We start from the raw sequence: 68,218 nt of genomic DNA on the forward strand, positions 1-68,218 counted from the left end.
AGGGTTGATGCGAAGCGAAGCACGGATGATGGCACCCTCAATAGACTCAGGTGGATGTCGAAATTGGAGGCTAATATCCAACTCCTGAAAGTTGGTGAGGCCACGGGAGTGCAAGCAGCTCTCGATCTGATGTGAATAGTCCGCGTAGGGGAGGTGGAAGCGGCGGGCAGGGCCCGGGTGGTCGGAGAGGATCCTGGAGACGATTGCGAAGGGTAGGTCGGTGGTGTCGAGGTTGAGAGGCGCGGAGCGCTAGAGGGGGCGCCATTGGCGGGCGATGGCCTGCGTCCGGACACCATCCTTGGTGGGGAGGAGGGAGATTATGGTGCCGAGGACGGCGTCAGGGAGGTTGCTTATGAGATCGCCGTCTCCGCCGCCATCCCGTGGCCGTGCCCGTGCCCGTCTCCGCCGCCTGCGGCTTCCACCGGACGCGCCCTACTTGGCTGCGGTGACGGCCGCCGCCGCCCTCTTCGTGGTAGCGGGTACCGACGCCGCCGGTGCAGCCTTACTGGCAACAGCTACCTCTCCTGCCGTCATCTTCTTCGTGGCCCGTGTGGGTAAATTGGGGGGTTTTGGCGCCGCCTTGAACCGCTTCGGTTCCAAGTTCCAACGCTGCCACGGTGGTGGCGGTTTGTGAGGAACAGAATGGGAAGTTGGGGAGCTGGGATGGACGCGCCGCCGCAACAGGGGTCGCCGCCGGGCACGGTTAGGTCGGCGTTGCTCTTTTTTTCTTTTTGTGTAATCGAGTGATCCAGGCGAACCAGGCTCGCCTCTCGCACTCGCGCCACACGTTTTTACGTTTTCACTGTCTCAAGACGGAAAATTGTAAGTACTCCTCGGTGAGGTGACCAAGCGAACTCGGTTCCGCTGTGCGTTTCCTCGTAGGAGAGCGGACGTGATCTCCTTAGGGTGCGTTTGGATGGCTTGCTCGCATCACGCCTGCACCTGCCATAAACCATGTTTTTTTTTCGAAAAGGAAGAATGTCCCTGGCCTATGCACCATGCGATTTGTTTGGTTGGCTGGGCCACGATAAGAGATTACTCGAAAAAAATTAGATAAAATTTATCAAATTGCTCGAAGAAAAAGAAGACAATCTAACTAGTATAAACAAAGTACTCCGTACTTAATTTATGTTTTGAGTTATTGATTCGGGCCATTATCACCACTTGTACTATGTTTGTTCTTTTTTTTTCTATGGCTGTGATTCAGGCCATCATCACCACATTACATTTTCTTGTTACTCAAAAATGCCCAAGTGATGCGTTTTCTTTATTTGGAAAAAATAATAAGAAAATGTTTTTTTTCTTTATTCCAAGTTTAGATCTATTTTGGAATGGATGTGTTGACAGTAGTGGCTAGTCGATCTATAGTTGTACTGAATCAGCGACTCTTATTATAGATCGGAGGTAGTATATACTTGTATATTTTTAAAAGATTTCTATTAGTAGTAATTGACTAATTGTACGATATATTATTTTCGTAAATACAGTAATCCACATCTCATCCCGAATGAACAGTGCGACGATCTTGTACGACAAAACAAAGGCATGAACAGAAGCAAAAGCATTGCAGACCGAAACTGGAACTAAAAATATACTAGGTTGCAATACATACTCTTTTTCCAGACAAAAGATAGGATCAGTGCAGTTTGATGCTGATTTTACTAGCTCTCAGTTGCATGACATACCCTGATAGGATTTACAAAGGAGCTCCAGACTAGAAATAGAGTAGCCACAGCAAATTGAGCATTGGACGGAAAACGAGCATCAGTCCGCTCTAGAAAACAAGTGAGGACAATGTGATATTCAGGTATCAAACCCAACCTCTACAGAACAAGCAGCCAATGGAATCGACCATTCACGAATCAAGGACATGCTTAGTCTGAAAGAGCATCTACCCTGCCTACCAAAGAGCGATCGAAAAAGGATCGGCCATTGACAAGTCATGGGCATCCATATACATGGAAGAAGAACCAAGCCTGAATTCCAATTGAGCATCTTGAGAGGCTCTAGTTTCCACTTCCAGCAGCCTATGTTGATCAGCCACCCATGCCTTGTTGATCTTCTGATCGACACCAAATTTTATTTCTTTTAGCACCTTCGCATTCAAAACAAAGAACCTGGCAAAGCTAGCATATTGCTCACTGCCTTTGTAATTTTCCAACACCAGTTTTTTCAGATGGGTTTCAAGGCATTTGACAGGATCTGGTGGTTCATAGTGACTCAAGTTTTTCAGGTCTGTCTGCCGGTATTTCTCCCACTGAAAATAAAGAAGAGAATATGTTAAATAATTCATACCTACACTGATCAGATGTGAAAGAAATATTATTTTTATTTTCCTTAATCAGATTCATTCTTTTACATTCAAAGCAGGCAAAGAAGAGTACTCACAATGACATAAAGAATTTCCAGGCAGGGGAAGCGACTAAGGATGTCGAGAACTGCATTCAAGTCGGGTCCAGAAAATTGGAGAGCCAAAACTTTCACGTTGCATATCGGATTCTCCAAGCTCACTGGGATTGTTCTCTAAAGAAAACAATGAAGATCAACAAATAATACTATATATTGTATAATAATAACGAAAGACAAATAAAAGCACAACAAACCACAAGGTTCGCACACGTAAGCTAAATTATCTGCTCCGTTTGTTTACAGTGGGTCCAGAATATAAAGGTTGAGATTGATCATGTAAAACTCTATTAGAAAAAACTATATTGTGCTACAATACCTATATATTTCTGTGTTGCTTACTAGACCAGGGAAATAGGATTCAGCCTCCATGTACGTGTGATCATGTTTAATTTTCCATACAATTTAGCTACAATATTTTCTATATTTATAACGATATCTCTCAGTGCAATATAAGGCCAACTAAATTGAACAAACATTTGGTCTCAAGGGCAACTAACTAAAAAAGTAACACCAAATATTACAGTATGTAGTAATTAAGTCTAGCTATGCAAATGCGCGAGCCGCTCGCTAGTTATGTAAGAATTTCAAATGCAAGAGTGAAGAGGCTGCCGCTGCTACCTGGAAGACTTGGTGGGATGCAATACCGATGTCAGAGACAAGGGGCAACAAAGGCCCAACTATCTCCAGTCTAGGTGCCCTGATTACCCGGATGATCTTGCAGCCTGAGCCCGGATGAGGTAGTAGCAACCTTTCAAGGTGAGGGGCATCCTCGATGACCAATTCTCCTTCGCGCAAAAGCCAAGAGGAGAGGCGAATGGTCTTAAGAGTTGGTGAGCTAACGCGGAGGCAAGCCACTCCACAAATTGTATCCAAAAATAGAGTCTCCAAGGCATGGCAGCCAGAGATCAGTCGATATAACACATCCTCGGAGATGGAAACGAATTTCAGGGTGAGCTGCTTGAGAACGGGTAGATTCAGCGGATGAGCGATCTTGCAGTAGCCGATTCTGGCCACGAGGAGGGTTGATGCGAACCGAAGCACGGATGATGGCAGCGGAAAAGGCTCGGTTAACTGACGTGTTTGCCCAAATAGACGGAATTTAGGAAATAGATTGAAGCCGATATCCAACTCCTGGAGATTGGTGAGGCCACGGGAGTGGAACCAGCTCTGGATCTGAGCTGAATGGTCCTCGTCATTGAAGACGCGGATGGAGGGGAAGTGGAAGCGGCGGGCAGGGCCAGGGTGGTCGGAGAGGATGCTGGAGACGATGGCGAAGCCGTTGGAGTTGCCGAAGGATAGGCCGGTGGCGTCGAGGTTGAGAGGCGCGGAGCGCCAGAGGGGGCGCCACCGGCGGGCTATGGCCTGCGTCCGGGCACCATCCTTGGTGGGGAGGAGAGAGATTATGGTACCGAGGACCGCATCAGGAAGGCTGCTTATGAGATCTGCCCGCGCCCGCGCCCGTCTCCGCCGCCTGCGGCTTCCACCGGACGCGCCCCTCTTGGCTGCGGTGACGTCCGCCGCCCCCGTCTTTGTGGTAGCTGGTACCGGCGCCGCCGCCCCTGCCACAGATACCTCTGCTGCCGCCGCCTTCTTCATGCCCCGCGTGGGGAATTTGGGGGTTTTAGCGCTGCCTTGAACTGCTTCGGGGGTGGCGGCTTGTGAGGTGGGGAGACGGGATGGACGCGCCGGTGACCAAGCAAAGCACTACATGTCTACATGGAACTTGAACTCTCGTTTCGGGTTCATACTTCATAGGATTTTGAAATCACAAAAAATAGGAAAAATATATGATTAGAAAGTCATGCGCATTTCAATTGTTAAGATTTTTCAATATGATCTCACCTAATGTTTGGAATTCTTAAAAGTAATGTAGTGTTTCTCTATTCTATGAAACGAAGGATACACATGAAAAAAAAATTAAGTGTTGAAATTATGTGGAAATCATTAAGAATCCTTTAAACCGTATGAGCCATTGTATCCGGTAGGTGCACCCAATTCCAGCTGCACATCTTTAGATGTTTGTAAAAATTTGAGAACTTTGAACAAATGACTCAGGATTCGTATCTAGATGTGACAAATCCGATTCAATTATTTCCGGACGGACTAGTGAAGCTTGCACGTGCAACGCACGTCTCCACAATACGTGACAACTTGGATTCTACATTTTTACATGATGACTTTTTTTTCTACGGTTTTTCTGTTGATCTTATTTTTATGCCAAAATGCTAAAGTTGGGTCTAAAATGATGCCCACATCTTATTCATAGAATTATCAAATCTGAACCACAATGACCTTAAAAAAAGCACCCTAACACACTGAAGTTGATCAAAGTCATTCGAACATAGACAATATTTAAAATCATCAAATCTGAACCAGTTAAGAATACGGGATTAAGGTCTATAGCGGAATTTGCAAGAAATAGTTGCATACCCTGAACCCAAACCCTGAATTACACTCCGCTCAAACTAATTGTACTCCAGTAGGACCACACTTATAAAAAAAGTAGTCTGCCCTACTTGACTCGGTATGGGAAACAACCTTGAAAAGTAATTTCGTTTGCATTACTGTTATAGCAAAGAAAATTCCAAAAGTAATTGAGCGATGAACCGAATTAGCCATAATAACTGTGCAACGACATACTTTCTGGCAGAAGTTCTAGTGCAGTCAGAGTTGCACATATGTTATGCTTTTGCCATATGTTGCATATTCTTGTAGAGTGCATATTTCTTTGGCATATCTATCCCAAATAAGTGCCTGAACATGCACATGTTAGTCAAATAATCCATGAGCGGTAGCAAATAATATCAAGGAGACATTGTATTCAAGAAAAAATAACTAAGCTGCCTTTACTGGTTTGACCATTTATTTGTTGAAGTTTTGATTTTATATTATCATATATGTTTCTGGGAACTGTAAATCCAAAGTTAAGTGGTATCATAGCATTTGAGTATTTCTTGTATCATATCATGACCTGTAAATGTATTGAACACTTCAAAGGTCTCTGAACACCTGAAAGCTCTCTGAATTTTTTGACAACAGCCACTGATGGAACAAGGCAAAGTAGGTTTGGTGCTGGTTGCTCCTCTCTGAAGAAACTACGGATGGATCAGCTTATGCTTGCTCATTTAATCAAAATCCTGCAAGAAAATAGAGAACTGATGTGAGATTATTTGCACAAATTGGACCAAAGAATGCCCTTGAATCCCTCGTCAAAAATTAACTACAAAATTTAAAAGTTCTATCCAAATATAACATCAACCTTCAAAGGAATTAGTAAACGCGACACAAAACCAGATAATTTTCCCTGATTGTGTAGAAGGCAAAAATCACAACAAAAGAGACATACATTTCAGAAGAATTGATTGCGACCTATTGTCATCTACGGCATCTCTTTCAGAAATAAATTTAGTGATTGATTCTTTCATGTGGCTTCTACACACCTCAAGTTGGAGAAAAAATTGATCATCGTTGGAAGAAATTACCAGGTACTTTTAGTGCCTTTGGCTATTAAAGTGGCGCAGTAATGATATGCAGTATCGACAACAAGTCAACAATCAAGCTCTCAAACTATAGAAGCTTGTACCTTGTAGAAATCGCTAGAAATCGATGCCATGGCAGTGATATAGGTCACATAGCACAAGCAAGTAATGAACCTGATTTGCAAATTAGTATTACCTGCAGGGAACATAGAGCAAGAAGAGCTGTAGGCTGCTGCAGGACGTCATGGTAGCCGAATCTACATGCAGAAGTGAGCGGACCGGCGGTGTCAGCTTGGGGCGTCGGCGGAGTGCGGCAGGGGAGGCTACGGCCAAAGGGACCGCGCGACGCGGCCGGCGGAAGTGCGTGCAGCGGCGACCGGCGCCTCGTGGGAGAGCAGCGCGCGCCGGCGCCGGCGGCCGCTCGAGTGGGCGACGGGGGTCGTCGGGCGCGCGCGGAAGGGCGGCGGCAATCGTCGGGCACGGTCGGGCGCTGGAAGGACACATGAAAGCTTGATTGGAAGAATTGGTAGCTGTGTACGTGCGGAGGCAGAGGATAGTCAGATCGGGTGGCAGAGTTAGTAGGACGTCAATTAAACGCTAAATGTACAAAGGAAAAAAGTTAGGAGACCGAAAGTTAGTTGTTAGAGCTGATTTAGTGGACCTAATTGTTTGTTAATTGTAAGGTGGGAATTGTTTGTGTACGTTTTGTGGGGGTAGACTTAGAAAAGAAAATGTTGGTGACTTTACAACTAGTAGAGACAGAGATGAAGTATGATATAATACTTAACTAGCGGGTGACCCGCGCAGATTGCGCGGTTAGAATTGTATAATGAAATATTTTTTAATATATTTTTAGTGCACTAATTTTGCATGCAGTCTAAGTGTATTATATTTGTATGCAATTTAGACTTGGTTAATGAGTCTTTGGGAAATTTGATTTGTTATATTTATTTACTTTTTGGTGATATAGATTTTCTGAATGATTAGATTGGTTCATATCACACCGATTATATTGTACATTAGATAGTCATTACATGTTTTACTAAGAGAGTCGTATTTTATTACCATTGTCTGCAATACAAAAGTGTTCATCTTATACTCGTAACACGTGTGTTTTTTGCTGCATTATTTGCATGGAAATTCTTTTAATCATTTTAAAAGTGCTCTTTTAGACATCATGTATAGATTCTTTAATCCTGAATTATTATTTCGATATTCGTGATGCAATAAGAACTTTTCAATCCAGCCAATTGTGTCTGTATGATTTTTCAGATTTTCTTTTAGCCGAGGTTCCACACGAAATATCCTTTATTCTAGTGTGTTTTTTCTGGGGTTTCTTGTTGCTTTTGACGGCGAGTGGCGAGAGTTTGTTTGACTTGCGGTCATGGTTGTGGAATTGGTTGTGCCTTTGGTAGATTAGATTCCAGCTGGCGTTTCCATGCGAGGGTGCTGTTACCTATCGGCAGATGTAGATTGCTCCATGCCGATCACATCAAATTTGTTCGTTTTCCTGACTTTTCTCTACTCGGTACCTATCAGAAATCAATTTCTATAGCTCTGTACCAATATTCACTTCTTATATTTTTTTATCTTTGTAGCAACGTTAAATTCCTATACGGAGTTTCTTTTTTTTTGCGCGTGCGTACCAATGAGATTTGGTCTATACTACGTAACAAACCTCTATGTTATCTTCTTATCAATTTGTCTAAATTTTCTTTTATTTTGAATTGCTTCATATTGATCAGATTAAATTTGTTTCTATTCCCTATTCTTTTTTCTACTCGATACCAATCAGAAATCAATTTGCATATCTTTATAGCTATGTTAACCTCGATGAGATTTGGTTTATAGTACTCCCTCCATCACATATTAAGTGACTCAAATTTGTCTAAAAATGGAAGTAACTATATACTAAAATATACATCTAGATACATGTCATATTTCGACACTTAACCTGGTACGGAGGGAGTACTACATAACAAACCTCTACGTTATGTTCTTATCGATTGTTTTTATTTTGAAAAATTACCGATTTGTTTTGATTTGCTTTTATTGATTGCTCTATACCGATGAGACATATTACCTTATGTTAAAGTTTTTTTAAAAAAATTGTCTCGAGGTCTCAAACATCTACTGTGTTTTTTCATCGTAGTTGATGTATGTAATTTTTCTAATTGGTTCATATAGATTCCAAATATATTTACTTTGTATTTGGTGGCACGGCTACATGCCAAAGGCCGGGTATCTACATCCAATACAATCGGTCTGGATACATTGCACCGTGTCTACCGGTGATACATAATTTGCCCGTCTCCAGCGAGTTATTTTTTTAAAAAAAATGCGATTCAGTTCTGATTTATACGAAGATTATATTTTTATTTTCATACCGAGACTTTTTGTTCCATATCTTCCATATTGTTTCTGTACTGAGGTTGTTTTTTTCTGTTTGCAATACCGCAAAATTAAGAAAACAAACTGACCTCGACGGCTCCTGCCGTCCTGCGACGCCGAAAGTGTCAGAGGCATGCGGTGGCTTCAGTAAAGGAAGGCTGGACGGCTGGGTCCTGGCATCGGCGGCATTTGGGGAAAACGGGCAGCGAGAGGTCACGGCGGTTGCAATTGCAGGTTGGCAGTGCGGTAATATGGCGGCAGCGGCACGGATGCAACGGCGAGGGGACGGCCCAGCCGCATGAGTACAGCAGCGAGGCAGTTGCACTTGCGCGGCCCGTTCGACTACCTACTACAGCTGCTGCGCGCGAGGTGGCGACGCGGCTGCAGTATGCCGCAATCCCGCCGAATCAAGCTGGTCGAAGCAGCTTGATGTATGCCCCGACGTATCCAGCGAATCTTAGGAATTCTTCTGCCTATCCATGCGTTACCAATTATAGCACGTACTGTATTATTCTTTGGTTTACATGCCATGTCTTTCCCTGTTTCCATACCGAATTGATCTCTATATCTAGATTATGAAGATTGATTTTTTTCATGGATTCTTAATGTGATTGATTTCAAACCAAGTGTTTTTCTTTTTCATACTTTTCTATTGTTGTTTTCATGCTACCGAGATTTCCATACGGTTGTGTCTGCTACTTTAAAGTATTCAGAACTGCTTTGGGTTTTAATTATTTGCTAGATTGAATCTCCACCGTCCGATAACTTTTGTTAAATCTGAGCTATATAATTTCTGCTACTTTAATTAGATATTAGATTTAAGTCCGAGCTACTGATTCAACCCATTATCGTTGCCTGAACTACATTTGTTTTTTTTTTATTTCTACGGCTATAATTAGATTGGAGATTTTATGAAACTGTATACATGTACTCAAATTTGTCCAAATATGGATGTATCTATACTTAAAATCTAAAAGGTGTTTAGATACATGTAATAGAAAGTCACTAAGTATCTTATATTATCTATGATCTTGACTATATGACTGTCTTATGGCAATTATCATAATTAAGTTTTTAATCGTCGAATAATTGGTGGTGTCGACCCGCGTCCCCGGATCCCGTTCCTCGACATGAACGTTCCGGGTTCTTTAACTATGAGACTGTCCACCAAATTTCCCCAAGATTAACTGTGATGCAGAAATTCAGCTGGACGAGGATTTGTTATCAGAAATCGAGCTCTTAGGGAAAACACAATTTGCAGAACAATATGCAATCCTCTGCATTCACTTTGCCATTGCTCTGCTAAGAGATTATTCGTGGCAGATTTGCTTATTATAACCATTTAATTACATCCGTGTCAAATAGTAGTACCATACGCTGATACGCAGTCGTCGTCGTTATCATCGTCATCATCATTCCAGTCGGTACTAGTACTAGTAATCAGCAGTACTCCCTACGGCTCGCCGTGGCCGGCGTGGGCGTCGATGTGGACGACGGAGACGGGCACCTCGTCGGCGGCGTTGACGTCGTGTTGCTGCACGACGAGGACCGACGCCGCGACGCCGTGCCCCGCGGACGCCAGCGCGTCGCCGACGGGCCCCAGCTCCGGGTGCTCGGCCGGCCGCCGCACGGCCAGCTCCGCCACCATGGAGCTCGGCAGCCGCCCTTTCCCGACAACGACGAGCCCGTACTCCCTGCTCTTCCCGATCCCCACCACCTCCTCCACCACGTCCCCCGCCACCACCCGCTCCTCGAACCGCACCGCCGCTCCCATCCTCTGCCTGAACTCCGCCACCGCCACTTCGTCCATCTCCTGCATTCACTCCTCAAATTAGTACTACTCCAGATCGATCTTAATTTCAGCCATGGCGCAATTGCTTGCCCTGGGGATTGTTGATTAATTAATTGTACCTTCTCCATGTGGCCGTTGGCGGTGGCGGCGGCGGAGAAGGTGTAGATCTGGTCGTCGGAGGTGGGGCGGAGGGCGACCACCTCGGCGGGCTTCTTGCTGCCGTCGAGGAAGCGGACGACGTTGAGCTGGACGCCGGGGTGCTCGGCCATGCGGCCGGCGAGCTCGAGGGCCTCGCGGTCGTCGGGGCCGCCGAAGAAGACGACGCAGACGCCGTGGGCCACCTGGTCGGAGCTGACCTGCTCGCCGCCGCCGAATCCGCGGTCCACGAGCACGGCCACGGAGCACGGCGCCTCCCGCAGGATCCGCCGGTTCACCGCCCGCCACTCGGGCCCCAGGCTCTCCTCTTCTCCTCCTCCACCTCCGGCGCGCTTGTGGAAGGGGAGGACGACGAGGGAGACGCGCTTGTCCTCGGCGACGGCGGCCACGTCGTCGTGCATCGTGTGGAGCGCGGACACGGCCGTCATGGGCCGGACGCTGACATGGCCCAGCTGCGCGTAGGTGCCGAACGCCACGTCCATCTCGCGCCCGCCGCCGCCATTGGAGGAAGCACGCCGGGACGAGAGGAAGGCCGGCACGCCGTTGCGGCGGGCGGCGCGGGCCATGAGGATGGAGGAGGTGCGCTCCGTGAGCTCCACGAGGCGGAGGATGTAGAGCTTCACGAGCCGCCGCGGCTGCGTGTGGCCCCGGATGGTCTCGATGAGGTTGATCAGGGCCGGGACCTCGTGCCCGCCGTGGATGCAGGCGAGCACGCGGAGCTCCTTGGCGTTGGCGGTGGCGGCACCGGCGGAGGGGGAGGCGGGGGCGGAGGAAGCGGTGGGGCCGTGGAGCTTGCGGTGGTGCAGGCGGCGGCGCGCCGGCTTGTAGATGGCCATGACCGTCGGCGTGGTGATGAAGGTGGTCACCAGCGCCATTATCACCAGGATCGCAAACATCTCCTCGTTCAGAACCTGCAAAGTAATTAAACCACCCGGAATAATGAGTAACGTCAACTCAAATTCGAAATTCATGGGCACGCTCTGTTTCCAGACAAGCTCTGGAAATATTTGCGAAAATGAACAGGAGCTCATGTTTGACAACACAAACACGAAGAAATTCAAATAAAAGTTTTGTAGTTTGAGTTCCGAGGCAGGAAGGATCGGGCCAAGAATGCACGAGGCCTGGCGTGGACTTTTCCTTGGCTGACCGCATGAAGGAGCCACGTGGCACCATGGAGCGGCGCATGAGGGACACGTGGTCATCATTCATGCGGCGATCCCCTTTCTGTTGATTCTGTACTCTGGACTAACGTTTGTGATGAAAAGAAAGCAGAATTTGACATTCGAAACAAGTGATTAGCCACTCGTGTCACTTTGCAGAAACTTGAACAAAGTTGTAGTACTACGGTGCATCATGTCAAGTAGTGTCTGAAAATGTGCCGTGCACGTAGACACGGTTCATACAATTCATGTGAGGATGGACTTTCTTTTTGCCTCCTACTACCAAGCCGTCGATTAAGCGGCTTGGCACGTAGAGCAGAATCTAGAAAGGCACTGGTTGATCCTCCCCATCCCATGTATCCAGTGACACCAACAAAAGAGGAGGAAGCAGCTGACTCCTGCTTTTGTCCTCGCACGGGAGAATTGCGCTGAATAATACGGAATAAATTTTAACAAGGCGTATACCATATACCAAACGGCGTACACGTATACGTACCTTTCGTTCTCTGCCGATGTTGAGGACGATGAGCTCGACGAGTCCCTTGGTATTCATCAGCACACCCAGCACGACAGCCTCCTTGGCCGCCATCCCGCACGCCATGGCCACGGCAAACGTGCCGAGAATCTTCCCGGCGCACGCCGTCCCGATCACGAGCGCCACCACCCCGAACGCCCTCCCTCCTCCCCTGAAAATGGTGGCCACGTCCGTCTTGAGCCCGCTGGACGCGAAGTAGAGCGGCAGGAGCAGCTCCGACACCAGGTCCTCGACGCGCTCCGTGACCCTTCCGGCGAACCCGCCTTCGTCCTTGGGCACGGTGAGGCCGAAGACGAAGGCGCCGAAGATGGCGTGGATGCCGATCATGTCCGTGGCCAGCCCCGACGCCAGCACGCCCGCCATCGTGAACCCGACCCACACGGCGTCGTTGCTGTACTCCGCCCGCCGCGCCACCCACGACATCAGCGGCCTGACCGCCGCCATCCAGGCGCCGACGAACGCCGCGCCGGACAGGAGAACCCAGAGCGACGTCACCGGGCTGCCGCCGTCGGCGGAGATGGCCACGGCGAGCGCCAGGAGCACCCAGGCCGCCACGTCGTTGAACGCGGCCGCGGCGAGCGCCGTCTCCCCGATGGGCGTGGTGAGGAGCTTGAGCTCGGCCAGGATCCGGGCCAGCACGGGGAACGCGGTGATGGAGAGCGCGACGCCCATGAACACCAGGAACGGCGCGTACCCGGCCTGGTCGGCGCCGGGGACCGCGCCGGCGCGGACGACGAAGGCGACCCCCACGCCGCACGCGAAGGGGAGCGAGATCCCGGCGGCCGCGATGGCGAAGGCCCGGCGGCCGCTGCGGCGGACGGAGCGGAGGTCGAGCTCGAGGCCGACGAGGAAGAGGAAGAAGAGCAGGCCGAGGCTGGCGGCGGACTCGAGCACGGGCGCGCTCCAGGGCGGGAAGAGGGTGCGGAGGTAGGCCTTGTTGCGGCCCAGCGCGGAGGGGCCGAGCAGGATGCCGGCGACGATCTCGGCGATCACCTTGGGCTGCCGCAGCGGGCGGAGGAGGAAGGCGAGGAACCGGCTGAGGAGCAGGATGAGGAGCGCCTGGATGATGAGGAGCGGGAACGCGAAGTGCAGCGGGTTGTCCCCCTGCCACATCCCGTTCGAGGACGTCTTCACCGCCGCCATCTCCGACGAAGAAACCGATGACGACATCCGGAAGACGAGTGGAGTTTTCGTTCCCGCGAAGCACTTCGAAATTGAAATGGGATCAAGTTAACTCGGTACTAGTAGGAGCCGGGCTCGTGAGTTTGTGCTTGCTGATTGGTGGAAGCTAGGCGGAACGGAAAGCGGCTGGCCGGGGCGGGCGGGGAGCTCGTGACAAAAGCTAACAAGATCGATCGATACACGGGTGGTGATGGATTATTCATGGATCGCATACTACATACTTTCCAGAGTCATACGCACAAGAGAAAGTATTGCATTTCCTCTTGGTCCAAAGACTATACTGAGATCAGAGAAGAGAGAAGATCACGTGCCTCCCATTCTCAGCAGGTGTGCAAAGCCAGGACATATAAATAGCGTACCCCCGATCCATATTAATTCACTCAAATTTGATCAAATATTAATATATTTATGTCTAACAAACGTCTAATATCTCAACAACTAATATGGATCGAAGGCAGCAGCAGAATACTGAATACGTACGACGTCTGCCGGCCTAGCTCGGCTGCTCGGTGACCTTCAGTTGAGACTAGCTTAGCTAGTTCTCCGCTGATCGACACCTCTACACCATAAACGAGAGACGCGTCGCATCGCATCGCACGCACATATGCCGCTACGACGACTACCTCTCGATCGATCCCCATTGACTAATTACGAAGTATACGGAGTACTATAGCATATATTGTGTACTGCATCGCTATGATTGCTCCTATTCATTTCTTGACGTTTCGATTAAAGCAAAGAGACATTGATCGGTGAACACATGGCTTCTTTCCTCAGCCGTTGAATGTGCTTGCATGCACGCGGCGCCCCTAGTTAACTAGTTAATCACTACACACCTTTTGCATCTCCAAAAATCTGGCGTGGGTCGGCTAACCATTGCACGGTGTTCAGTATACTTGGAGCTGCAACTTTGCAACTCTCAGGGTATCCTTTAATCCTTCTTAGTTCAATCAAATGAACTAAAATTTTAAAATGATATAATTTTTCAATTAGTTCATTTGTTTGAACTAAGTAGGGTCAAAGGATATCTTGAGGATCATCATGTTGCACCTCTAAGTATACTAGCAGGAGTACTGTGCTGTAAAAAGAAAGACAGAAGCGCTGCCCAAGTGCCCATTCCTCAACGGCTGAAATTGGAAGGTGCACTCTCTGATCCATAATAAATGTCAGAAATTTAGGCCATCCACAATAAGACGATTAGAAGGGAAAACTATGGTCAAAAATAACAAAATCCTAGCTTTTAGATTGTTTGGGATTTATTTCCAGCCCAAAAACTGGCATCGATTCTTAACTTCGACTCTGACGTTTAAGTGAATTATTAGTGTTTAATAGTTGTCTAAACACCACTAAAATATAATAGCTTGTATTGGAGGGTGTGGAGCTTATATATGTGTGTATATGGACGTCTTATATTTTTCTCGATCTCTCTATCTTTAAACGCAAGCGCTCTTGCATAAAAAATTGTCTTAAACGTAAGGACAACATGCTATTCATTCTCTCTGTTCTAAACTATAAGATACATTTTAAAAAAATAACAGAAATTTCAAAAAATCATACCAACATCTAAGTACTCTAAATTAGTTTTATGATGATATAAAACTTCATAGTCAACTTATTTAACAATTTAGATGTTAGTACTTCTTGATAATCGCAATTAACATTAAAAAGTTTAAACGGCTGCCCCCATTAATAATTAGGCATGATTAACAAACCATTAAGCATCTGGTCTCCCCAAGATTAGAAAATTTTATCACTCGATCGATTGAGTAATTAATTAGTTCTGGGCCAGGCAGAGGAGGAGTATTGGCGTTGAACGAAAAAGGCCGGATGGACGTGTGGAAATGGCATGACCATCGAGAGAGGAGTGTGTAAAGCAAAGGGGCTATGTTAGCCAGCTCCGTGGAATCAAAGTCTCTGATTTGCACCGAAGAATGCAATGTTAACGTCCTGGGAATCGATGGACAGGAAACCATAAAAAATGACAGGTTCTCTATATCCAATAGTGGTAACAAAGCATACCACAAACAACAGTGGAGTCTCTTCACGAGCAAAAACTAATGATTACCACTGACGGCAGAATATTTGTACCCTGTTACCGAGTGATATCCGTGTTAACTGACTCAAATTTGTTTAAAAATAAACGTATTTATATATTAAAATACGTCTAAATACATGTAATGTTTCAGCATTTAATATGGGACGCACGTAGTATTTACAAAAAATGAAAACAAGTCCAGAAGGTAGCTCAACCCTAGAGCGTCCGGAAAGTATAAAAAAACTAATACTGAACAAGGAGAAAATAAAAGTACCTAACGCTCTCTGCTTGAACTGCCGTACTGAACAGCTATCCAGTTCTGTAACCTCAGTAGGCACTCTTCCTGCGGGAGGCAATTTTATTTAAAAAAAAAACTATATCCAAAAGCAAAGCTTCAGTCTCGTTGGCATGGATGCAAGGAAGCCACAGCCACTGTATCAGAGCAAGATTAATGGTTTAGCCAGCAGTTGGCTATAAGATTATACTACTTTATCAATATATGACCCACACTGCATTTTCACATGGTTCCTAGGAGCACGTGCTGCAGCTGGCTATTAGCTAATAGCCACTCCTCTTCTCTCTTCTATTCTCTCACCTCCAACGAAGCAAAAATAACATATTTAAATTCTTATAGCCTGCTTGCATCTCTTATTATTCTTGCTCTTGCTCTTAGCGAGGGAAGCGAAACTGTCTTGCGTAAGATCAAATCGTGTACGACGAGCAGACTGAGAAGCAATGTGCCCAGATGGCCCCACATGCTGACCGTGAACTAATTTGAGTCTAATCGTGTCAAGCTATCGTACAAATAGTGTCGTACGTATATCATTGTTGTTGAGGGAAAAGTGCAATTGTTGTTGAGGGAAAAGTGCAGGACCATGTAGCAGGGTTCCTCAGGAAGGGCAATGTAGTAATTAATCTTTTCTCTGAAGATTAGTCACTAGGGTCAACGCATCCACTCTAGAACAGAGCTAAAGCTTGGAAGGAAAAAAATTGTCTTGCTTTTTTTCAAAATAAAGAAAACCCCATTGGACACTTTTTAAATGAAAACAATATATAATGTGTCCGTGAAAATTAATATACAAACAAAACTGTAAGAAAAAACATTGGGAAAGAAGTAAAATAAAAGAACTGAAGGAAAAAAGAACAAGTGAAAATAAATAAATTTTAGCAATAGAATATAATAAAAATAGAGATGGAAATAAATAAATATTAAAAGGTAAACCAATTGGGGGGAAAACTGGAGTAGTTAGCCTAAAAAGAAAAAAAACTCGGTAATAATAGTTTGTTTTCTCTTTAATAAAAAATAGTATGTGGTTCTCATTCATAGTCAAACAATCATAACAATGAGGCTGACACGAGACATTAAAACATATCCAGTGCGCCGTGCATCCAACTTTACTCGCGCATCGTAGAAGTTGTTAAAAGTTCCAATAAAACATAGAACGTTGATACAATATGTATACATCATTCCACAAGAGCTCAAACCCATCTCCAGCCGTGGAAACAAAAGGAACAAATGCACTAGGAGTATAAGTGGTGGTAGTGCGTCAAATTAATGGCTCAAACTTAAACTAATCCTTTAATTTTGTATTGCACTACTTTGTTTTATCCTTTTTTTTAGCAAAACACCCCGGCTTTACTAGCTTAACACAAATGTTGGAATACAAGTAATGTCAGGGATGTGAAGAAGCCGCAAACGGCGACCAGCAGTAAGGGTAGAAGCCGCCTTAAAGAGATTGTGAGCATCATCTGGTGGCCGAGGAGCATAACGCATCGAAGCTCCCCTTTCTCCGGCACCATCGCACTATCGCACTGTGCATGCATGCAGAGGTTGCCTGCCTTGAAATTCTTCACCACGTTCAGGCAATCAGAGGCCACTTGGACCTGGTGCTCATAGCGAAAGCCAAAGCTTCACAACAAGCTATGGCCTCGAGAATTTCCGGTGTAGTGAGACCATCGATCGTGACCGACGACGCCCCAAGATAGGCGCCATTCTCGGCAGAAAGCTGCCACTGCACCCGTCCTTCCGGACCGGGAGAGGCCGAAGTCCACATTGATCTTTACCATCCCCCCACCTCGATGGCTTGGCAGGTAAATGGCAGGCCGCGCCATTGGTGTAGCATTCCCTTGTGCTTGGAGAAGGGAATCTGAAGATCATCAAGGAAACGCCGGATGAAGCCGACAGTTGAGAGTGGACTTTGAAATTCTTCGTCGTGGATAGCTGGTCGGCGCGCGCACCAGATGGCCTAGAGAGTTACGAGGATCTTCGTCAGCTCTGCTTGCTTGCATGTCTCAAACAGCGATGTGAGCCAGGTTCTACGCTGGCTGCATCGGATTGTATGTTGTTAAATGCAAACCATCTAGACCAGGGCAAGGGTGGCCCGGCCCGGACGGCCCTAAGCCCAGCGTCACTGACTTTTATGTCCCATGTCCGGTCCAAAAGCCCAAAAAAACCCGAGATGGGTTAAAATCATTATTTTTCTAAAAATAGGTATAAATAATCATTTATATATACCGACAATAATTATTTTAATGCATAAAAGGCTGTTTTTCTGGGCTCCCAGGCTGGGCTTGACACGTTTTGAAACAGCGTACACGTAAAACAGTAGTGTTCGCTTCCGGGAACAAGAGAGTCGCGCCTGGTTCACCTGAATAATTCGATCCATCAGTTCAGACTCGATTACTGGAAGCAACGCCGACCTATAACCGTGCCTGGTGGCAACCCCTGTTGTGGCGATGCCGGCGGCGGTTCCCCACCTTCCCATTCTGTTCTTCACCACCGTGGCAGCGTTGGAACCGAAACAGTTCTAAAACCTCCAAATTACCCAAAAAATTGAAAACAGGCAAAATTTAACTAAATTCAGCAGAATTTAAATGAAGTTAGAGGGTTTAGGGTTTAGGCGATAGAGGAGAGGAGAGGACGAGAGGGAGGAGGCGGTGAGAGGAATGCCGAGCACCGCCGGTGGTCGACCGCTTTTTATAGCGCCGGAATGCGAACCAGCGGGCGTGTGAACACGGCGATAATGGGCGGGGCCGGGGCCGCGTGGCAACCGGCGGATTATCGCCATTAAAATTAACTCGGGAGCCGAGGAGGGGCCGGTTAGAAACCGGTGAGGCGATTAATTGGACGTTGACATCGCGCGCCCGCCGCTATAACGCGATAACTTTTTGGGCCGCGCCTGCTAAATAAACAAATTGGAGAGGCCGGCTGGGTCGAAATTTTCGTGCCGACGCCCCCCAAGCCCGTTTAGGGGACCTTTAGGGGGTGCGGCTGGAGTTGCTCTTATAAACCCAAACGGAGGGAGTACATTTTTATTTAGTTTTTGTTGAATGATACTCTCTCCGATTCATAATAAATGTCTCAAATTTAGTACAAATTTTATATAAAATTGTATTAAGTGTCAGTCACTTATTATAGATCGGTGAGAATAATAAATAGCTGAGATGTGCAACCGGAGTTTGGAGTTGGGAGCAACTACCCGATATTTATTTTTTTGTTTCAACCAAAATATTTAGCCCACACAAGTTCACTAGTACTGCAAGCAACACAATCCAGATAGTCGCACTACACATTATTTTCATAAATCAACTCAAAACAAGAAAAAAGAGCTACGTACTTTTCAGCTTCGCTTCAGTGCTTCGCTTCTACCTTAATTAATACGGAGTATTGCTCAGGTACCCCTGCAGATCTCACTTGTGCAGAAGGCGGGCAAGAAATTGCTACTCTTCTTGGCATCAAGCTCAGCCCATCCTCGCAATTCTGCCTTCCTCACATCAATAGAAAACATGAGTGCCAACTTCTCCATGTGCCTGGGTACTCTGGTTTCAGAACGCAAGTAAACGACATCATCATCCATGCTTAGGATGGGGTATCCCACCGGAAGTTCCTTGATGGTCTTGCCGCTCAGCATAGCCATGAGATGAGAAAGACATGGGTCACCAGCTTCCTCCAAGCCGACGTCTTTAACGTCAAGTACACAGTCACGGCGCCATGAAGAAGAACCAGCCGGTATCGCCATGTTCCATGTCGTGGACTTCCAGCCATCACGGACGATGACCTGGGATTTCCTCGACCTATTGCGCACCCAGTCAGCGTAGGAATCAGGGACGGTGGCATCCAGCTCTTTTATCGACTCCAAGAATTCCAACTCGACATACTTGATCGAGTCTTTGTTTCGGCTGATCGTCACGTCCCGCAGATAGCCGGGGTCAGAGTTTCTGAGGAGGCGTTCCCAGTTACGTCTCGCCGGCGCCGGCAGCGGGACGTCCCGAAGCCGTGGGCGTTTCTTGAGCACGTCGCAAAAGAAGATGCCGCGCCAGAGGTCCACCCAGGCGACCGTGCCGTGGTCACCACCGACGGTGATGGTCTTCCCCGTCTCGTGGTACAGCCTGTCGACTCCTCGAGGTAATGGGATAAGCTTGTCCCTCTCCAACCCGTTTACTGACAAGCGCTTGGAGATCCAGCCTTTGGAATCTGAGGATCTGTAGAGGTGGAGGTCAAACTCCCACCGGAGGAGCGTGTCGCCGTCGTAGAGGGAGGAGCAGATGCCGAGGGCAGCGACGGCATAGGAAGCGCCGGCTTGGCGGCTGATGAGGGCGGTTGAGGAGTGGTGGAGTCGCCTGGGGTGCGGGTTCGGAAGCAGATGGAGCCACGGGGCGCGAGTGCTGTACACGAAGTAGTCCCTGTCGAATCTGCTGCTGCTGTTGGGGTCGACGGCGGGAACGGAGAGGAGGACGAGATCGGCGTCGGTGGCGACAATCTTGGGGGGCCCTTTGCTGCGGAAGTCCAGGCCAGGGCAGTAGACGCAGAAGTGGGAGACGAGTGGCGGGCGGGCGGCGCGGAAGGTCACCTTGAGAGGCAAGCCGCCGCTCGTGGTGCTCTCGGCCGTGGTGTCGTTGCGGAGGTCGGCGATGTAGCAACACTTGTCGAGGAGGACCAAGCCTGAGGCGCCGGACTCGGGAAGAGAAGGTGGAACCCAGGAGGAAACCGCCATGTCCGTCAACAGATCCAAAGCAGAGGCTAGGGGATCGGATGGGAGGACGGAGGCGGCGAGGTTTGGGAACGAAATTTAGGGCTAAGGTCCAATGCAGGGCATGCCCGTTTTGAAACAGAGGAAACGTAAACTTGTACTGTGCGCTTATGGGAAAACCTCCAAATTACCCACACGGGCCATGAAGAAGGCGGCGGCAGCAGAGGTACCTGTGGCGGCGGCGGCGGTACCCGCGACCACAAAGGATGGTGGCGGAGGCGGCGATCTCATAAGCAACCTCCCTGACGCCATCCTCGGCACCATAATCTCCCTCCTCCCCACAAAGGATGGTGCCCGGACGCAGGCGATCTCCCGCCGATGGCGCCCCCTCTGGCGATTATCGCCTCTCAACCTCGACGCCACCGGCCTGTCCTTCAGCGATTCCAACGGCTTCGCCATCATCTCCAGGATCCTCTCCGACCACCCTGGCCCTGCCCGCCGGTTCCACTTCCCCTACATCCGCGTCCACTATTACGCGGACTATTATTCATCTCAGATCGAGAGCTGGTTCCTCTCCCGTGGCCTCACCAACCTTCAGGAGTTGGACATCAGCTTCAATCAATTTGCTAAATTTCGACTTTTTGTATATACAAGTGACTGTCCTGAGCCTTGCCTGCTGCCATCATCCGTGCTTCGCGTCGCATCAACCCTCCAGGTGGCCAAAATCGCCTCTTGCAAGATCGCTCATCCGCTGAATTTACCCGTCCTCAAGCAGCTCACTTTACAATCCGTTTCCATCTCCGAGGATGTGCTCCATGGGCTCATCTCTGGCTGCCGTGCCTTGGAGACTCTAGTTTTGGATATACTTCATGATGTGGCCCTCCTCCGCATTAGATCACCAACTCTTAAGAGCATTGGTCTATGCGCTTGGACTTTGCGCGAAGGAGAATTGGTCGTCGAGGATGCCCCTCACCTTGAAAGGTTGCTACTACCTCGTCGGGGCTTAGGATGCAACATTATCCGGGTAATCAGGGCACCTAGACTGGAGATTGTTGGTCCTTTGTTGCCCGGCGACCACGAAATCAATGTTGCAAACCAAGTCTTCCAGGTAGCATCAGCAGCCTCTTGACTCATGCATTTGAAATTCTTATATACATAACTAGTTCGGCGGCGCACACATTGGTGTAGCTAGATTTACTACATATTGACATATTTGGTGTTACTTTTTTTAGTTAGCTTCCCTTGAGATCAATTGTTTTCGATTTAACTGGATTTATATTGGCATTAAGATATATGATTAAAAATATAGGAAACATTGTAGCTAAATTGAATGGAAATTAAACATGATTGAATTTTTCAGAATATTTGCATTAAGTTTCCACTAAGTTTATAGGTTTATAACCTTGGTGTTTGACAATGAAAGATGATTGGCATAATTATGATCGTAGTTAGTCATGCAAAACCACAGAGTTTCATGAAAATCCTACCCTTTCCCTCTTCCACTCCTCATTATGTATGTTCCACCATAATTTTGTGAGGACTTTTTTTCTTGCAAAAAGAAGGATCGTGAGGACTTTTTACCATAAGAATTAAATCTACGCAGTGACGGTTTGTAACTAAATCTTATGTTCTCTTCCTCCACCACTTCACCACCGACTGTACTGCATTTTCCTTTTTCTTTATTAGTTGTTATTAGTTCAATAAGATGCTTCAATGCTTCCAACATGTGCAGCTTACTTTAATTTCTTGAGTTGCTTCCTCTTAAGACATTAATAATTGGCGTATGTTCATAAGAAATTAATAAGTTGGTAAATTACTGTCTCTCCATCATTCTCTTCATAGATTGTTCTTTCTTACCATGCTTATGATGTATATTGACTTCTAAATTTACTACAAATGTGATTACTTATACATACCTGGCATGATTTGTTGCTTTGGACCTTTAGTGTTGTGTTACAATATTTTTTGCTCCTTTGATACGATACCTTACATATACCACACCAACATTGGCCTACTGATTCTCCATACTTGCATGCCATTGCCCGTATACATATGCATACATATACTCTTTTGTTCTTCCCAATTTTACTGTTTATCCGTTGCTTCTGGCTGCTGTGTATCCTGCTGGTGCCTCGCTAGTTCTTCCTTTCGTAAGCTGGCTTTATGGATGCAACATGCTCTGATCGGCGTATCAGACGTTTGTAGTACTTGGATTCTTTCTCCTAGACGCCGTCATCTTATTTGGGTATGATGTCTGGCAAAGATGGAGCAATTTGTAGCAGATCACACATAATTTACCAACTTTTAAATATTAATTATGTTTCCAAAAAATTAGCTGTCCTTTTACTTTACACAGAGTTCTCATACATTCTTTCCTATATTCTGGACCCACTGTAAACAAACGGACCAGATAATTTAGCTGATGTGGACGAACATGGTGGCTTGTTGTGCTCTTGTTATATATAATAGATAGTATTATTTTTTTATGTCCATTATTTTCTTCAGAGAGTAATCCCAGCCAGCTTGGAAAATCCGATATGCACCGTGAAAGTTCTGGCTCTCCGATTTTCTGGCCCTGACTTGAATGCAGTTCTTGACATCCTTCACTGCTTCCCCTGCCTGGAAACTCTCTATGTCATTGTGAGTAATCCTCTTTGCCTGCTTTAAATGTAAAAGTTGAATACCCGATTCTCACAAATAAAAATAATATTTCTTTCACATGTGATCTACTGTAGTTATGAGTTCCTTAACATATTATCTTCTTTATTTTTAGTGGAACATATTTTGGCAAAGAGACCTGAAAAACGTGAGTCAGTGTGACCCACTAGATCCAGTCAAATGCCTTGAAACCCATCTAAAAAAACTGGTGTTGGGAAATTACGAAGGAAGTGAGGAATATGCCAGCTTTGCCAAGTTCTTTGTTTTGAATGCGAAGGTGCTGAAAGAAATCATATTTGGAGTCGATCAGAAGATCAACATGGCATGGGTGGCTGATCAACATAGGCTGCTGGAAGTGGAAACTAGAGCCTCCCAAGATGCTCAATTTGAATTCAGGTTTGTTTCTTCCAAGTATATTGATGCCCATGACCTGTCAATTGCCGATCCTTTCGACGGCTCATGGGTAGGCAGTGTAGATGCTCTTTAGAAAGAAGCATATCCTTATTTGTGAATGGCCGATCCGATTGGCTGCTTGTTCTGTAGACGAGGCTGGATACCTGAAGATCATATTGTTCTTGCTCGTTTTCTACAGGGGACTGATGCTCGTTTTCCGTCCAATACTCAAATTTGATGCGGCTTTTCTATTTCTAGTCTGAAGCTCCTTTGTAATAAATCCCATGAGGGTATGTCATCCAACTGAGAGCTAGTAAGATCAGCATCAGTCTCCTTGTTTTGTCTTTTGTCTGAAAAAGGAGTATGTATTGCAACCTAGTTTTTGTTCCAGTTTCCGTCTGCACTGCAATGCTTGCAATTAAAAGATATCCGCATACTTCTCTTTTGCTTCTGTCCCTGCCTGTGTTTAGTTGTACAAGATCCTTGCTATGTTCATTCTAGGATGTGATTAGGATTACTGTATTTGGGTTAGAAGAATGGTTTTCTGCGATCACAAGTCAACCAGAGGTGATGGGTCAGGGTTTGCGGATCTGCGCTGGCTCGAGCTCGTTGTGGATCCACCATCGCAGAGGAAGGAGATGAGCCGCAGGGGGTAGCCGCTGCCTGAGTAGCCGCCCGTTGGCCGAGGAGGTAAGTTTTTTTTTTGCAAAATTAAAAGATAAAAATGGAAAGTTCACAAACATAAAAGTTGAAAATTAAAACCTCAAAATTAGAAAATAAAAAGTCAAAGTATGAAAAATAAAATTAAAAGCTCAAAAAGCAGAAAATATAAAGTTGCCAAAAAGGCAAAAAAAAACGTGTCGGAATTCAACCGCCCGCTTCCATCCTGGCGGTCGTCCGTCCGTTAGCTCCCTCATCGCTGCTATGCTACGACGAATTTTCGTCCGACCCCTGCTCTTTGTCTACCCAAAGGCCAGGCCAGACCAAACAGAACCCCAAGCCCAATCGGGCTGACCATTCCCCATCGTCTTCTCTCGTATAATTCTCTCTCGTGCCTGCAAGCTGCTGGTGGTGGTTCTTCGCAAGGTCGTCGCCTCGGCTCTGCCACCGGGATTGCCACCACGACCATCCCGCCCTTGTCTAGTTCAGTCACGCGTACAGCAAAGACATCTCAGGCCATGTGGCATCCATTGCTATCAACCTGTCTAATCCATCTAGAAGTACTTCAGAGCATGTATCTTCCATTCATTCATATTAGCAGCTAGCTAATCCATGACATCTTTCTTTCCCTTTAAAATTTAAAGAACACAATTAGCCATCTTTAGGTTCCAATATCCTTGTTGGTCATCGGAAGAATCCCCAATTTCGTCCATGATAAAAGCACCTTCATCATCTTCGCAAAATACTTTGTTTTGTTGTGCTACTTCATCTCAAGTTAAATTTGATTCCATAACCTACCTAAAATTGCCAACAAATAGATCAAAGATGCTGCTACCTGAAGCTTATAAATTATGTATGAACACGTATAGGTTGGATACAAATAATACAAAAGAAATCAGGCTAACAACTACTCTCTCCGTTTCATAATTCTTGTCGAAATATTACATCTATTTAGACGGTTTTTAAGAATAGATACATTCATTTTTAGACAAATTTGAGACTAGAATTATGAAACGGAGGGAGTATCTGTTAGGAGACATAGATACCTCGTTCTATCTGACATTTCCATCTGATTTCTCCGTGGTGCTGCAGATTACACCTGAGTTGGATTGATTTGCAGATAAGCAAGAGGAGCGAAGAGGAAGACGCGTCATGTTTTGGGGAAGAGGAAGACGCGTAAGGTTACGGACGGGAGAAGAGAAGTTGTGGAGAAACTTCTACAGGGGGCAGCGTATTTCGAGTTTGGGCCGTTTGGATTTGGGCTGGGCCTCGGGCAGCAAGAGCCTGGGAGCAGACGAAGGTAAGCTCATCTCCCGTAGTCCCCACCATACTCGAAACAATCAGCCTCTCCTCCACTTGGCAACTCTTCAACCACAACGCGCGCAGGCAGCGGATGGCCGGCACCGGGTCCGGGTTCGTGCCGGACAAGGCGCTGCACGCCCTGGGCTTCGAGTACACCCTCGTCACCGGAGACGAGGTTGTCGGCCGCCTCGCCGTCACCGACACCTGCTGCCAGGTACGCTACGCCCGCCGCCGCCGCCGCCCCCGCCGGAGGGCTTGACCGACAAGCAAAGTACTTGCTACTTATCCGCTTATGATGATGATTAATTGCCGGGGAACGCAGCCGTTCAAGATGCTCAACGGCGGCGTGTCGGCGCTGATGGCGGAGTCGGCGGCGAGCATCGGCGGGTACGTGGCGTCGGGCGGCAAGAGGGTGGCCGGCGTGCAGCTCTCCATCAACCACGTCCGCGCCGCCCGCCTCGGCGACCGCGTCGAGGCCCGGGCCAAGCCCGTCCACGCCGGCCGTACCATCCAGGTAAACTACAGAATTCCTGCTCCAGAAATCCTTTGCTCGATCAATCAGATTGATTCCTGATTGTTTGGGTGTTGGAAAAAAACAATAGTACCCGGTGCTACTAAATGGGGCGACCGGAGGATGTTGAGCTGCACGAGTTTGACACTTTGACTTCTGTCTGTCTCACAAGTCACAAGTCTTGTTTGGCGTGCTAACATTAACAGGCCATTTTTACTTCCTTTCAAACATGCTAAAAAAAGAAACAAGTTCAGGGGAAGAAAGTGACAGACAGATTAGTTGCAGCAGCTCATCATTACTGACCATCTTATGACAATGCATCGTGCTGAAATTAAAATCTTAAAATTCTGGTACAAAGCTATAGATTTTAATTTCAGCATATACATTGCTAGACTCACTCACTGAACCCAGTACAGCACAATAAAAGTATAGATGTGGACATTTATGGAGCTTCTGGATCAAGAGATACCTGTATTTTGCTGATTTTTTACTCATCCTAAACAGGTTTGGGAGGTCCAAATATGGCTAATGGATCCTACAACTTCGGAGCGCACAACTTTGGTGTCAACAGCAAGGGTCACCCTATCAGTTAGCAGGCTGCCAATGCCAGAGCAGATGAAGAGCTTTGATGAAGGCATCAAGAAATACGCCAGACTGTAGGGAGCGCAATATGTTGCAATCCAACCAAAATTAAGTACAGTATTATAAATTTTAAATGTATGTGTAGAAGAGCTTTGGGTCATTGTGCAATATGGTATTTTCATCACACCACATTACATTTGCCAAGCTACATCAACAGGGGTAGTGTGACAATCATCATTTGCGGAATGTTTCTGCAAATGTCGAGAATTTGTCACTTAACAAGGACTGACATAGCTACAGACCCTGCTTTGGTCCTCCAGTCCAAAGATCTTCCTAAAACATTAGTCATCTCTCAGATCTATTTATTGTGAAACTTTGCCTGCATAGTATCAAAAGGAAATAAAATTGAAACGGTCATTTAATTCTTCATTGCATTCTTAGGAAGCTAATGAAATGTGTAGTATATTACCTAAGGTTCTTTAGTTGGCTAGTTATATCACTGATCTCCATAATGGACAGCTTTAGCGACGATAAAGTTCCCGGTACCTCTTCTGCAACTACTTTCGACAATTTATGAGCTATCCTTTCCAGCTGCTTCAGGGCCTATTCACAAAGAAGAAGAAAATGTTTGGTCAGAAGAGTTTTTATATACTTTGCAGAGTAGATACCATTTATCAGATGATTTACTCACTCTCCATGCCGGAAATGAGAAGATAGCTACTGACAGAAATGAGCTCATCACCTGAAATTAGGATCAGGAAAGTTGAACTCTACCAAACAGGCAAACAGCAAGTCTGTGCAAAAATTAGAATGAACTTCGACCATGAGAAATATTGGATGCAGGAGTGGTGTGGACAACTCTCCACTGTAGGTGACCAACGAGCAAGAGCAACGTCCGAGAGAACTGTCATAACTAGAATTGAGTATGACCAAACCATTTATAGCAAGCATATTTTTACTGAATGGTCAATTCTACTACTGCAGGCAAGCATCTAAAAATAGCTCTGTATTTTAGCACAAATTCACGGTGGCGACACGATTCTTGAAAACAAAACCTTTTGATTATGGATGAGCTATTTTACAGAGACAGAAGAACTTTAATTGCTTATATGGACAGAGAGACGATCATGTTAAAATGGGTTGATCCAACTTACAATGTTCCTGGAGCCAGAAAAGCAGGTTTAGCAGCTAGCCAGGTAGAGTGGAAAGAGGGGAAAGGTTGCACGGTGGAATAAGAAAGTGACAAAGAACAAATCAATGATTGTTAATTCACAATTTTGCTACGAGTACAAAATCAACAGCTGACGATGCTTGTAAGTTGCAAACTTGCAATGTTGAATTATATTGATACAAATGTTGAGGTCACTTTTATCCAAATATTAAAAATGAAAATAAGCGCACAAATTTCCCAAGTAATAGAGGCAAACCAGGGCGAGAACAAAGAGGAGGAAGGCGAGCCCCGTCGTGGCGTCTCTCCGAGCGGCACTGGCGGCAAGCGACAGTGCAGGCGGCCCCTGTACCGCTGCGAGGCGCGGTTGGGTCTCGCGGCGCATGCTGCTGCCGGCGCCGGCTAGCCGGGCACGGGTGGACGTCGAAGCGCACGTGGCCTTGAGGGAGAGGCGGCTGCGTGGGTGCCTCGGCGGTGGCGGCGGGAGCGTCACATCCGGCGAAGAGAGGAAGAGCCTGCGGGCCGGGGCTGTCTGGGCGCCGCCCCACATGGCGGCGACGGACGGCGAGGGAGAAACCCGGCGGCCCCCCGAGAGAGGTGGGGAAAAACACGAAATTTAACACTCTTGAACAAAATGCCACATTTTCGTACTTTGTTTTAGAAGCACATCTTTTCTTTCCGTACACACACTTTTCGTTTTTTTTAGGGAAAGACACACTTTTCGTTGCCACCTTGACAAAACACCATTTGTGCTGTTTTCAGCCATTTTTTCGACTTGGGCCCTTTACTAGACCAAACTGCCCTTGCCAATTAAGATTCAATCTTTTTTGAAGGACAAAAAAGATTTGCCAATATAGTAATAAATAAGTAATTAACAATGCTTGAGGGCGGACGAACCCCGACAAAAAAACAAACTACACTGTTCAACCGAGAGCCGAGGCCTCTGCGGTAATCCAGACGGCAATTCTTTCATGTGGAAAATGACCAGGGGACAGGAGCCGACATATTTTGGAAAATACGAGAACTGTGCTCGTTCCAAATCTCCTAGGCGATCAGGATGACAAGTGAACACGCCCCTTAGAAGGCTTTTCAGCGGGCACTTAGTCCTAAAGAGTCAAAAGGTGGCTGCAGCCAGCCGAAGGGCAATGGGCAGTCAAAGGGCAGCCCACCCACTAACAAGCAGCGTCCCATGCATGCTTGGAGAAACGATGATCAAAGAGGAGGTGACCATTAAGATTCAAATCGATTCATCTTACTGCTGTATCCACTGAATGAGAAAGAGAACAGGGAGTTGGAAGCAGTTGGTCTCAGCAGGGAGGGAGAGCCACCGCTGCAGCCGGACGAGCCGTAGTCCAAGAGATTCCGCCGGATGAGCGGTAGTCAGCTGCGATCGGCTATTGCAGTTCATATTCAGGCTTAACATGAAGGCAGTTCTTCAATGCCACATGCGGGGAGGAGCGGTAGTCCAAGAGGACCATCTTCTCGGATGACACCTCAAACTTCAGATGTAGTGACAAACCAGAACATGGTTCATCCTTACACTCCAAACATGCAGACACCTGGCCCGGTCCTGAGATTTTGAGGCCTGATGGGAAACTTGAACTCGAGCCCCTAATATAGGTATGATGATAATAATGATAATGATGATAATAATAATAATAATAATAATAATAATTAATGTATGCTTATATAAATTTTAACGAGACCACTAAGTTTGCAAATTGAAACAACATGGAGAATAGAAGATAAAAAATGGATGGCGCTGGGTAACATGATTGGCTCACCTTGTCCCAAAATGTACTTCCGCTAGCCTGACCGTTGTCCAACGATGCAGCTGTAGACAGGACACTAAGGACAACATTCAGCGGACAGGCAGACATCATGCGTGGGTGAGCCGCTAGCGAGGGTGAACCGGCTTGAGCAGAGGCGCAAGCGCACGATGCAGCGCAATGGCTTCAATAAGCCGATTTGACAATGAGGCGATCTGCAACATGAAGATACGCATGCGGAGATCGAGTCAAGATGGGAATGTGGAAAGTTTTTGGGACCAACCCGTTCATATGTATTGTATAATAGTAACATACATAGAGGCCCTCTGAATTTGGGGGCCTGATGGAGTGGCACCACCCGCACCCTCCAAAGGTCGGCCCTCACAAGCAAGAGCAGACTGACATGATGATAGTTCAGATAGTGATCAACCTTACACTTCAATGAAACCAAGGGTATTCAACCTGGTCCGCGACCAATGCAATCTGTAGTCAATCAGAGTCAGAACCAAGACCCATCCAAGTAACTGCAGGCTACAAACATTGCAGGTTGCAACCCAACAAGTATGACAAAGCCAACCATATTCTCAGCAAAATCACATAGGCCGGAAAAATGCCAACAGTTGCAGCCGAGACCATGAATCTTCAAAGTTTGAGAGCCAAGCAACAAGAGATGGACATGCAAAGGTACCAAATGGTCGGAGCAGAACATGCCGATGGCCCCAAGATGCAGGTCAGCCAGCCTGGAATATTGGATAATCGGCAGAGTACTGGGCAGGCTGATGTGTTACAGTTGCCGTTGAAGCCCTGTAAACCCGAGCCTTTGACTCCGCCACTGCAACACATTGCCGGTGAAGGTTTTTTTTGAAGAAAGACACCCAAATCGGAAACTTTCTAAGTGAGAATTGCATTTAGGTATAAAAAATGTGAACTACACTTAGATAAAAAAAAAAGGTGTGAAGTGCACTTTAGGCAAAGAGCATTTCCACCACTTATCTATCACTCTATAATTGTGGTTTTGCCATGTCCTTGCTTGGTTCTGAGCTCACACCTCCATTTTCCCCAACTGGTGGCAGAGGATTCCCTGTGGGCATTTTTCTAGACAACAAAACGAGACCGTTAAGTGCTGAATTCTCAACTAAAATCTACGAGGTAGTTCTTGGGGGTCCAATGCAAATGCAGACTAGAAAATGCCAGGAGGAATCTCACGCAAAAACTATTCCTGGTAGGAATTTGACAATCAGAACTCCACAAGCGCATAATGAAAAAGACACCCTTAGAAGGTTTTCCAGCGGGCGTGTAGGTCCCGAAGAGTCGAGAGGTGGTAGCAGCCAGCCGAAGGGCAATGGGCAGCCGGAGGGCTGCCCACCTACTGACGAGCGACGTCGCAAACACATTGGAGAAACGCCAATCAAAGAGGAGGTGAGCCATTAAGATTCAAATCGATTCATCACGCCCCTATATCCACCGAACGAGAAAGAGAACAGGGGGGAGAAAGCAATTGGTCTTGACAGGGAGGGAGACGCCACCGCTGCAGCCGGACGAGCCGTAGTCCAAGAGGTTTTGCAGGATGAGCGGTAGTCAACTACGATCGGCTATTGCAGTTCATGTTCAGGCTTAACATGGTGGCAGTTTTTCTATGCCACATCCCGGGAGGAGCGGTAGTCCAAGAGGGCCATTTTCTCGGATGACACCTCAAACTTCAATCTAGTGCCAAACCAGAGCATGGTTCATCCTTACACTCCAAACATGCAGACACCTGGCCCGGTCCTGAGCTTTCGGAGGCCCGATGCGAAACTAGAAATCGCAGCCCCTAATATAGGTATGATAATAATAATTAATGTATGTTTATATAAATTTAACGAGACCACTAAGTTTGCAAAATGAAAACAACATGGAGAATTGAAGATCAGAAATGGCTGGCGCTGGGTAAGATGGCTGGCTCACCTTGTCCTTTGCCATAATTCCACCAATAGCATACATAGAGGCCCTCTGAATTTGGGCGGCACCACCTGCACCCTCCAAAGGCCGGCGCTCACTGAGATTAAGCAAGAGCAGACTGACATGATGATAGTTCATCCTTACACTTCAATGAAACAAGGTATCCAACTTGGTCCGCGACCAATGCAATCTGTAGCTAATCAGAGTCAGAACCGAGACCCATCCAGGTAACTGGAGGCTACAAACATTGCAAGTTGAAACCCAACAAGTGTGACAAATCAGAAACTTTCTAAGTGAGAACTGCATTTAGGTATAAAAAAAAATGTGAACTGCACTTAGATTTAAAAAAAGTGTGAAGTGCACTTTAGGTAAAGAGCATTTCCACCACTTATCTCACTCTATAATTGTGGTTTTGCCGTTAGGGTCCTCCAAGATCCAAAATAATAATAATTCAGTTTTCCTCTCTATCAACGTTTTGCTTTCCTTGTGATCCGAAATATTCATTTATGATGCATGTATGCTCATCTGACATGTCTTGAATGATGCATTTAATTCTCTTCTTCTTTGTATGGTTTAAATTTCGCAGATCTGAATGAAATGTCTCATGATTCGCTTTTTGTTTAGAAAGTATATGCGCACTGTCTAAATGTTCTTTTTACCTTAGACCTTGAATACCAGGAATATAGATGAGATTTTTCTAACTATTTATTTATGCTTTTTTGAATTTATTTAAAGTTGAGGCGTATTTTCTAACATACTAGGTTCTTCGAACAGCAAAACACACAGTAGGAGCCTAGGAGGGGGATATGGAAAATTTCTAGCATCAATTTTGATGCGGTGATGGAAATGAAAGGTAAATTTTGGTGTATCCAAAGCCCAATTAAGAAACAAGATAAATTGCAAAGTTGCGCCAATTAGAGCAATCCTTTTTCGGCCCAACTTTTTAGTCAAACTTTTAAGCATATCTACACTACCTATTAATTTACCGCTGGTGACCGTTCATCCACCACTCCATAACACCAACACACCCATAATTAATGGGCCTGTCCTACGAGCCAGGCAGCCAGCAGCCCAGCAACACAACGCTTTGGTCCGTTCATCCACCACTCTTTATCAGCACCGCACCCGAAATCCACGGGCTTGGCCCGAAATTTGCAACGAGTCAGGTAACAATGTAGGAGGGTGGACAAACCCCCTCGAAAGAAACAAACGACTACACTATTCCATTGAGAGCGAGGCCCCTGTCAAAATTTCATCTTTGATGCGTCAAATGACCACAAGGACAAGAGCCAAAATATTTTGGAAAATACGAGAGTTGCGCTCCTTCCAAATTTCCCAGGCGATTAGGATGGAGAGTGAGCTGATCAAGTTCAGCCAAAGACACCTCCATGCTAGGAGGAGCACTTCCACTGCGATTCAGGATATCATCCTTCCCACTATCATAAATACTGCAACCATTATGTATGAACGCCAACCCTTCTCCTGAAAATCATGCTGGCAAAGGGTCATATGAACCCAGGTCCTTGCTTGGTTCTGAGTTCACACCTCCATTTTCCCCAACTGATGGCCCAGCATTCCCCGTGGCCATTTTCTGGACAACAAATTGGACCGTTCAGTGCTGAATTCTCATCTAAAATCTACAAGGTAGTTTCTTGGGGGTCCTATGCAAAGGCATACTAAGAAAATGCCAAGAGGAACCCCACGCAAAAACTATTCCCGGTAGGAATTTGACAATCAAAACTCCATATGCTCATAATGAAAAAGGCGCTCTTAGAAGGCTTTCCAGCGGGCATGTCGTCCTGTAGAGTTGAGAGGTGGCTGCAGTCAGCCAGAGGGCAGCCCACCTACAGACTTGCGATGTCCCAAACACGTTGGAGAAACGGCAATCAAAGAGGAGGTGAGCCACCGAACGAGAAAGAGAACAAGGGACCGAAAGCAATTGGTCTCGACAGGGAGGGAGAGGCCACCGTTGCAGCCGGACGAGCCATAGTCCAAGAGGTTGCACCGAACGAGTGGTAGTCAACTACGTACGATCAGCTATTGCAGTTCATGTTAAGGCTTAACAAGGTGGCAATTCTTCAATGCCACTGGCCGGGAGGAGTCGTAGTACTACTCCCAAAGGGCCATCTTAAATGACACCTCAAACTTCTGGTCTAGTGCAAAACTAGCGCATGGTTCATCCTTCCACTCCAAACATGTAGACTGACATGATGGCAATTCATCTTTGCACTCCAATGGAACTAGATATCCAACCTGGTTTGCGACAAGTGAAATCTGTAGCCAATCAAAGACAGATCCAAGACCCATCTAGGTAACTGCAGGCTACAAATATTGCAGGTTGCAACCCAATGCAACTAGTGTGGCAAAGGCAACCATATTATCAGCAAAATTACATGGGCCAGAAAAATGCCAGTGACAGTGGAATCCAACGGTCGCAGCTGAGACCATGAATTAACAAAGTTTGAGAGCCAACCAACAAGAGATGGACGTGCAAAGGTACCAAATGCTCAGAGCAGAACAGTCTGATGGCCCCAAGATGTAGGTCAGCCATCCTGGTGGATTGAATAATGTAGAGTACCGGGCAGGCTGATGTGTTACAGTCATATTGAAGCCATGTAAACCCGAGCATATGACTCCGCCACTTCAACACATTACTGGCGAAGGTTTTTTTCAAGACACCCAAATCGAAAAACTTTCTAGGTGAGAACTGCACTTAATTAGTTACTAAAAAAATGTGAACAGCACTTAGATAAAAAGTGTGAAGTGCACTTTAGGTAAAGAGCATTTGCACCGCTTATCTATCACTCTATTATTGTGGTTTTGCCATTTGGGTCCTCCAGTGTCCAAAAAATAATAACTTGGTTTTTCCTCTCTATCGATTTTTGCTTTCCTTTTGATTTGAAATATTCATTTATGATCCATGTATGCTCATGTGACATATCTTGAATGATGCATATAATTTTCTTCTTCTTCGTATGGTTTGATTTTCGCAGATCTGAAATGACATGTATGATTTCTCATGATTCCCTTCTTGATCATAAAGTATATGTGCAATGTGTAAATGTTGTTTTTAACTTAGACCTTACATACCTCGAATATACACGAGATTTTTTAACTATGTATTTATGATTTTTAAATTATTTAAAGTTGAGGCGTATTTTCTAACATATGACGTTCTTCGTACAGAGAAACACACAATCGGAGGGCGATATAGAAAATTCTAGCACCAATGTTGATGCATGAAGGGAAATCAAAGGTACAGATAGTATGGTAACCTTAATTATACTATGTTGGGAAACGAAAACCCCGATCGGTGTCCGAGCGATTTGTCGGCTGGTATCACTGCCTCAGGTCATGTATTGGGATTGGTCATGCATTGGGATCTGGTTTAATGGGCCTGGGTTATTCTATTCCACACAGGGCATATCTTATTCCACATGTAGTTCGGTTTAGTCCAGCTTGTGCCTGACTTAGATCTTGGGCCAAATCAGGTTATTTGAAATAGACCAACATGTAACCGAGTCCCGAAGTGCATGCGGGCCATTATAAACAAATTTGAATCTTTTTCTATTGTTTGCAGAAATAGTCGAGACTTATTCACCTAATTAAAAAACCTAAAACATAATCGTTGGCGTTCTTTATCTGGCTGATTCGCGTGCACGAGCGCGATTGGTCCGCTGCTCGCGTGCCAGCTTGCCAGCTTGGTGCTAGTTACGCGTGCGGAGGCTGCAGCTGGATGTGGTCACCTGCAGTTATCTACCCGCATGCAATGATAGTGGGCCATGTCCTGCACTGTTTAAAATTGGAAACCGCGTTCCATTCTCTGCTTTTATTTTCCTCACTCGACAATGTCTCTCCTCATTTGCTTCGCCCGTTCTGTTCATTCGCTCTCGTCTCTCATCTCTCCGGTGACCGACGATTTGATTTGGTTACCATTCTGGCGATTCAATCTGGTAGCCAGAGGTTTTGTGCATGGCTGGGTCTGCGATCCTCGCTCTCAAATCCAAGGTGCATGATGGCTGTGCATTTTTCACCCTCCTTCAACTCTCCTGCATCTCCTTCTGCTCCCGGTGCTCGTTTCTGATCTGCTGCGATTCAGTCTGATTATCGGCAAAATCGTGCGATGTCGTTACTATATCCCCCCCCCCTCCCCCCGCCCTTTCCCCATTCATCAGTGCTCCTCGCATGTTTGTTATTTTCGCCAAATTTGGGTCGATTCGGAATGCATGTAATTGCGATTGGGGGAACACGGATTGCTTCGTGCAATTGGAGTTGTAGCTCTGTGTTTTGATTTCGCCTAGCCTTGATTTCCACGGTAATTTTCTGTTTGTCACATGCACAATTTTCGTCTCAATTCATGTGGGTTTTTGTTCGGGTTAGGTAGAGGCCGGCAGCTATCTTCGGTCATTTCGGCTTTTTGTGTTGTGTGGTTCGTGTTAAAATCAGGTGGTACTTTTTGAGTTTTGTTTTTGTTAGGCTTTGTGGAAGATTCCCGTTGAAACGGGCTGACTATTGCTGAATACAGGACATGATTTCTATCAGGCCGTGGCTGGTAATTTGTTACTGTTGAGAGGTGACCCCTTTCATGTTTGCGGTGGAGTTAATTGTTTCTCCACTGAGAGTATGTGTTTGTGCTATAGGGAAGGGCCTTTTAGTTTTCAAAATTGAAATCTCGTGATGATCACGTACATTCGTTCGGGCGGAGGAGCTTCAAAATTGAACCATTTGGTTGTGCGTTATCTAATTTCTAGAGGAGAATTTTTGGTTTATCTAGGTTGTGCTGGAGTCTAAACAATTCTTTTTTTTTTCTGGTTGCAACGTTTTGGTGTTACGCCTATTTTTTGTCCCTCATTGTGGTGTAGTCTAAACAATTTTAGGTTTGATTTTAGGAATTGTGTCATGAAGTGGGATTTTTGTGATTTTGGCACTATTAGGGTGTATTTTTTTTATTACCACCCTCGAACGGATCTCTGTCTTGCAGGTCCATTGCCATCACCTGCATCACAACACATGCTCCAGCAACTTGATGCATGTATAAATGGTTACTTTTTGTTTACTGCAGATCAAGCTAGGTTTAAACAATATGGCAATTTCATTTATCATGCACAGGTAACTTGGTGCATTTAGAGATGAGACATTTCTGTCAATTTTCTAGCAACTTAGCTTTAGATTAGATGAGTGCGCATTTTTTTACACATTGGCAATTTGATGCTTTTAGCCATGATTACTTTATGTCTACTGCAATCAACCTGTTTCTACATGACATGATAATTTCTACTGCAGGATGATGTGTTACGTACAGTTGCCATTGAAGCCATGTAAACCCGAGCTTATGACTCCGCCACTGCAACACATTACCGGAGAAGGTTTTTTTTGAAGAAAGACACCCAAATCGGAAACTTTCTAAGTGAGAACTGCATTTAGGTATAAAAAAAATGTGAACTATACTTAGATAAAAAAGTGTGAACTGCAATTTAGGCAAAGACACTACTACAAAACAGTGCATATGTGACGAGTCGTCAGTGGCATGCCTTTCGCGCCCGTCACTGATGACCATCATCCACCATCAGTGACGGTCTCGTGATCGCCCGTCACTGATGACCCCTTATCATTGACGGACACGTCACGCCCGTCACTGATGACCACTCACGCCCGTCCCGAATGAAGTTTTACTCTGGATAAGTCAAACAACTTTTTAAGTGTGAATTGCACTTAGGTAAAAAAAAGTGTAAACTGCATTTGGATAAAAAAATATGAACTCCATTTAGATAAAAAAAAAGGTGTGAAGTGCACTTAAATAAGCAAGGCTAGTGGGGAGCTCTCTTGCTTGCCATCTTGGATCTCGATTTTGTCTGTTCTGATCTAATCTACCGTATATATATGTGTGTACGTGCGGTGTTTGAAATGCGCATGACGTTCTCGGCCAGCTATCCGCAGAGGCCGCCCAGTGTGTGCGTTTTATCAGCGAAGTGCCAGTACGAGGAGGCCGCCGCTGCTCGCGATGAAGTAATATTCTTTGCGGCAGGGGTCAATGTCGGCCGGGTTTGCCCATTATGTGATCGAGTGATCAAACTGGATTTCTTGAGCGTGTTACGGTATAGCGAGAGTTACAAGCCGAAGGATCCAGATGCCGGGAACAAGAAGGCCAAGCGAAAGTGTGAATTGCTGTTTATAAAGTGTGATTTGCACTTGAGTAAAAAAAATTGTGAATTGCACTAAGTAAAAAAAGAGTGTGAATTGCATTTTTCAAGTAAGTGCACTTACGACTGTTCTAGGTGAGAATCAAATGTAAGTAGAGAGTTGTGAAAAACTTGTTTAAGTGGTTGTTATGATTACCACATTTGATCTGCAGCGCACGCTTTAAATCTGATGGTCTGTGCGGATACTTGCAAGTTTGCACCGAATGAAATTTTACACTGGATACATCAACAACTTGTAAGTGTGAACTGCATTTGGATTAAAAAAATATCTGAACTCCACTCAAGATTTGTCCCGTTCGTCCAGGTTTTTGTACTCCAGTGGGCCAACAACCCTCCGGATGGGCTGCCATCCATTTTCATCCTGCGGGCGACCTAAACAAAATTGAAATCGATTGAATCCAACTAGAATGAACCCTAACGATGGTATCCAACTAGATCGAATCCTAATGATGGTATCCAACTCGATCGAATCCAACTAGGCCTAGGGGCTATTATCTGTCGATTGATTTGCTGCTGTATTAAGTGGAAGGGACAGATCTACAAAATTGAGAAAATAATTGCATTCTGAAATGGATCCGAAAAAACCCCTAGATTTAGAAAGGAAAGAACCCTAATGATGGTAGCACAAATCCACATTTAAGAGATTTCTAAAATAGGATGGATACGAGGAGGGGCATGAGGAATGGATCCACATTTAGAAAGGGGAAAAACCCTAAAAAGGTGGTCTAGTTTCGATGCTAAAACACACAGATCAGGCACAAAAAGGGATGGGAAGCAGTGTTACCTCTTGGATCTTGTGGGGCTCAGGACCACCGAATCGAGGATGCACGTGCGCCTAAGATAAAGTGGATTAAGAACACCACAGGCGACAAAACGCATCAATCAAAAAAGGGAAAAGTAGATCTTACCTCTCCGCTGTTAGTGTCGAGCGGTTCCGCCTTCCGCTTCTTCCCTTCCACAAAAAAGTTGGCTCCATGGCTTCGGATGGCGGCGAGGTGAGATGAAAGGGAAAGGGGCGGCAGAGAGCGGCGAGGTCAGATGGCTCGGCTGCTTGACGGATCAATTAAAAGGGAAGGGAAACGGATCCAGCATTAGCACATCCAAGGTTGGCCCCACATGTAAGTATCACTGCAGCCCATATGTAAATGGGTTCATTACGGCCCACCTGTCGGAAGCACACGGTCAACGAGCCATGACCGTTAGCAGGTGCGCTATGAGGGCATTTATGAGCAATCGCCAAAGGAGTAAGTGTAGAAGAGATCGGCGTTTTAAGACTTGAACAAAATTGAGTAGAACTAAGAAACCGAGGGGGCGAAAATAAAAATCCCTAAATAAAAAATAATCTCAGCTCACTTAATTAAGATATGAGCTTTGCTTCTATGCACCCCAAAGAAAAGTTTACGAATCTCAAAGCAAACTTGTTTGAGTGGTTGTTATGATTACCACATTTGGTCTGCACTGCAGCACTTAGGTAGAAAAAAAAAGGTGTGAACTGCATTTGGATAAAATAAAAGGTGTGAACTACACTTAGATAAAAAAGAGTGTGAAGTGCACTTAGGTAAGAGCATTTTCGCCCTTACCTATCACTCTATCATCGTGGTTTTGCCCGTTACAGTCCTCCTATTGTCCAATGGTTCTGAATGCTTCAAGATTAATGACCCTCTGCATCTCTCTTTTGTCCTCCAGCAGTGTTATGTATTTTGTGAAAAACATTTTTAAGTGGTTGTTATGATTACCACCTTAAATTTGCACCGCATGTTTTAGATCTAGTGATCTGCGAGGATAGTTTGCAAGTTTGCACTGAATGCAGTTTTACACTGGATAAGTCAACAACTTTTTAAGTGTGAATTGCACTTAGGAAAAAAAGTGTGAACTTCATTTGGATAAATAAAAATATGAACTCCGCTTAGATAAAAAAAAAGTTGTGAAGTGCACTTAGGTAAGACCGTAAAGAGCCTTTTCGTCCCTAACCTATACATCACTCTATCATTGTGGTTTTGCCGTCAACGTTCTCATATTATCGAATGGCTCAGAATGCTTTGATGGATGACCCTCCGCATCTCTCTCTCGCTCTCTTGTCCTCTGACGGCGCAACATGTTATGTGAAAAACATGTTTACGTGGTTATTATGATTACCACCAGTGATCTGAAACCCACGTTTAGATCTGATGATCTGCGCGGATAGTTTCAAAGTTTGTACTGAATGAAGTCTTGCACCGGATATATAAGTCAATAACTTTTTAAGTGTGAATTGCACTTAGGTATATTAAAAAAGTGTGAACTGCATTTGAATAGAACTAAGCTATGTTTAGCAAACAGAACTCAGAACCATATATCAGGGAAATATGAATCCTATTACCACTGGGCTTAAAAACTGAGTGCGCTCCTGCTGCCGGCCACTGAAGCCGACCTGTTCCGTGAAGCCACCGCCGTCGACGTCGTGCGCTCCACCGGCGGCCCGACAGCCCGTGGCGGCCGCTGGGTTCTCCGCCGGCGACCATGCTGCTTGTGCTGCTGCAGCGCCGGTGCCTGCGGCGAGGATGTCCAGTCCGTGCGCCTTAAACACCTCCTTTTCCTCAACACCGCCACGGGTATGGAGCTCCTGTATCTTGCCGGCAGCTGCTCCTTCTCCAACATCACCAGCATCTGAGGCCTCCTCTTCCAGGCGGCAAGCTGGTGGGGAAGGGCCAGTACTCGCATCCTCAACCCTTTCACTAGCTCTTCTATTATTTTCACACATGGAAACAAATAGGGCGCGATTTGGCCGCTATAGCGGCACGGAAGCCTCAGCGCGACGCTACGGCAGTTGCCGTGAAATCAACGTTGATCCCTAATTTTGCATTAATTTCCACATTATATAACAGATAAGTTTAGATATGTCACAAATTTTTTGTACGCGATTGCGGCACAATTGCGGCCGCTATTGTGTCTGGAGGATGCCGCCGCGAAATGATTTAGCGTGCGATTTCAAACCTTGGTTTCACAGCATCTATTCCTGATCCCTACTACACTTCCACTGATTCTTCTTCCATCGGGTCTTCCGTTCGTCACACCAACACCTACTTCCTTCACCACGTCAGCCCTAATTCGCCGACCCTTCTCTTGGACCGTGGGCCTTTTCAAACCGCGTGTTCGGCCTAGACCGACGACCAGAAATTCTCCATTTCGGAGTACAATCTTGTCGACGACCAGGTACGTGATGTCTGGGGATATGACGCTGATGCGGAGACGGTTGGTGCTCTGTTGAGCAGCGTCATCTCCGTCTTTCCCTACGGGGATCCCCACCCTTGGGTTGGATATCGTTACTACCACATAATTGAATCTCCGGGCTCTCTTCTTGGGCGAGAGGTCTGTGTTTCTTGATGCTGACAAGTTTCCGTCCATCAACGGCGATTTGTCTTCTACCGAAGAGCTGAGTATCACCAAGTTGGTGGGATTTACAAGTTCGACCTGGCCAAGCAAAAGGAGGAGCGGGTCACCTATGGTGATGCTGATCTGATTTGGAGCATTGGCGCGCGCCCAATCACTCATCCAGGTGCTCATCAGGTACCATGTGGACCTTCCGTGCGCTGGTTACAAAGAACGATTGTAACCACATAATCGTAAACGCATAGAGATCGACAGAAAGTTGCAAGACTCATTCTTAGATTTTGTTTTTTGAATTTGTGGGTTGAATGCCATGCCTAGCTATATCAGTTTAAAACTAAGGATAGTTTGCGAGTTTGCACTGAATGAAGTTTTACGCTGGATAAGTCAACAACTTTTTAAGTGTGAATTGCACTTAGGAAAAAAAGTGTGAACTGCATTTGGATAAATAAAAATATGAACTCCACTTAGATAAAAAAAAAAGGGTGTGAAGTGCATCTAGGTAAGACCGTAAAGATCATTTTCATCCCTAACCTATACATCACTCTATCATTGTGGTTTTGCCGTCAACGTTCTCGTATTATCGAATGGCTCAGAATGCTTCGATGGATTACCACCAGTGATGGTGCAACCTGTTATGTGAAAAACATGTTTACGTGGTTGTTATGATTACCACCAGTGATCTGAAACCCACGTTTTAGATCTGGTGATCTGTGCGGATAGTTTCAAAGTTTGCACTGAATGAAGTCTTGCACCGGATATATAAGTCAACAACTTTTTAAGTGTGAATTGCACTTAGGTATATTAAAAAGTGTGAACTGCATTTGAGTAGCACTAAGCTATGTTTAGCAAACAGAACTAAGAACCATATATCAGGGAAATATGAATCCTATTACCAGTAACAAATATTTTGCCCAATACCATAATATTCAGGAATGTGTAAGTCACCGGGCTTAAAAACTGAGTGTGTTATACGCAGTTTTAACCACTGGTTTAAAAACTGAGTGCGCGCGCTCCTGCTACCGGCCACTGAAGCCGACCTGTTCCATGACGCCCCCGCTGTCGACATCGTGCGCTCCACCGCCCGACAGCCCGTGGTGGCCGCTGGGTTCTCCGCCAGCGGCCACGCTGCTTCTGCTGCTGCAGCGCCGGTGCCTGCGGCGAGGATGTCCACTCGATCTGCGCGCCTTAAACACCTCCTTTTCCTCAACACCGCCACGGGCATGGAGCTCCCGTATCTTGCCGGCATCTGCTCCTTCTCCAACATCACCAGCATCTGAGGCCTCCTCGTTCAGGCAGCGAGCTGGTGGGAAGGGGATTCTCCCTACACCAGTACTCGCATCATCAACCCTTTCACTGGCTTTTCCATTAGTTTCGCAGCATCTATTCCTGATCCCTACTACACTTCCACTGATTCTTCTTCCATCGGGTCTTCCGTGCGTCACACCAACGCCTACTTCCTTCACCACGTCGGCCCTAATTCACCGACCCTTCTCTTGGACCGTGGGCCTTTCCAAACCGCGTGTTCGTCCCAGACCGGTGACCAGAAATTCTCCATTTCAGAGTACAATCTTGTCGACCAGGTACGTGATGTCTAGGGATATGACGCTGATGCGGAGACGATTGGTGCTCTGGTGAGCAGCGTCATCTCCGTCTTCCCCTACGGGGATCCGCCCTTGGGTTGGATATCGTTACTACCACATAATTGAATCTCCGGGCTCTCTTCCTGTTTGACGGAAGAAGGAGCGGCGAACGAAGCGGGGTGTTTGACGAAACAGGGTAGACGACAGGAACCTTACATGTTTTTTACTCTCTTTTTTTAAGTTTACATGTTTTTTACTTAGGAGAGGAAAAAGTGTGAGCCGCACTTAGATGAAAAAAAAGCGTGAAGTGCACTTATTAAAAAGTGTGAATTGCACTTAATTTAAAAAGCGTGAATTGCACTTAATTAAAAGAAAGCGTAAATTGCATTTTGCATTAGATGCATTTATGACTGCTAGCTTTTTTTTCCAGAGAACTGCAGTTATACACTAATGATTAAGACATGATTCAAATACCTCGTCGAATGTTGTTTCTGACACACATGCTCGAAACAAATTGTAAATTACACTTAATTAAAAAATTGTGAATTGCACTTAATTAAAAAAAGTGTGAACTGCACTTAGTTAAAAGAAAGTGTAAAATGCATTTTTGAAGTAGGTGCACTTACGAAAGCTTACCGTATGGTTTGCACATTTTTTTCTAGAGAATCACCAAATCGAAACACTTCCTATGTGTAAACTGCACTTGGGTAAAAAAAAATGTAAATTGCACGTAAGTAAAAACAAAGTGTAAACTGCACTTGTGTAAAAAAAATGTAAATTGCACGCAAGTAAAAACAAAGTGTAAACTGCACTTGTGTAAAAAAAATGTAAATTGCACGTAAGTAAAAACAAAGTGTAAACTGCACTTGGGTGAAAAAAATGTAAATTGCACGTAAGTAAAAACAAAGTGGAAACTGCATTTGAGTAAAAAAAATATAAATTGCATGTAAGTAAAAAAAGTGAAAACTGCAATTGGGTAAAAAAAAATGTAAATTGCACGTAAGTAAAAACAAAGTGTAAACTACACTTGGGTAAAAAAAATGTAAATTGCACGTAAATAAAAACAAAGTGTAAACTGCACTTGGGTAAAAAATTGTAAATTGCAGGTAAGTAAAAACAAAGTGTAAACTGCACTTGGGTAAAAAAAATGTAAATTGCAGGTAAGTAAAAAAAAAGTGTAAACTGCACTTGGATAAAAAAAATGTAAATTGCACGTAAGTAAAAACAAAGTGTAAACTGCATTTGGGTAAAAAAAATGTAAATTGCACATAAGTAAAAAAAAGGTGTAAGCTGCACTTGGGTAAAAAAATTGTAAATTGCACGTAAGTAAAAACAAAGTGTAAACTACACTTGGGTAAAAAAAATGTAAATTGCACGTAAATAAAAACATAGTGTAAACTGCACTTGGGTAAAAAAAATGTAAATTGAGAGAAAAATAAGTATTACACAAAACCAAATATTCAGCTGCACCTATCACCTATGAGAGTTTACCACAGGTTTTGCACATTTTCAGAAAAACCATAAATTCTGCACTAATGATCAAGAGTTCAAGACCCAAATACCCTGTTTAATGTCGTTGCAATCAGAGTTGGCCCACTAGTCAGTGTCCGCTTGGCCTATCAGATCCAACACGCAACGATCTCTATCTGTTGTGTCTCACTAATAAATTAAATTTCCACCAAATTACTGATGAGATGTTCAACTTTACTGTGAAACTTTCTAGCTAGATCAAAACCATCAAAATATTTCAGGTGACATATGGATTATCGTGGTGCTTTGCCTCCAGCTTGTGCTTTTAGCATATAAGAAAAAGATTCTATCATCGGATTTGTCATGAAAAATAGTTTGACGATATAAGAAAATAATTATTTGCATATTTATACAAAGAACAGTCCAAGCTTGTCATTGGACAGAGTACAAATTAAGAATTTTAGTGGCCAAAAACCCATCTTATCTATGCCCAGCCATGATTAGCCCACTTAATTTTTTTAAGTAATTGCACATTCCTTACAGAGAAACTTAGTATCAGAATGCAATCCAACATATGATACATGTTCGCAAGTTCCAGAAATACATATATACTTTTTACAAACCATGTGTTATATGTTTCTTCCAAGTTGTCACTATGCATGCTCCGTTTTTCAATACAGCAAGAACCATCCAGGGTTTCAAATATACATTTCCGAAGTTTAGGGATAAACTTATTCTTTGTTTAAGAAAGAAATAAAAAGTTCTCTCTTTTGTTCCAGCTTTTTTATACATCATTAGTTTACGGCGGCATTCTTGTATCAGAGATAGCCAAACTATTCTACGATACGAGGGAAATCTTTGCAAACATCAGTCTCTTCACTCAAGCTGATTCCGCGAACCCGATCCTGTCCTCGCCGAAGTCGAACACAGTGTGGTAAGCGCCCATGAAGACATCCCCGAGAATCCTGCAAGGGTTCATGACAAATTCTGCATTGAGAAGAGGAAAAAAGGGAGAGAGAGAATGTAGGTGGTTGACGGTGTTATGCCGCATACCAGAGAGGACCCCGTGGTGGTGGTATGTCGAATGCCATGAACCCACTGATGCAGACAGTTTGCCCTGATTGTTCCAGCTTCACAATATACTGCAACAAATGTTTCACAAAGTACAGAACTTCAGGAGTTTGGAACTTTATATGAAGCCAAGTAGAAGACAAAAATGATAAACAATAAATCAATTGCAATTGCCTTCCCAAAAAAAGCCGATTATGTGTCATGTACAAATCGTCGCATTGTTATATTAATCTAGGAGGGCTATTCCCCTAACTCGATCTAGAGTTGGTTGAACCGTGTATAAATTAACCAAGCCTAAAAGTCTTCCCTTTGCTCAAGCTTTAAACTTCCCAGGAAACATTTGTACTTAAAAATCATTCTTCAAAAGTACAGTGCTCGCTAGCTCAGCTTATGCTGCATCGCAGCCCAGACGTTTATACGCAGTCGAGTATTCTTTCTAATTCCAAGGATGACGTTCTCAACATCAACATAATCAAAGGTGAAGCTGCGGTTTGGAAGCATGCAGGCGCTGGAATTGCGAGCTTTGTTCTGCTCTGGATGATGCTTCATGAGCATCGACTTTGTATCTTAGTTTAGATCTTTTTTGTGTGCTTTGTTTGTGCAGTTTATATTTTCTGAACTTTGTTCCCAGGCCGGTCCACGCGACCCTCTTTGGCAATAGATGGATCGCGGTATCCGTTTTGTAAAAAAAAAAAAGCTGCACTCCTGCAAGTTCCTCAAAAAAGAAAACGAAAACATACAGCATGTACTATGCTACCACTAAACCCTTCTGAACTGGTAAATGTCTGAGTTCACCGAAAACTTGTTCTAATATGCTCAGCAAATAATTCAAATGGTAAAGTTGATTTATTGTTAACATCTCATGCAAATACTGGTTACTAAAGTCGGAAATGGGTTGTAAACAGCTCAGAAAGCACCTGTTCTGGCGTTAGCACGAAAGTCTTGCCGGCGATGGTGAAAGCAAGATTTGGCATCTTGGAGATCTCATGGCAGCTGACTGTTGATTCTCCATTGGGGCTCGGTAGCCGCTCACACAGCTGGATACAAAGAAAAAAACCTGTCACCAACTACATTTTTTTAAGAATTACATCAGAGAAGGGGCAGAGCAAATCACAAAGGTAGTAACCTGATTAGCATATTGCAGTATCAGCTCCTTTGTTTTGTTTTCACGGAGCTGGTTCTCTATCCACACAACAGCCATCTCACAGGCTGTGCACATAACATCTGAGCCAACATTTTCTTTACCGACAACAGATTCAATTCCTTTACTGCAGAAGTTTATGAAAAAGTGAAATTTATCCCGTCAAGAAATGGAGTTTAATAATGGAACTGAAGCAGTTTAAATTCATGTACATTACAATGTTCTGGCATGATGAACTAACCTGACAGAGTGAGTACCATCAAACAAACACAGACCGACCTGACTGCACACTTTCTGTGGTTCTGTCTGCTCAAACATAGAACATGATCATCTCAGCAGGTATATTCCATAGTTGGAAGTTTGAACAGAAGATGGAAAATGCAGTGAAAGGCAAACCTGTGCCAATAACAAGTCAAGGATCATCTCTCCGTACTGGCTCACCACTTCTTTACATTCTGTGCTGATAATTCCCTCGGCACCAATTGCATGATTCACCTGAGCAACTATAGCCTGGAAACAGCAAAAAGATACAATTTGTTGTCATGGATACTGCCATAAGTTGTAGTGTAATCAATACTTGCGGGCATTTCCCCCTATGGCCCTATGTTTTAAAAAACATACTTGCAGGTCTTTCTCCATATTTTTACATATATGAAACATTATGTATGCATGTAGCATTATTTTGATGTTAGTTATTAGTAGTGGTTTCTTGTTTCTGTGAGTCAATTGTCCATGATCATGAAAATATGGTACTAGATTGAGAGAATGAACAGATCCTTAATTTCAAGATACCGATACATACTGTTGGGCCGGCCAGCAGGGAAGTCCCAGAGTCCACAATGGCAGCACAGCCTTTGGCACAGAAACCAGTTGACTGGCCATCAATCAAAAGATCCCCCATGTTAAATTGCCAGTAACCTTTGCGGCTCACAGGGACATAGGTGTGGTTTCCCTTATAGTGATTCGAGTCCACGCCTCCAAAGACGAGCTCACCACCAGAAGTAGCATCAGCATTCCGGTTAAGCCAAAATGAGAAGACGTCGTCAGCGAGCAGTTTCTGCTTTTGCATACTCATCCTGTTGTTGCACACAACAGAAAAAGCATGTTCAGTTGGTAAGCTGGAAATGCAGATGACATGATGTTACACCGGCTGTTTAAATAACTCAAAGACATACCATACTGGAGGGGCTTTTCCAACAGAGATCTCAGGGAAGCCAAGGCCAAGGATGCCATCAAACTTCCCGATGATGAAGGTAGCACTCGTTTCACGTGTTGTCTCAATAAATTTCTGAGATAGGCAAAGAAATTGCAGTATTAGAGATGCAATACACGAATGTTAGCATGGGGAATTATTTACTCAATTTCTAGCTTACCTGCTTTTTCACAACAAGGTCCCCAACCAACACATTATCATTGCTGAAAAAACCAGAGATCGCTCCAGAGCCATATGTAATTTTGGCACTCTCTCCTGAATAGTTTTATTAGACAAGAGAGCGGGCCTTCAGCAGTAACCTCGCGAATAGCACATACATCAGACCGTAATTTCAAAAGGCGAAACGTACCATCTGCTTTGTACGTGCTTGACTTGCTCGATTTGTATTTGTGGTGGAGGTAGCATGCAATCTGCAGTGTATTGCACTCACATCAGATATAGAAAAAATATCCCATGATATACAAGACCGCCACAGCTTAAAGCACATGAACTTGATCAATCTGTGACATGAACACTGACCGAAAAATAGCATTTCGACGAGGGGACCCACAGGTTGGAGCTCCCAGTGTCAAATATCACCGTGAAATTCTGCGGCGGCGTGCCAACACCAATCACCCCAAAGTACTGGGTGTTGAGGTAGTCGACGAGAGGTACGATGTCGCTGTTGGAACTGCTGATCTTCAGATGGACACTGTCCTGCTGCCTCGCCAATTTTGCTGCGTTCAGAGCTTCATAGTTCAAACTCTTCTTGTTCAGATTGATCCTGAGCAGACCATCAGGAGGCGACGCATGAAGGAGCCCGGCGCACGAAAGAGCCCACAGACAAGTGGTCACCAAGAAAAGATGCCTCTGCCCCATGGTTTCGGAAACTCAGAGCACCTGATGGAAAATGTCAGCCTCAATTAGCCAGTTAGGATAAGTGGATAACATACTCTGGTCCTCACTCAGTCATCCTTGTTCATGTGTAGTTGAAGCCAATTTGGAAGTCCAACAATGATACTTGTATAGTACCATTCAGGACACACAACCCAAAGAAACAAAAAAAAAGTTACAACTTTGGCAGCGCTTCTTAACTTGTCCTAAAACAGGTCCATATCAGAGAAATAAATTGACAAGTATGTGCATCATCAGGTCTACATGCAGGGCCTTTTTCAGCAATATATTGGGTCAGTAGCAAGTTTTTTTTTTTGTTTTTGCGGAAAGTAGCAAGTTTTTTTTTCTCCACAAACAACACCGAGAGACACACAAAGAAAAAAAAAATCGAACCAAATATAGGCAAATCAGACTACGCATACATACATCCAAGAAGTGTGCTAGCAAGTGTGGACTTCAATCGAAGAACTCGAAGGGGTGGCCTAAAATCTGAACCCCCAACTGATATGTGAGACCGCAGGCCAGATAACACAAGTACAAGTAGAGCACTACTTAATCGGCTAATCTCCATACCTTGCTCGCTTTGCTGCGTCGGCCGGCCAAGTCCCAAGAGCAGAGCAGAGCGGAGCAGATGGGGGGGGAGGTTACGAGAGTAGGACGGCGGCGAAGTCAAGGAGGAAGGAGAGGTGGGGAAGAAACAGAAACCGAGAGAGAGGAGTGGGAGACTGAGACGCACCCGCCAATCACGTGAGAGGAAGAGAGAGTGCGCGCGGCATCTCTTCTGGACTGAAGCAGCTGAATTCATAAAAGGCGTCTGCATTATCGCGATACGTGTCACTAGCTCGTGGGGCCGGATGGGGTTCCGGGCCCACTGTCAGCGGTGGGGCCGGTCGTTTAATGAGCGGATCAGAGGGCCCATCTGGGACGGAGAAAATTGAAGGCGAGAGAGCAACCGGGGGTTGGCGGGGGCGTGCGTGTTGCACGCGGCGATTTGTTTTTCTTTTATTTTGGTCCATTCGAGCCACCAGATTCTTTTTTATTTTTAGGATATTCGAATCATACGCCCTTAGATTTTTTTTTGAGAGGAATACGCCCTTAGATAAATTAGGGAAAATTAGCCCTTTTCAACAACAAAAAAAGAAGGGTTTGGACTTCACTGCAGCCGTTGTTCGTTAGTGGGGCAACGTTCGTAATACTCCGTAGTATGTTTCGTTGCTGTTTCTCTCTTAAGGCCCATTCAAAGCATTGGCAACAGCTACTCGGCCGGGCCCAAATCAGAACTCCCCTTTTTATTCTGTTTTAGATCGACAGGGAAAACCACACTTCCGGTTCCATTCAGAATGACACCAGGCACAGTACAACGTGTCAAAAAAAAAAACAGGCACAGTACAGGTTTAATTCTTACAAGGAAATGAAACCATAGTACTTCAAAACAAAAACAGCAGAGGCTGGTTCTAAACATCCCAGACGCCAAAACAGTCGTCGGATAAGCTTCAGTCACAGGCGGGTGGTCATGAAAACCAAGAAACCAAATCCGATTTTCGAAAAACCAAAAACCGAAACCGAAGGAGCCGAAACCAAAAAAACCGATCAAAAACTCGGTTCTGAATTCTAAAGAACCGAAGTTTTTTTGTCAGTTCGGTTATTGGGCTTGGTTCCAAAATACCCGAACTAACCAAAAAATATTGATAACCCAGAAAAATCCAGCCCGGCCCATCTAGCCACACCTTCTGTCCCAGCCCATCTAGCCCAGCAAAACCCCCTCGTCCAGGCCAGCCAACTCCACGCGACCACGTCTCCCCACGACCCGATGCCTTGCGTGGCGTGACTCCCACGATCCCAGGCCTCCATCACTCCCGATTTTCTTTTTTTCACTTTAGGAAACACAGACACGGACGCTTATAATTCACAAACACACACGCACACTCATCCTTTATGAACACCCGCACATCCGATCCATATGATCACCTTCGAGAGACTGGTCCGACACAACGTCTTAAGATTGGCGAAATCACCACATACGCCTCGTAGTTGACGAGTACGTTACTCTCAATGAAAACGCAACGCCGGTCATAGGTCCTAAAATAAATTAAGAAAAATACAAATACCCATACACCTGGGTGGCTGGTTTCAGCACAAGGAACTGATCATCCGAACTGTTCGCCTCCTCTCCTAATCAGCCTCCTCACTTTCATTTGTTTTCCGAATTCATTCTATTCTGGATATTCGGATCATTTCCCTTGGATAAAATAAATTGGGGAAAATTAGCCTTTTTTAAGACAAAAGAAAATGAGGGGTTTGGGCTTCAACGTTTTCTCGTTGTGGGGCCTACGTTCAGGCCCATCTTTAAGCCTTGGCCATGTCTACTGGGCCGGGCCCAAACCAGATCTCTTTTCTTTATTACGGTAAAAAAAAGATGAATCTAATCTAGACAAGGCATTCCGTAGTAGACGAAAAATGAACACCACATTTAAACACGTTTTCTCACGTCTGGTCCTCCAGATTTTAGACGTAGGCGGTAAATATCTGATCCGATTGGTTTGTAGGCCTTCGTGTTTGGTCCTTTTGCGGATGTGTGCCCATGCTGAGCAGTAAATTTGGAGATTAGGCATGATTGCACTTTACTCCCCCGTTCACGAATAAATTTACTTTTATGTTTGTCTGAAGTAAAAGATATTCAATTTTGACCAACATTATTGGAAAACGCGACAACATTTAGAACACTAAATTAGTATCACTAGATCCGTTCTGAAATGTAGATTCATAATATACCGATTTGATGTCATATCTGTTGCATGCTACAACTTTTTAACAAAGTTGGTCAAACCTACAAACATTTGACTTAGGACAAACCTAGAAGTACACTTATTTGTGGACGGAGCGAGTATGCACCAAAACAGTCCATCGATTCATCGTACTTTTGCTTTTGAAAATAATAAAACCGGCGTTCCTAAGCATTATTTGGCACTAGTGTTTTTTTAGTGTTTTTAGGTTATTATCTACTCCAAAATGAAACACTAGGAACCCTAAATATTTGTTTGGTAGGGAGGGATTAGAGGAGATTATCCCTAGTTTTCCTTCACAAAACCCCTCTTTTTTTTATCAATTAAAACACTAGTGTGTTTTATTCACAAATTCTTAATCGATGAGAAATGGTGAACTCTTTGTAAAAAAAACCCTAACAATGAATGATATACGCATTTGGGTTTAAACTTAAAATTTTGCATGTTCATATAGATTATCGCTCTCTTAACATACTGTGTAGTATCTTGTAGAATTTAAGAAAAAAGAACCAAGCATAAAGTTTTGCATGATTATAGATCATCACTATCGATCTTAGGAATAATTGTTCCGCTGGATATAAACTTTTTTCTCGTATAAATACGCGGTTCTTACTTCTTAGCTCGTTTAGTTAGAGGGAATTAGGGAGAGGGAATGGGAGTTGAAGGGTATGTGATGTTAAATCATTTGTTTGGTATGAGGGAATGGGAGTTTAAGAGAGATTGGGAATGAGAGTTGATGGACTAATTCCCACCATTTTAATAACATGGGGAGGGGTGGGAATTGGAAGGGATTTGCTTCATAGGGATGATCTCAACCGTTCATCATTACTTATCTTATCAATTTCATGTGAACTCCCACCAACCAAACACCTGAATAGATCTTTCACGTTAATTCTCACCTGTATTCCCTTTCCCATATCATGAGACCAAAAATCAGTTTCTCATGTCTATTCTCATTTAATCTTCCTCCTTTAAACTCACATTCCTCTTCCCACGTGTTGCCAAAAACGCTGTGAGGACTCTTCTCCTCGAAAAGACTCAGGGAAGACTTGTAACAACATGATGGGTATAGCTGTAGGATTTTTACCAAAAATTTCCAACAATACAGCGACGTACGTACGTCTTGGCAGACGTGACAACGAGACAGAGGCTGCAAGGAGCCAATTCGAGGAGAAACTTATAGAGACTGGCTGGCCGTTAGTGTGAATGAATTAACGTACACGGAGTATATGCGAAACCATATGTATGGTGTGGTGTGGAAAATCCGAGCTAATCAACTGGCCACCGTTAATTTGTACTTTCCCTCGGTCGACCTCCACACATCACGACCGTTCACCCATCCGATCGGACGGTCGTCCGACACACGTGACCAGATCAGCAGAACGGGCAAGGCGTCGTCCGGAGTCAACGGTTTGTTGTTGACTCGAACTTGAGTGAGTTATATGCATTCCTCTCCTTCTTGCGCCGGCAGTCTAAACAGGACGACCTCCGTTCCCTCAAAAAACAAGAAAGCAGGACGACCTCAATAATCCACTTGGTGCAGGTGAGATCAATCGGCCCTGATTGCACGGGAGGAGTGAGTGTTAGCATAGTACTCTGTCCCATTCTAAATTCTTATCGTCGTTTTAGTTTAAATTTGGCTCAAATTTGAACTAAAACGACGACAACAATTTAGGATAGGAAGGAGCACAATTTTGTGCAAAGATAGCACGTTTAATGTTCTTTCTAGCTAGAGTTAGCTAGACCCAGTTTCATCTTCTTCGCCTTCGAAGTTCCAACACGCCTACATGTTCAAAATTTTGGAAAGCAGATCGATCGAGCATTCAGACGCTAAATCAACATCGATGCTCTTCTGTCAGTGGGGAAGAATGCCACGCCGTGCGAAGCTTGTTGATGACCACTGGTGGAGTGAAGCAGCGAATGCCAACAGCTATGCCCTGTTCATGGGTTACATGTCCATGGCCATCAAGGGCCTGGTTTTCCTGGTGCTTACCTGGACCACCGTGGTTCTTCTTGGTGGCTTCGCCTCTATACGGCAGAAGAAGGATTTTTGGTGTCTTACATTCATTGCCCTCGCGCAGACGGCTGGGTTAGTCTTGTTACCATTTTCTTCGTACTTATCTTGTTTCGCATTTCGAATTTTCTTATGGTCATTTTGCTCCATTTTTCTTAATCCATACAAAATGTCGCCCACTTAGTATCAAATTTATACTAACTTAGTACAACATGAGCGATACTTTTATGGATCAAGGAAGTAGAATGAAGTGTTCACCAGTATTGTCATGATCACGTGCACCTATACAGAACGAACATTAGTCCGACACAGCCTTCATGCAATTCAGAGGGTCAGAACTCACATTAACTAGCAAACAAGACTACAGGAGTACTTCCCAGGAGGAAATCGAAATCGAAATCTCACGTGGACCGGCACTATGCTTCCCCTTCCACCGGCGATGTCGCCGGCGATCGGTAGCGCTGGATCATGTGAACGTCCTTTGGTGCGTGTGATACCATCTCCTATTCCTGTGCGGGGTACGTCCGTCCTTGGCACGCCCCCTGCGGTCGGACGGGTACATCCACAGGTTGTGGCTAGGGTTTCGCCACGTTCATCCGTGCTTTCTTCGACTCGTGGCACAGCCACCTCACCAGGGGAACGGGGTGTGGATATTCCTCACATCTCTCCTCAGGTACCCATCCCCTCCCATTCCCCTCCTTCACGCCCTCGTCTAGGGTTTTCGCTGGACTCCCTTTTCGACCATTTCTGGAGACGGCCGAGTTCTCCTCCTGTGCGGGTGGGGGCTTCAATCGGGGCTTGGCATGGAACGGTTCGGGGAGATCGTCGCTCGTTCGCTCAGGTGCTGGCTGCACCTGCGTACTCATAACCGTTCACTCATCAGTCATCCTCCGTGATGACCATGGGTTCTTCCTCGCAGCGTCAAGCTCTACATTCTCCTTTGTAGAAGATGCGGCACCGGCAGAAGCTCAAGCGCTCCGCGATGGCCTGAACCTGAACTTGGCTGAGTTGGTCAGATTGGTAGTCAATTCCGACTGCATGGAGGTGGCTGAAACGATGAAGATGGGAGGTAATACCTTCGCCCCAATCTGCATGTTTATTTGTCATAATTTCGTGGATGTTGTGTTTGAACATTGAACATTGTCCTAGGGAAGTTAATTTAATATGGTGGCTCATAATTTAGCCGGTCGCACGGAGAGGTCTTTGACTAATGTCTGTCATCATGACACTCGGGATTCCTTGTTGGATGTAATCACGAAGCATGTAATTCCTCGATTAATAAAACATGCCATGATGATGGCTTTCCCTCCAAAGAGCAGGAGGACCTCCAGTTGTTGCAGTGCAGAGGTGAGATCAATACCTTGAGTGCATAGAGGAGCATGCGATATTCTCAGCTTTTCCTGCCTTTTCTCTTTTGTGCAAAGAAGGGTAGCTCATTTAATGTTCTAGCTAGTTAGCTAGAGTATCATCTTCTTCGTCTTCCAACACACTTATATCCATAATTTTGGAGGGTAGATATTCACATGCTAAATCACATCGGACTGACATCGACTCTTGTATCAGTGGGCAAGAATGCCACGCCGTCGTGGAAAGTTCGTTGACGACATCGGCTGGAGGGAAGTACAGTATGCCAACCTGTATGCCCTGTTCGTTGGTTACCTGTCCATGGCCGTCAAGGGCCTAGGTTTCCTGGTGCTTTCCTGGACCACTGTGGTTCTTCTTGGTGGCTTCGTCTCTATGCCGCAGAAGAAGGATTTTTGGTGTCTTACATTCATTACCCTCGTGCAGACGGCTGGGTTAGTCTTGTTACCATTTTGTTCATGCATAAGTCCTGCTTATTATCTAGCCTCTTTGTACTTCTCTTATTTGGCCTTTCCAATTTGTTTATGGTCTTTTCGTTCCACCCTTGTTTACAAAGTACCTAGTTAACTGACCCGCACATTTGTGCTGCTAGATTTTTCATGTGTTTTACATTTGTTTTTTTATTTTATATAATATTGATTTGGAGATGTTCGTGTGGTGTTAGATATAGACATTTCAATTATAGAAAATCTATGTAGGTAGAATACATTAAATGAAAACTTATTTGGTATTGTTTTTGACTTTTTTCTGTCGGTTCTTCTCCTTCATGTTGGATTTAATTTGGTCGTACATGATTTTAGTTTGGTTAAAAATGCATTATATATATTAGTTGTTGGTAAGGACTCGGTGTGTGATCGGAAGATTGAGGAAATGATCGATAGACTTCCGTACTAATCTGTAGCTTTTTTGTTTTCATCAATAATTCTTTGTGAGAATTTTCACGAAGAATTAAATCAGAACATTCATGGCTTGTAATTACCGTTGGTGACTTCCTCTATCATGCTCATCTTTGGTGCAGTGATGTATTTCTTGTGTGCAATATAATGCCTATAGATTATTCCATGCATGATTATTTTACTTTAATTGCCTATATAATTAACTTGTTCGTCTAAGCCAATGCAACTTCATGTGTATTCATCAAGTGTTGCTAAAACATTCTATCGCCACACATATCACACTGGATTTGGTCTGCCTACTCATTTAATTTGAGGCCATGCATGCCTACATAAGTATTCTTTGATTCCTTCGAATCTGCCCTTCCATTGTCGTTGCTTCCAGTGGCCATCAGCTTTCTTGGCACTGCCAGTTCAAACATATATATTATCCTCGTCTTTGTTTTACTCCTGTTGGCATCTTTTCCAATACCGGCCAACAAACCCACGTAAGTAATCCTTGCATGTTGATATTCGAGTCATGCTACGTTAGCATCGGTGAAACTTCACTATATACTCTATGATATGGAAAGGAATCCGACTATCATTTTATTTAAATTTTGATTTCATTGTTTGGCGTCAGTTTAAGTTTCGTATATAAATCAAATTTGTAAAAAAATTAGTGTTATTTTTGGGCTTTACAGAAAACGAACCAAACAGGCCCTATTTTTCTATTTCATATTTAATAAACTTGAACTATATATTCACTCAATAAAAATTGATTGTCTCTAGTCTTGTTGATTCATTACAACAACATACATCAGGTGTTGACCTAATTTGAATCTAGGCAAAACAACAAACTTGAACAGTATCAATTTTGGTTGCTGACATCAGCAATGACCTCATCGCTTGGAAACGTGCAAACATAACTCTATGTCCCCATGCAAACCGGATTGGATTGGCTCACGTCTACATAGAAGAGCTGTACTGTGTGCTCCAGATTAACAATTGCCCATGTTGAGCGTTAAAATTAGAATTTCTTATATAAGCAATAGTCTGCTCCAGATTATTTATCCTACGTGGACGCATGTGGAGTAATAGATAGTTTGTCAAATCTTATCTTGCCCGTATCTAATTTGGATCTAAAAAAGAAAAACAGGATCTTCGATGTCTTTCTGACTGAAAAGCTGAGCTATATTATGCTTTGAATTGAGGCCGTTCTATCTGTACGACGTGCCGTGTTGCGCCACAACCCTTTGCAGCGTAAACGCCAGTTGTTAGCAACTGTCGTAGAGATTGCTCAAGTACTGGTGGTTTGCATTCTGTTGTGCCCTCTGGCGGCTATCTACATGTTTGGGTTGTTAATCTCAGCCCTTGCTCTGCTCCAGGGTGTGATTTTCTGCTATAAGGCTATCTTTGGTTTCGCAAAGGGATCTGTAGTGAATACAATAATTGAAGAAAGAGAATTTGGTGATCAGACTCGCATTCCAATTTCAGATTACTTGAACGAAACGATGAGTGGATGTGAAAATAACCCATCATTTTCTAGAGGAAGGAACCTCATTACATATGCTGTGGACCTGATGAGGTCTAAGTTACCTGATGATTACCTCTCCGGGTTAAGGATCCTGGACGCATTCGCCAAACAACTGGAGAAAGTTGTCTGGAAATCGGGGGGAAATATAGTACAACCTCGAAGGGTATTGAACAGATACATGGATGAGAATATACTGAAGAAATATCTGATCACGTCTGCATCACCTGCCGACATACTCCAGAAACTGCTGCAGACATTGAGTTCTAGAAGCATATATAACAGAGAGATGAGGGTGTGTGCCGCGAGGATACTGGCCCACATTGCTCTTGACATCCATTTGGAGGAGTTCCCAAGGGGGATCCACTACATATCTTCCCTGATCGACACATTTGAAGAATACTGTCTACTCCAACCTTGTCAGCGAGACTGGCTAGTAGAGACACTCGAAGAAGATTGGTTCGCAGCAGCTGATCTCTTTCTGGAGCCATCAGATGATCATACGAATGACGATAGTGATACTGACCTTCTGGATGCCTACAAGCAACTCGTGGTGCAAGGCCTTCGTATACTTCGGAAGCTCGCGGCAAACGATAAAAACTGCAGAGTCATGCTCGACACTCCATGTCTTCTCCGAAAGATCATGGTGCCTTTGACCACAGACCTACTCCACCACATTGATCATGGTGCATGGTACAGCATTGTAGAGGGTTCACTGAAGGTGATGTCCAAGCTCACGGCTGCTACAGGGCAGACAGGCAAGAAGCTGCGTAATGAAATCTCAAGCAGTAAGGAAGCCATCAGCAACATGGAGATCATTCTTGAGTGTGACAAATGCGATGAGAAGATGCAGAAACAAGTTATTTGGATTCTCTCAAACCTTCACCAGGATACATCTTCAGTTCTAGGTACTGCAAGCAGAAAAAAATTCATTGCGATGCTAGTAGACATCATGGCTGATGATAACAAGAACAAGGAGGACAAACGGACCAAAGCAGGATGGGCACTGGTGGCTCTGTCTTCTGAAATTGAAACAAATGCCACGATTATCATGAAGGAAAATGATCGTGCTGTTGATAATCTGGCTACAATGATTGTTGAAAAGGGCAGATGCCGATTACCCACAGCAAAAATCCTGGAATATTTGTGTATTCATTACACCGATGATGATGAAAGTCTCAGAAAGCTAAAGAACGCCATGACCAATGCAGTTCCAAGGGTAATCGGTGGCACCATTTGTTTTATTCTCCTCGATTGTCAACACCAAGTGTGGGGTTCCCTTCAAATCTTGTATTGGTGGATATATCGAAACTACCCCCTGCTTGTTGTTTGGGTAATTATGTTTCTTTTACTTGGCCATGCCTTTGTCCCGCAAACTAGAGGATCTAATGATGATTTTGGTCATCATTGATTACGATATGATGCGCAACACTTGCTTATTCTTAGGAAAATATCAAATAAGGCGTGACCATACTTTTAATTATTTACCTTCGTCAAACTGGATCGATTCTTGCCGTTGTAGGTGTTCGAAGAGATATTTTGTTGGGCATCAGAAGAGGAACATATACGGAAAGAAGTTAATCAAGTCAGGTCCACGAAACCAGAAACTGACGTAGAAAACCAGTGTGGTGATTCACAAGATAATGACCAGGACAACATGCATGTTATCCCTTTGTGTGACAGTATGCGACACGTTCAGTGCAGATCAAGATTTTGCTCATCAGTTTGATGTGATTGCTCCTGGAGATGGTTCATCTTGCTCTCCAAGGAAGCTCGAGAAGATTGTAAGAAAAAATATGCACCCCAGGCCCAACTGCCTGAAAATTGTGAAGCTGGCCTGTAAGATGTTCATATCAATGATGAAACACAGAGGCAGCTACGTCAAACAAGACCTGGAGAGCTTTATGGATGCACTGTCCAGTGCTTCGAAAGACATGTTTATCGTTGACGGCTCCATGGTTTTCGACATCACAGAAGATGGCGCGAGCGCGACGACATCCAAGCCTTTCAGGAGTCTGGCTTCCCTCGTGAAAGAAGCACAGGAACTTGTGGACATAAACAATGGGATTTTAAGTTGAGACTTAACAGTATTATTGTGGAACCCTGTTTAAGTTAAGACTTATTACTCTCTTTTTTTTGCGAAGAGTTAGGACTTATTATTCGCCTGCTGTTGTCAGGTTCTAAGCATTTTGAGTTCATCTTGTACCTGTTTGATGAAAGAGAGATTGTCTGCTTGTTTTATTTTGTTCCATTCAAGTCACCAGATTCATTCTATTTCCGTATATTCCGATGATTTGCCGTAAAAATGGGAGACACGATAGCAAAGGCTTATTCAACCATGCTGACAAGGTGAGCCCACCTCCACAACGATTCTTAGTGCGGAGGAGGCCGTCATAGAAAGAAAAAAACATATGTCGTGTGGATTCTAACAAGTAGCTATCATGTTGACTCGGGAAATTCTAGCACATGAGGAGCTGAGAGCAGCCCCCCGCGCCGGTCGCCACTCCGGCGCCGGCGGCCACACCCCTCCGTGTCGTCCTTCATCGGTGCTCGGCACCTTGAAACCGCTCCGCCATTCCATGGGATAGTTCTCCCTTCCATCCGGCGTCTCCCGCGGCTGCCACTCCGGCAGCCACGGCCACCACCCCCTCCCATTGCTGCTCCCCGGCAGGCGGCAGCTCCTCCGCCTCGTGGCCGCCATTCCGGCCGCCCCACCCACTGTCCACCTCAGCCCCGCGGCTGTCACTCCGGCCGCCTCAACCGCCGTCCACCTTGGGGCCTTGATCCCTGAAAGCTCTGCGGCTAAGTCCAGATGTCGTCCTCTGGCGGCTCCCCCGACGCGGACGGCTTCCTTTCTCCGTCGACTCCGACCATCCTGCGCCGTCGTCCGCAAGCCTTTGAAGCCCCTGCCATGCTGTCTCCGGGAGACGCGCTCCTGCACTTCGCCCTCAGCAACTTCGCCTCTCCTGTGTGCTTCCCGCTGTCCCCGAGATCGCCTCGATGCTCTCCAACCTCGGTCTGGATCTCTCAGGTGCAACCTCTAGGTACGATTGAGAGCCTGGTAAACTTCTGGCTTGGCTCCGCCTTCGAATCCCCCATCCTTCGCTCGTTTGGTTCCAGTTTATTCTCGATTTCAGTAGCCAATTTGCAAGTCGCCAATTTCATTGTTTCGCTGCAAGGTGTCCGTCATGGAGTCTTCGGCCTGTTTTGGTTGCTACCCTGAATCAGGTGCCTGAATAGGACCTGAGATGTTGAGTCTTTTTGTCTGGTCAGGCAGCCTTACAAGATGAACGTTTGGTTCGTGGCTGAAAGTGTTTAACATATTAACTAGTAATAAATGGAGCTGCCTTCTGACATGGCAGAGCTTTGAAAGCTGCTGCCGCCCACCCTCGTCTTAAATTAAATGGGATTTGCATCTCAGGCTGCTGCCGGCTGTGTCCAGGCCTCCGAATTCCTAGGCCTGAGCCAGGCTAACGACGCTGCCTGTTGTCAGGCCAGGCAAGCATTTGATCCTCCAGGACGACAACCAAACACAACTCAGTCATGTCTCAGGGAGACTCCCGACCAGGCAACTATTTTTCAGGGCACCAACCAAACAGGTCCTTCGTTCTTGGCTTCCATGAGGGTCCGCCAAAAGCCGGGTTTCAAAATTCAAATTCTCCTTGTCTTCTTGCGGGGCCCGAGGGGCCCTGTTTCTTTTTGTCGTTCTCCCGCTGTTCTCCCGCCGAGGGTGCAACACGCTTGCCTGCTTACTCTGACGGTGCCCCGGCCTTTTCTACTGGTCAACGGAGTTCACCCATGTCGGGTTGTGCTCACTGCGCAGTTCCTGACGTGAGCGCCCGGCTGTCTTGTCCGGTTCCTCTTGTTGGGCTGCGTCAAGCGTTGGAAGGTTGCCCCGTGCCTGGTCTGGACAGTGCTTCGTCTGTTGGACCTAGAGCTGCTCCGTCAGTTCCTATGTCGGCTATTGCTTCTGCCCTTCCTGCCGCCAGCCGCTCACGCGCACCTCATGGCCCTGTCCCAGGCCAACACGTGTCCTCCGTTCTGCATGGCCCTGCTCCGGATCCCACATCAAGTTTCCGTAAGCGCCCTCTCACCCTCGACGTTCTCGCCCCAGGAATCCTGCCATCTCCTTTTGTACCGGTCCAATGGTTATCTCACAATGTCTCTTCTTCGCCGATTCCTAGGTTTGATTCGCCCATCACGGGTAGCGATCCTCCTCTGCCAAACGTTGTTGCACTTGATTCGCAAGCCACAGTCTCTTCGGTCCAACCCGTGAATCCTTTAAGCTACGCCCAAACCCTAGCCTCCCCCTCGCCCTATATATTGCCTTCCCCGTCGCGCCCTCTCTCATCGCCAATTCCAGCAAGCCCTAACTTCCTTAGACGTTGCCACCGCTGCCTTGCTACTGACCACCAAGTTGCCGACTGCCGCGATCCGGAGCGGTGCCGCCGCTGTTGGAGTTTCGGCCATCGGCAGTCCAGCTGCCCGTCTCTCAGGTCTCAAACCTCGCTTCTCGTACACCTCTTCTGTTGGGAATATGCCCTAGAGGCAATCATGTATGATGTAATTCCCAATGTATTCATAAATATTATTAAGTTGTCCTTATTTGAACATCTGATATGTATCATTGAATATGTGATTTGATTGTGGAACTATGTATTCATGTTGTTCATACTAAATTGTCCTTAGTCATTGAGGTTGTGCTGGACACATAACCTAGACTAATGTGAAAGTTGGCTGATGACTCGGTTCCACTTGTCATGGGCATGGTGATGTCATTCCAGCTTACACGGACTCGGCTAAAGAGTTTAGCGAGTCGGACTGACCCATATTGAGATGCAACGAGTAGGTCGTCATTTGCATGTCTCAATCAATGTAATCCTTAGACCTGAGGTTATCGCACAATCCGAGTTGTGGATCACCAACTTAGGTTCTGTCAAACGTTGTTCCGTAACAGGGCAGTTATAAAGGCAGAGTTCGGGTTGACTGAGAATCAAGCTGTGTGATGTGGATAACAAAGATGGGATTTTGCCCCTCCGACTGGAGAGATATTCTCTGGGCCCTCTCGAGTGATATGATTCAGGAAGCATGGCCATGCGCGACTTGGTTAACTGTTAACCGAGTCGATCGACTAAGAGTTAGTCGGATGAATCGTATATCACAGATCGAGAAGAGAGTTGAACTATTAAAGGGATGACGATTAATCGCCTATAGTTCGACAAGGTATATCGTGAGGCAAAAGGGACTAAGACGTATGTCACATTGGAAGGTACGTCGTCATGACTCGATGGTACTTGGGAGTCGGCACGTTCTGCTAGGAGCCGCTACCGATTGATCGATTGTGAGTCGGACTCCAATCGTGTCCAAGTCGCCATGAGCCTGCGGGGTCACACACTTAAGAGCGGGAGCAAGTATTTGGTCGGGTTGGACCCGAACTGGAATTGGGCTGACAATGCGAGTTGGACTCGCATGGTGGATGGGCCACAAGGCTTGGAGCCCACTTCCACTCGATATATAAGCAGGGGCGTGGGATGCCTAAGGGGCACGGTTTTTCCACTCTCATGCGTTGAGAACCCTAGCCCGATTCAGTTCAACCGTCGCACCGGACCTAGCAGTCCGCCGCCGGAGCTCCTCCTCGCACGTGTGGATACCGGCAGAGGTGCTGTACGTTCAGCACTTCGACGATCGCGGGATTGGATCGGCTGGATCGGATCGAGGGACTGCACTGCATCAAGGCGCCGCATCAATAATCCGCAACTGCGCGTCTAGTGGTAATCCTCGTGGCCTTCTACCTCGGCTAGATCTTGGGAGTTCGCGTAGGAAAAGTTTTTTGTTTATCTCTACGCGCCCCTTCATCTTCAATCTCTTCTTCCTCTGACTCTCACTCGGTCTCCCATATCTCTGACTCCTTAGGTCACGACACTATGTCGGATTTCATCCCCCTCGACGCGGCAGTGGAGATCATCTCATTCGACACCAACTCGGATCCCTCCTTCGAGGACAAGTTCACGGTACATGACTCCCCACTGCGCGTTGACGACGACGCGGCCATCCCCGACGAAGAAGATCCTGATGAGGTCGAGTTCGAGCTCGAGTATGAGCCTGCCGCCTCCGACAACTTCGAGGAGTTCTGCTACGGCGACGACGAGGACTCGTCCGGCGGGGGGTCCGGCTATGCTCCTCCGTCCGCGGACGATCACCGCCCCGACTGCCTTGATGTCTTTATGCCTCCCGTTCCAATGGAACACTTCGACACTTGCTTACGCCTACGTCTACCCCCTACCTCCTCCCCTGCTTTCTTCATCTGCCGCGTTGCAATCCCGCAACTTCCACCCCACCGCCTCGCTTCGTCCTTCCTCCCAGGACGCCGCTCTTGTCTGCTTCGGATCGGCCTACGAGCGTGAGTACGCCATTCATAACCCCCCTTACATCGGCAGGGAACACACCGTCTACCTCAACCGCCACAATGACACTGAGAACTGCTTTCTTTTCGACATCCGTAACCTGGCTGCTCTCTCCATCATCGATTATCCCTTAGAGCATTGGAACCCTACACACATTCTCACCTCCACTGCCCCTTTTGCCAATCCTTTTGAAATCGATCCTATCTGCATTTCCGGCGTCGACTACTCCCAAGTTCTGGTTACGGTCAAAACCAGGTCTCTCTCAGTCATCCCTAGGACTCTTGCGGTCCACGGTTGCACCGAGGAGGGGACCATTGCCAAAGTTCACATCATTCATTCCCACGAGCTTGACCCCATCCACGAGAACTACCCCTTCCCCCCTCGCTCTCCTGGCGGTTCCGGCGGCTCCGGTGGCAGCAGTGACTTCGGTAGCAGCGGTGGCGGGGGTGGCGAATTCCCGGTCTTCATGGACGCGAACCTCGCGCCGCCTCTCCCCCCCCCCCCTCCGCTTCCGTCGGAAGCTCCGCCTTCGATGGCCGCGTGGATGCCAGGCGGCTTCGCCATGATGGCCACTCCACGTCCTTTCGTCCGCGCGGCACCCCTGGATGCGAAGCCCAAATCCGTCTCCATCAAGCTGTTCCCATGGTTCTTCGACGTGTTCGTCACCGGCGCACACGGCGAGAAGGGCTTCTACCGTCTCCCCAAGCAGGTTGCCGGCTCTGACGGCCTGCTCGTCGCCAACCTCGCTACTTGATCCATCAGTTGACTCAAGAAGCTTGCCACGGTGGGGTCTTGCATGCATACCTTGACTACTGTGGAGATCCTCTGCCGTGACGAGTCGCTCGGTCCGGTCTCCGAACCTCCTCTCTCCCAGGAGGATGTCAACTTGCTGCTGCTTCCTGACTCCACGCCGTCTTCACCGGTCTCCACTCCTTTCGCTCCCCGCCATAGTGCTAGGCTGGCGGCCATCGAGCCTCCGCTTTACACCTCCATCCTCGACAAGGCTTCCGGGCGCAAGAAACAGAAGATGGAAGGACATGATGCCGGTAGGCGTCTGGCCAAAGGTGCGCTTCCAGCCATTGAACTGCTGGAGATTGCCGATGAAGGATGCGACCCCCTGCCACGTCGTGACATTGTTCTATTGGCCGCTATCTGCGGAGTCAACCCGGACGAGCTCCAGGGGGTGAACGAAGTGGTTTAGATGTTGCCCCCCTTAAGCATGCTGTTTCCTTTCGCGTTATCTGCTATTGGTGTGGTCGTGGCTTGGCCTCCACTTTGTATCCCCTAGCTAATTCAGGCCGCTCTCTTATTAGGTTGTGGGCACGACAGGCCTTCACCTTGTATCATTTTTCCTTTTCCCCTTTTTCTCTTTCGTCCCCCCTGTACTTCCTTCATTGTGTTTCCCTTTTTAATGGTTAGATCCTTTCCGATTATTTCTTGGAATGTACGCGGTCTCGGTCGGCCTGCTAAGTGCACCGATATTAAAATGGCTCTCCTCGCTGCATCTCCTTCAATTATTTGTTTGCAGGAAACGAAGTTAGTAGTCTCCTTCTTTAAAGCTAGCACTTTCCTTCCCCCTTGCTGCCGGTCCTTTCTTTTTTTCCCTTCTGATAGTGCCTCCGGCGGGCTCCTTATTGCTTGGAACAATAGCGATTGGGACTGCTCCCTCCTGGCCAAGAATGATTTCTCCCTCACTTGTTCCTTCTTGTCCAGAGTTAGCGACGTTTCCTTCTGCCTCTCTAATATTTACGGCCCGTGCGACTCCCCCACCAAACCGGCCTTCCTCTCGGAGCTGCTCAGCTTGGCACACATTGCTAATGGGCCGTGGGCCCTAATCGGCGACTTCAACCAGACTATCTGGCCTTCCGATAGATCCAATTCCCATTTCAACGCTGCGGAGGCTTCTCGTTTCGCTGCCGCAATCTCTTCTCTGGAGTTCCTGGAGGTGCCTCTGCTCGGCCGCTCCTTCACGTGGACCAACCAGCAATCTTCCCCAATTCTTGTTAGGTTAGACCGTGCCTTCGTTGATTTGCAATGGAGCTCCCTGTTCCCGAACTCTACTCTTTCCTTCCTTCCTCGATCGACTTCTGACCACGTTCCTATTGTCCTTTCGGTCTCTTTTGATGTTCCGGTGCCTTCGATCTTCAGGCTTGATAATCATCTTCTTTCGATTGGTGCTTACTGTCAGCTCACCCAGCGGATTTGGAACAGCTTCGGCCCCTCGCATGCTTCACACGGCCAGCCCGCTCTCCTTTGCCGCCGTCTTAAGCGAGTCCACGAGGAAACTAAGAAGTGGTGCCGCAACACCAGAACTCCCGCCACTTTGGTCAAAAACTGCCACGCTGTCATCTCCTTTCTTGACAAACTTGAAGAGTCTAGGGTTTTGTCGCCCGGTGAATTCGAGCTTCGGACTGTGGTTAAACTATCGCTTCATCGTCACAACGCCCTCCTGGCTTCCTTTTGGAGACAACGCGCTAAAATCAAAGATTGCACCTTAGGAGACGAGAACTCGAAATATTTCCACACCTGCACCTCGATTCGTCTGAGGAAAAACCAAATCCGTCTTGTGGAGATAAACGGCTCCATCGTTTCCGCTTACTCTGCTAAGCAACAAATTCTTACTGATTATTTCTCTTCTATTCTTGGGGTTCCCGGCTCCTCCTGCTTTACTTTCGACATCTCCGAGTTGCTTGCCTCCTCTAGTCTCTCGCCATCGCAGGCTTAGTCTTTAATTACTAATTTTTCTGCCAATGAAGTTAGAGGCAGCTTACTATCCATGGACGACAACTCTAGCCCCGGCCCCAATGGCTTCGGCCTGGCTTTCTTCAAGAAATTCTGGCCCTTAGTTAAGCATGATCTCTGCTGCCTCATGAACGAATTCTTATCCCATTCTGCCGATCTTAATCGGATAAACAAAGCCTTCATCGTCCTTCTACCTAAAAAACAAGGCGCCTCATCTCCCGATCACTTCCGCCCGGTTTCATTGCAAAACTGTTGTCTCAAGTTATCTCCAAATGTATGGCAATTAGGTTACGACCCTTATCCAGTCTCTTATCCACCTTAACCAGACCGGTTTTCTTCAAGGAAGAAGTATCTCTGAAAACTTCATTTACGCGGCCGATGTCATCCAATCATGTCATAAGCGGAACCTTCCTTCGATTGCCCTTAAGCTTGATTTCCAAAAGGCGTTCGACTCCGTCTCCTCGGAGGCTCTCATTCGCATCCTGCAGGCCAAGGGTTTTCCATCCAAATGGTGTCTCTGGATAGCCGATCCAAACTCCTCCAGTCAATCCGCCGCCCTTCTCAATGGCACACCCGGACCTTGGATTCAATGTCGGCGTGGCCTGCGCCAAGGAGACCCTCTTTCCGCATTCCTCTTTATCCTAGTCGCCGATGTTCTTCAGCGCCTCATTCTTAAAGCATCTTCCCTGGGATTAATTTCCCATCCGATTGATGAGTCTCTTCCTTGCCCGGTTCTCCAATACGCCGATGACACCTTAATCATCATCCGGGCGGATTCTTCTCAGCTCGCCCACCTTAAAGGGCTTCTGCTTTAGTTCTCCGAAGCTACTGGTCTTCAAATTAATTTCCACAAGAGCTCCTTTTCACCTATCCATGTTGACCCCATCGAGGCTGCTTCCATTGCCGCCTTGTTAGGATGCCAAATCTCCTCCTTCCCGCAGACGTATCTCGGCCTTCCTCTCTCCACGCATAAGCTTCGCCTTTCCACCTTCCGCCCTATCATAGACAAAATCGATCGTCGCCTTACCGGTTGGCGTGGTAAATTGGTTTCTATAGGTGGCTGGGCCATCCTTGTTAAGGCCGCTCTTAGGGCTCTGCCAACTTATGCAATGGACGCCGTCCTTCTTCCTGCGGGCACTATTCAAGAGATTGATCAGCAATGTCGGGCCTTCTTTTGGACGGGGGAGGAACACGCTAACGGAGGAAACTGTAAAGTGGCATGGGACATCGTGTGCGCTCCGGCTAGCAAGGGGGGGGGGGGGTTGGGCTTCCGCTGCCTTCGCACCCACAATATTTGTCTGCTTCTCAAACATCTCGCCAAGGTCCACTCCCCGGGGTTGCCTCCCTGGGAGTCCCGCTTCGCCGCCTCTTACGGTTGGTCCCCCTTGCGGGACCTTGGCGATGTGCATCACCTTGACACCCCGGTTTGGAAAGATATTTCGAGCGGCTTGGATCTTCTACGCTCCAGCACTAAAGTGGCTGTCGACAAAGGTCGGGCTACTTCCTTCTGGCTTGACCTTTGGATTGGCACTGATACTCTGGCCTCACGCTTCCCGGCCTTGTTCTCTCACTCCTTGAGGCCAAATATCCCTGTCGACGCAGCCATCCTCACCTTGGACGGCCTGTCCACCTATCGACCTCGGCTTTCTCTTTCGGCGCAACTTGAATTTGGCGACTTGCAAATTCTGTTGTCTACTGTTGTCTTGGATTTACAGGTTCCCGATGTCGAGTGGGTCAACTCGACGACAAGACCCTTACCACGAAGTCTGCTTACTCGGCCTCCTTCGCCTCGCGTTTGGATGACCCGGTTGCTCCTGTCGTCTGGGAGAATTTCGCCACAAATAAATGCAGAATCTTCGCGTGGCTAGCTTTCAAAAACAGGCTCTACACCAATGATAGGCGGTTCCGCCACGGGATTTCGAACTCAGACACGTGTCCTTTCTGTGATCTTCCCGAGACAAGATTGCATTTGTTTCTTCAATGTGCTTCCATCCGGCCTGTTTGGGACGCCCTTCAACCTCTTCACCCGAATGCTCCAGGCTGCCCCAGCTTAGTTCACCCGGCCGCTCACTCACCCTCAGACAAGGTTCACGCTTCGGTGCTTATCGCCGTGCTTTCGAATATTTGGAAAAGAAGGAATGCTATGGTTTTTACGAATACCCTTGAAGATCTCTTCCGGATTGTGGAAAGAAGCTTTGCCGACATCTATCTTTGGTCTCACCGTTGTAATTCGCAGTCCAAAAAAGCCCTCCTAAATGATTGGGCAGTCATGTTAGCCCACTTGGCCAGAAACTTGTAAATACCTCCTTGTATATCCGCCGACTACTGTTGTAATGGTTTTGGTTTTAATAAAGTTGTGCAGGCTGACTATTGCCCGCCGTAGTTCGGGTAAAAAAAAATCATGTTGACTCGCACATTTGGATGACTAGATTATTCTTTTGTTTGTGTGAAAAGGAATTAGTAGATCCTCTTCTTTTGCAGTAAGAAAGAGTCAATATAA

General features: G+C 46.0%; 7 protein-coding genes and 1 pseudogene across 10 annotated transcripts; 3 read left to right on the forward strand and 5 right to left on the reverse strand.

Annotated features, from left to right (window-relative positions):
- Window positions 1-1,564: 1,564 nt before the first annotated feature.
- Window positions 1,565-5,016, reverse strand: LOC100826025 (putative F-box/LRR-repeat protein At5g02700). Its single transcript, XM_003566549.4, has 3 exons — window positions 3,028-5,016; window positions 2,389-2,523; window positions 1,565-2,257 (listed from the first exon to the last, which is right to left on the reverse strand). The coding sequence occupies exons 1-3, from the start codon at window positions 4,003-4,005 to the stop codon at window positions 1,901-1,903; spliced, it is 1,470 nt and encodes a 489-aa protein (XP_003566597.1). The 5' UTR covers window positions 4,006-5,016; the 3' UTR covers window positions 1,565-1,900.
- A 4,453-nt stretch (window positions 5,017-9,469) lies between these two features.
- LOC100826336 (cation/H(+) antiporter 20) lies at window positions 9,470-13,349 on the reverse strand. Its single transcript, XM_003566550.4, has 3 exons — window positions 11,884-13,349; window positions 10,191-11,138; window positions 9,470-10,092 (listed from the first exon to the last, which is right to left on the reverse strand). The coding sequence occupies exons 1-3, from the start codon at window positions 13,090-13,092 to the stop codon at window positions 9,733-9,735; spliced, it is 2,517 nt and encodes an 838-aa protein (XP_003566598.2). The 5' UTR covers window positions 13,093-13,349; the 3' UTR covers window positions 9,470-9,732.
- A 5,347-nt stretch (window positions 13,350-18,696) lies between these two features.
- LOC100839204 lies at window positions 18,697-20,252 on the reverse strand. Its single transcript, XM_003568930.4, has one exon. The coding sequence runs from the start codon at window positions 20,131-20,133 to the stop codon at window positions 18,811-18,813; it is 1,323 nt and encodes a 440-aa protein (XP_003568978.1). The 5' UTR covers window positions 20,134-20,252; the 3' UTR covers window positions 18,697-18,810.
- On the forward strand, window positions 20,109-23,611 carry LOC100826648 (putative F-box/FBD/LRR-repeat protein At5g44960). 2 transcript variants are annotated; one of them, XM_014898363.2, is made up of 4 exons: window positions 20,109-21,217; window positions 22,615-22,749; window positions 22,883-23,163; window positions 23,360-23,611. In XM_014898363.2, the coding sequence occupies exons 1-4, from the start codon at window positions 20,225-20,227 to the stop codon at window positions 23,421-23,423; spliced, it is 1,473 nt and encodes a 490-aa protein (XP_014753849.1). In that variant the 5' UTR covers window positions 20,109-20,224; the 3' UTR covers window positions 23,424-23,611. The 2 variants fall into 2 exon arrangements, with proteins under 2 accessions (XP_014753849.1, XP_010233357.2); XM_010235055.3 differs by having other exon boundaries at window positions 22,883-23,611.
- A 1,515-nt stretch (window positions 23,612-25,126) lies between these two features.
- Window positions 25,127-26,399, forward strand: LOC100826961 (1,4-dihydroxy-2-naphthoyl-CoA thioesterase 1). The gene is made up of 3 exons (XM_003566552.4): window positions 25,127-25,336; window positions 25,445-25,636; window positions 26,138-26,399. Exons 1-3 carry the CDS (start codon window positions 25,214-25,216, stop codon window positions 26,291-26,293), a joined length of 471 nt encoding a protein of 156 aa, XP_003566600.1. The 5' UTR covers window positions 25,127-25,213; the 3' UTR covers window positions 26,294-26,399.
- Window positions 26,117-28,022, reverse strand: LOC104582762. Of its 3 annotated transcripts, none has more exons than XR_002963860.1 (4): window positions 27,370-27,636; window positions 26,907-27,119; window positions 26,685-26,818; window positions 26,117-26,594 (listed from the first exon to the last, which is right to left on the reverse strand). XR_002963860.1 is itself a non-coding variant. In XM_014898229.2 (4 exons), exons 1-4 carry the CDS (start codon window positions 27,931-27,933, stop codon window positions 26,561-26,563), a joined length of 510 nt encoding a protein of 169 aa, XP_014753715.1. In that variant the 5' UTR covers window positions 27,934-28,022; the 3' UTR covers window positions 26,117-26,560. The 3 variants fall into 3 exon arrangements, 1 of the variants encoding a protein (XP_014753715.1); XR_002963861.1 differs by having other exon boundaries at window positions 26,907-26,957; window positions 27,038-27,635; XM_014898229.2 differs by lacking the exon at window positions 27,370-27,636 and adding an exon at window positions 27,643-28,022 and having other exon boundaries at window positions 26,907-26,957.
- A 16,245-nt stretch (window positions 28,023-44,267) lies between these two features.
- On the reverse strand, window positions 44,268-48,782 carry LOC100839510 (aspartic proteinase). The gene is made up of 12 exons (XM_003568931.3): window positions 48,581-48,782; window positions 47,654-48,013; window positions 47,484-47,544; window positions 47,295-47,389; window positions 47,097-47,209; window positions 46,724-46,997; window positions 46,318-46,431; window positions 46,163-46,227; window positions 45,907-46,048; window positions 45,698-45,817; window positions 44,763-44,851; window positions 44,268-44,674 (listed from the first exon to the last, which is right to left on the reverse strand). Exons 2-12 carry the CDS (start codon window positions 47,990-47,992, stop codon window positions 44,590-44,592), a joined length of 1,497 nt encoding a protein of 498 aa, XP_003568979.1. The 5' UTR covers window positions 47,993-48,013; window positions 48,581-48,782; the 3' UTR covers window positions 44,268-44,589.
- Window positions 48,783-52,261: 3,479 nt separating this feature from the next.
- LOC106866119 lies at window positions 52,262-61,177 on the forward strand (annotated as a pseudogene).
- Window positions 61,178-68,218: the final 7,041 nt, after the last annotated feature.

This window comes from Brachypodium distachyon, chromosome 2 (genome assembly GCF_000005505.3).
Source record: "Brachypodium distachyon strain Bd21 chromosome 2, Brachypodium_distachyon_v3.0, whole genome shotgun sequence".
Taxonomy (NCBI): domain Eukaryota; kingdom Viridiplantae; phylum Streptophyta; class Magnoliopsida; order Poales; family Poaceae; genus Brachypodium; species Brachypodium distachyon.

What these genes read in the sequence shown, in the direction of transcription:
- LOC100826961 (XM_003566552.4), top strand. Translation starts at nt 25,214, where the DNA reads ATGGCCGGCACCGGGTCCGGGTTCGTGCCGGACAAGGCGCTGCACGCC. An exon ending in TCACCGACACCTGCTGCCAG is followed by an intron (nt 25,337 to 25,444) that starts GTACGCTACGCC and finishes CGGGGAACGCAG; the next exon opens with CCGTTCAAGATGCTCAACGG. An exon ending in ACGCCGGCCGTACCATCCAG is followed by an intron (nt 25,637 to 26,137) that starts GTAAACTACAGA and finishes CATCCTAAACAG; the next exon opens with GTTTGGGAGGTCCAAATATG.
- LOC104582762 (XM_014898229.2), bottom strand. Translation starts at nt 27,933, where the DNA reads ATGTGGGGCGGCGCCCAGACAGCCCCGGCCCGCAGGCTCTTCCTCTCT. An exon ending in TCTCATTTCCGGCATGGAGA is followed by an intron (nt 26,819 to 26,906) that starts GTGAGTAAATCA and finishes CTTTGTGAATAG; the next exon opens with GCCCTGAAGCAGCTGGAAAG. An exon ending in AGCCAACTAAAGAACCTTAG is followed by an intron (nt 26,595 to 26,684) that starts GTAATATACTAC and finishes GATACTATGCAG; the next exon opens with GCAAAGTTTCACAATAAATA.
- LOC100826025 (XM_003566549.4), bottom strand. Translation starts at nt 4,005, where the DNA reads ATGAAGAAGGCGGCGGCAGCAGAGGTATCTGTGGCAGGGGCGGCGGCG. An exon ending in CATCCCACCAAGTCTTCCAG is followed by an intron (nt 2,524 to 3,027) that starts GTAGCAGCGGCA and finishes TGTTTTCTTTAG; the next exon opens with AGAACAATCCCAGTGAGCTT. An exon ending in TGGAAATTCTTTATGTCATT is followed by an intron (nt 2,258 to 2,388) that starts GTGAGTACTCTT and finishes CTTTATTTTCAG; the next exon opens with TGGGAGAAATACCGGCAGAC.
- LOC100839204 (XM_003568930.4), bottom strand. Translation starts at nt 20,133, where the DNA reads ATGGCGGTTTCCTCCTGGGTTCCACCTTCTCTTCCCGAGTCCGGCGCC.
- LOC100839510 (XM_003568931.3), bottom strand. Translation starts at nt 47,992, where the DNA reads ATGGGGCAGAGGCATCTTTTCTTGGTGACCACTTGTCTGTGGGCTCTT. An exon ending in CCCTGCTGGCCGGCCCAACA is followed by an intron (nt 46,432 to 46,723) that starts GTATGTATCGGT and finishes TGCTGTTTCCAG; the next exon opens with GCTATAGTTGCTCAGGTGAA. An exon ending in CCACCACGGGGTCCTCTCTG is followed by an intron (nt 44,675 to 44,762) that starts GTATGCGGCATA and finishes GAACCCTTGCAG; the next exon opens with GATTCTCGGGGATGTCTTCA.
- LOC100826336 (XM_003566550.4), bottom strand. Translation starts at nt 13,092, where the DNA reads ATGTCGTCATCGGTTTCTTCGTCGGAGATGGCGGCGGTGAAGACGTCC. An exon ending in ACATCGGCAGAGAACGAAAG is followed by an intron (nt 11,139 to 11,883) that starts GTACGTATACGT and finishes ATTACTTTGCAG; the next exon opens with GTTCTGAACGAGGAGATGTT. An exon ending in CCAACGGCCACATGGAGAAG is followed by an intron (nt 10,093 to 10,190) that starts GTACAATTAATT and finishes GAGTGAATGCAG; the next exon opens with GAGATGGACGAAGTGGCGGT.
- LOC100826648 (XM_010235055.3), top strand. Translation starts at nt 20,225, where the DNA reads ATGCAGGGCATGCCCGTTTTGAAACAGAGGAAACGTAAACTTGTACTG. An exon ending in TTGCAAACCAAGTCTTCCAG is followed by an intron (nt 21,218 to 22,614) that starts GTAGCATCAGCA and finishes TATTTTCTTCAG; the next exon opens with AGAGTAATCCCAGCCAGCTT. An exon ending in TGGAAACTCTCTATGTCATT is followed by an intron (nt 22,750 to 22,882) that starts GTGAGTAATCCT and finishes CTTTATTTTTAG; the next exon opens with TGGAACATATTTTGGCAAAG.